Consider the following 72,089-nt stretch of genomic DNA (forward strand, 5'->3'; position numbering starts at 1 on the left):
AATATCATTGATCCAGATCTGACCTAAGGGATCTGAAGGAATGATCCAGCTACATCAGTAGCTGTCCTCACTGTTCTCTCCTTCCAGAATGTAGCAAAGATGTTCATGTGTCGAAGGCACTGGATCAAACCCTGGGCCATAGCTGAGCAAAAGAAATAGAGGCAACCACAAGAGGGTTCAGGGTTGTTAGAAGGACACCATGCAACTCAGTTGCAGGCCTGAATGCCCAGTCCAGCAGCATGCCAAAGGCAGATGATCCTAATTGCCAATTTGTGAGAAGTGATTCCAGAAAAGGAGAAAATTTGTGACCTGATCTCTTACCACTTGCAATTTGGAAGTTTGCAATCTTGTAAATTATAAAGCAGGCCCTGGAGGTTTCCCTAAGGACAATGTTGAAAAGCAAGTGACCCCTCAGTGAGAAACTGTTATTATCAGTAACTTTGGTATGCTACAATATTAATAGCTAAATAATTTGCCAAATTAAAGTATTACAGGTTGAACCACTCTTGTCTGGCCCCCTCAGGACCTGACCCGTGCTGAACCAGAGAATTTGCCAAACTACAAGAAGTCAACCATAGCCTGGGAGCTCCCATGTTAGCCTGAGAATCTAAGATACTGGCCTCTCACATGAGGTCCAGGCCACCAGGCTCTGGCCCTTGCCCAGGGCTCCACAGTTGTCCCTCTATCTGGGGATGTCCAGGGCACAAACAAAGATAAAAGGGGAGCACAGGAAACTACAATATGTGGACATTAGGCTAAATGAAATCAAGCTGGACCATGGATGTTGCCAGACCAAGGAAAGTTAAATGAGCAGGGGAAAGATTATCAGCCTTAGAATTTGATATAATCTGATTGAGATATCGCTCAGGACCTAATGTGGCAGCCACTCCCTGCACCTGTGTATATTCTCTCAGGGACCACTCACCACAGTACAAAAGGGCAGGAGACAGAATTCTAATGAGGAGGTTCTACTTCATTAAATACAAATACATTGGCAATAAATCATCACCCTTTGGTGTCAGGAGTTGATAGCTCTTCTGCACAGGGACTTCTTTGCTGTGACCACGTCCCTGTTACTGAGTTCTGATGGCCTTTCATCAGAGCCAGGTGCTCATTATTTAATTAACTAACTGCATGGGGAGTAAGGGCATCTAAGGAATTCTTTTCTGTCCATCAGTGGGACACCCTCAGTAGGCATACAATAACTCTTGCTTGCCTAAACAAGAACAAAAGGTGAGTGGAGAGGCCTGGTGGGGTAGTCTTCTATTTGAACACACAAGAGCGTGGGTAGTGGATAATGTAGGCAAGGTAAGGCATTGCCTTCCCAAAATTGCCTATACTCTTGCCGCCAGGGAAAGCTGGGGTTGTGATGCAGTAGCCCAGCTTCCCAGCTGCATGGGAGAACTGGGGTCTAATGTGTCTGGGGTCTGGGAGGGTGAGAAGATGGCAAATTGCAGAAGGGGCAGGGGCTGGGGTAGAAGGGGCAGGGCTGTGCCTTCGCGCACTGCCCATGCACAAGGAGCATTTCAACATTCAGTATGCTCCTAAATCCCTGGAATTACATGGTTTAAGGAATCAGGTTCTGAGTCATAAAAGACCTTAAGCCCATGAGTAGCCTCATTGAAATCAATAGCACAGCAAGTCCTAATCCATCTGTGTGACTATTCCCAGTGTTAAAGTTAAACATGTGCCTAAATGTTTTGCTGGACACATATTTATCAATACTTTAACCATCAGCTACGTGGTTAGCATGCACGATTTGAAAATCTGTCTACAATGCAGTGCTATATAAACTATATAAACATGTTCTTTTCTTTTCTTTTTCTTTTGATATCTACACCATAGCTGAGCCTGAAAGAGAATGGATTTGACATCCAAATTTAAATTAACCATAGCTAAACAGCTAGCCTGGAAAGTTTCCTCCATCATTGATTTAATGTCAGTGCCCTGTCGAGCAATAAAAACAATAAATAAATATACACATAGATATATAATAGCTGTACTCCATTTTCATTTCTTTTTTGTAATGCACAATACTGGGAACAGCATTTAAATCAATTGGCAGTTAAGTGTCATCCAGGAGCTCTGGAGGAAACAAGAGCACCTATTTATATCTCTTATATTTACTGGGATCACATTTAAATGTACTTGATGACATCAAGGACTATGAATTGTGTGGCATCTGCACTACACCAATAAATTTATCAATGGCTATGTGGCCCTTGTGAATTGAATAAAGGTTTGTTTTCAGACATGGATTTCCTAATGGCCTAGTGGCTGAGATCCCTGTCACTGTACTTTAAGACATCACACAAATACCTGTGGACCAAAAAACACACAGATCGAGAGAGAAAATATGTAGCAGATGGTGTGAGCAGAAATGCTGTTTAACTATTTAGGGAAGAAAATAAAATGAGAACATGTTATGCAGTAGTCATGGACCCAAACTGAGTCCAGTCACAAATAACAAGACATGTACCAAGTTCCTCCTATCACCCAGAGGCTTACACTCTCTTCAGCCTACCTCTTAGACTGCAGCTCAGATTCATTATCTGCCTAAACGAACATTGATGTTCCCACATTTCAAGAATGCAGAGCAGTGAACAAACTCTGGAGGCATAGCAAACGATTAGATGCTCCATGGACGTCTCCTATGGTGCTCCACCTCAATGGAACCAGGCTCCAGCTCACCAGAGTGTCAGCAAGGACCAAATTATTTCCCATTCCCAATTACATTACCTGGGTCAAGGGCAGTGCTCACTGGAAGCTGTGGGATTGTGCAGCCACCCAGGAGAGGTTCAAATGCTGCCTCAATACTTAGCAGAGAACCGTCAGTGCCTTCAGCTGGCAGCATGCACTTCACCTGGTGGTGCACATCCACACATGATTCATGCACATAACAATATTTATGCAGCACATGGATGGAAAAATATAGAGGGACCCTTGGTCAGGGGTCTGAAGGTTACTACCCACCCCCTAGTCACATGACAGGTGTCCATATTCACTGACTCCAGCTTCTCCCTCCCCAGCACCCTGCCCTGAGTGAGAAGGGGCATACGCCCAGCTGACTGATCATTGTGGAGGCAACAAGGGAGTTGAGTAGGTCCCGCCCAGCTCAAGCTGGCAAACAGAGCCAGTATGGATCAGCCAACTCATAGGGGTGCATTCAGCCCCCAAATCCTTCCCAGTAGGTGGAACAGGAAAGCAGTAGGTGTTCCACCATGACAGTCATTCTCAACAAAGGAGGAAAAAGTACCCCAAAAGCTATTTGAGTAAAAGTACAGCTGCTGGGGGGCATACTCAAGTAAAAATCGCTGGTGCCCTTCTGAACAAACTACTTGACTAATAGTACACACTTGCGCACACACACACATCACACCTTTATTGTACTGAACTACCTCAAAGTGCAAGTAGCTGCACTTTTAATCAAGTAGCTTTTTGGGTACTTTTCCCACCTCTGGTTCTCAACCAGGGGTCCAGTGCTCACTTGGGGGCCTGGGGCAGGTTTCAGGCAGACTACCAAAGTAAACAATGACCAGGGTCAGCATGAGATTCACTGGAGCCTAGGGCCGAAGCCAAAGCCAAAGCCCCTCCTGGGCTGAAGCCAAAGCCTGAGCAGCTTAGCTTTGCAAGGCCTCCTGCAGCAAGCAGCCCCAGGCAGCTGTCCTGCTTTCAAAGCCTTTCTGCTTTCAAACCACTGGATCTGCACCAGAAAGAGTTGCTGTGGCACAGGTGCACCATGGAGTTTTTATATCATGTTGAGGGATTCTGGGGGCTCAGAAAGAAAAAAGCAGGAGAACCTCTGCATTAGGACATACTTAACCCATCCACAAGCCTGGAGGAGACTCAGACTGAGTTTCCTGGGCCCTTATTTTCTCTCCTGCAGCAGCTGGCTGCTTTGCCAGGTCCTGCTGGCCCTGAGCAATGAAAGCATCCCAGGCCCTGCATGGGTGAAAGAGATGAGGGTCTTCAGAAGCAAAGTGAAGCCTCTCACCTCCTTCTGGGTGAGTGTTGGTTCTGCTGATAGAACAACAAAGCAACTTTCCAGTACTCCAGTTGCACTAGCCTGCCCATCTCCGATCAGTCAGGCTCCCATGCAGCTGCCATCAGTAGGTACCTCGACAAAGTGAGCAGCACCAAACAGGGCAGGCTGCAGAGCTGAAGCTACTCCAGACGTGCAGCTAGTTCAAGTGAGGGAGAACAAGCCATACTAGCTCAATCTGTCAGTCTGAGCTCAGCGGCCTGCTGCCATGGGGTGTAAGGTCTTTTGAATTTGGTGCAAATTATAAACAGAGAAACCAAAAGAAAGATGGGCAGGTGATGCTCACAAAACAAAGGAGTCCATTTTTTTAAAGATGTATACACTATTTAGAAGTCTAAATTCTATTTCAAAAGTGACGGGATCCAAAGTCCTAGAGAAAGCCAAGGGGATTTAGGAGGCTGAGCCACTTGAAGACTTGAGAAGAGTGAGGGGTGATTTGATAGCAGCCTTCAACTTCTTAAAGGGGAGGCTCTAAAGAGAATGGAGAGAAGCTGTTCTCAGCAATGACAGATGTCAGGAAAAGGAACCATGGTCTCAAGTTACAGAGGGAGAGGTGTACGTTGGATGTTAGGAAAAACTATTTCACCAGGAGGGTGGTGAAGCACTGGAGTGCACTGGTAATGGATCTCCACCCCTAGAGGTTAAGTACCAGCTTCACAAAGCCCATACTGGGATGATTTAGGTGGGGTTGATCCTGCTTTGGGCAGGGGGCTGGACTAGATGACCTCCTGAGGTGTCTACCAGCCCTGGGAGTATATGACTCTGATTCTATGACTGTTTTAAAAGTTTACCCAATATACATTTATAGAGAGAGATGCAAAACTATGGAAATCCTTTGTTCCATGCACAGGGATTTCTGTAAGAGACAGTCTTGTGTTATTCAGTATGGTCAGAAATATCCAAATGCTGAATTATTTACAAGGATTTTTCAAGACAATTCAAAGCTTTATAAAATGACTCTCCATGGTTTATGACAAGTGCCCAAGGCATTATAGGGGAAAAATATGAAGTTTCACTACTGGCAAACTAATGGATTTATCAAATAATGGAAGCTGTACATTCTACAGGCTGATTCTTTGGATAACAATGTCACCTTTTCTGTTGTGTGCCAAAGCAACAAAAGAATTAGCTGTGAAGAAGAGCGGTGTATTTTTGCCATCATTTTGAGGGAATGCGCAGAGAGAGGGAAAGAAGTTCTTTAGTGAAATACCAGCTTCCTGTGAAATGTGTTCTTCTGAGACCACTGGCAGAGGTAGTCAGGTTTTTAATCCATAGAACACCTGTAGCACGGGAAAGGAAAGCCCACCATTATGCCTCAACCCAGTTCTAGAAGATCACATTCAGAGTTAAGGAAAGACTATAATCTTAATGTTCCTCTGATCTCTGCTTGCTTTACTGATACTGTCCAAAGGGCTGTAAATTATTACCAGCAGTGATTTGCACACCCATGTCCTAAGAAAAGATTGGGCATCATCTGCTCTTTTCACACAAGTCACCAAGATCTGCCATCTGGCAGTGGCTTTGGGTAACTACACTCCTGGGGTCTGGATTTCACCTGGTGATGTGAAAGGTTTCTTGTCTAAGCACCAATAGGCTGAGCTATCCTACCCCAGTCAAGCCTTATGTAAACCAAAAGGATGCTCCGCACCTGTATTCTTATGGTGCTGTGTCCATAAGAGCAAAATCGGCCTCTTTTTGCTACAAAGCAAAAAAAAAAAAAAAAGTCCTGTGACTGTGGCCATTTCACCCTGTCTGTACAGACAGAAACTGTACAACTGGCTTACAGTAGTACTTCAACAGAGTCAGGTTCATGCTTGTCATGTGTCTGCCATCATCATGTAGCAGTAACCAGAACTGGACATTTCCAGATAAGGTGCAAGGATAAGCGTGCTCAGCAAGTCTGCTGCACCTTTGTGAATTTACCACTGTTCATGCATTTCTGCTTTTGCCTTAAGCAGTGGGTAAGGTAGCCAAGGGAAGGCATTGCCTTCCCAAAACAGCCTACAGTGTCTGGCCACCCCCGAGGGCAGAGGCCACAGCACAACTGCCCAGGTTTGCAGCCACCAGGCATGCTGGGAAGTATGACTGGGAAGTGTGGGGCCCCCTAAGAGGTCTGGGGGTTGGCTCTACAGAAGGGAGATTTGAAGGGTGGGGAAGGCTGTAGCTTGCCTTCCCCAGCTGGACTTTCACTCATCACACATGGCTTTTCCTATGCTGATTAGCAGTGCATAGAACATTGTGAGCTCTCATTCAAGCGATTTATTTAGACTGCGTACTCTTTGGGACAGCGATGGTCTTTTCCCTTTCTGTGTATATACCACCAAGCTCAATAGTGCTGTGGTTCCTGATTGTGCCTTCTGCTGGTACTTCATTATACACAGACAACTGCAAGTCACAAGTCACAAGTTTTAGAGGTAGGAGGAGGATAGTAGGTAAGGAAGAGAATACAGCTGTTCAGACTGTAGGTGATGAGAGAATTGCTCTCTCCTGTTTCTCTCTGTGGTTCAGGGAAAGTTGTCAGCTGCCACTTCCAACCTTGGAGTGGCGTTTACACTTTTGAAAGGTTTTCATCATCCCGCTGAATGAAAAGCACTACAGAACTAAAATTCATGTTGTTAGTACAGTGAACGATAACCCGTATGCAATATAGATTGTGTTCCAATTAACAACTTTTAAGTAGGTAATTAGTTACCCCCTGAAGTCAGCCCCTCTGCAAATCAGGTTGCAAATCAGGTTGCTTTTATTAAAGTGTCCCTCCCCACAAAAATTAGGGTTTGAAAATGTTGGACTGTGTTGATTTAGAGAGAGAATCCTCTCTAAAGAAAATAGTTTTGATGTACTTTATAATCTGTTTTGGACAAGGCAGAGGTAAATTTCCTATTAGTTTTCCTTTCTTTTCTCCAGCAGCTGCAGTACATCATAGACATCATCTAATTTGATGAAATGCCTATAGGTCAGGGATCTGGCATGTGTCATTTCATTTCCGAGTGGACATTTCCAGTAAATGTAGTTTTTAAGACTACATGTCAAGATGACTCAAAAACTTCATGGTAAATTGCAAGTGAAATTTAAAAATTTGATTTTGCAAAGGCATGCCATGTTCAGATAAATAGCATTATAACCAGTAGATGTTTGAATAAATAATCAGAAATTCTTCAGTAAGGAAAGGTCATAGAATAAATGGGAAACTATGTCCATACCTTGCTGTGGCATTCACCTGTCCTCTGCACGAACCCTGGACAACAGCTGCTGCATGTGATTTAATGCATGGACAGTGTAATATTTTAAGAAAAGAAGAAGCATTATCTAGTCTAGAGGTCAGCTACCTTTCCAAGGCAGAGTGATGAAATTTGACCTTTTGACCTCTATCCTCTATGTACGGTCCAAGTGCTGGTGATACTTTTTAAAGTCACTAATAGTCCTACTTACAACAGCTTCATTAGTAAATAAATAAAAGGGCAGAGCTTTACCATTTAGGTGGCTCTTGGTAGCATTAGCTGATCTTTTGCTAATCCACAGGTGGCCTGGATTTGAGAAAGCCCCGGCTGCATGGAGGAGGAGAGGTGGGGCTGAGCTCCCGCCTCAAGTGCTGATGAAAATTGGCTCATATGTCGCTATTGGCACCCATGCCAGGGATTGCTGACCCCAATTTAGTGCTTAAAAAGTGTAGCACAGGTGTCAAGACACCTGGGTTCCAGTCATAGCTCTGCCAGTGACTTCCTGTGTGCAAATCTGTGCTTCTTGCCCCTACCCCCAATTTCACTGTGAAATGGTGTAATTAATGATGATTACCTGCTGTGCAGAACTGATACAGGTCTTATTAATGTATTGTTTGAAGGTGCACTGAGATCTTCCTGGGGGAAATGCTGTTGCACAGGTCAGGACAATCTCTCTGAAAAGAATGATACCCCCAAAGGATTTCCTACAGCATGAGAAAAGATGACAAGCACTGACAATTCCATCCATTAAAAAACAGAATGCATTCTGTAAACAACAAATACCTCATTAAACATTGATTTGAGAGGAACTACTCACAGGCTTAAATGTGACATTTGAACTCTTTTGAGCACACTTCTTAGAAATCTTGATTTTGGAACTTCAGGAGACAGAGGGTTTACTATATTTTGTGGCTCCAGTTATTAATTAGTTTCACTATTAAACATTTGAGGCGTGTTTCCCGTTAGAAAATTTTTCTACTATCAACTTACAGCCTTTAGATCTTATTATTGAAGAATAAATGCTGAAGTCCCTATTTATATAACATTTCCAGCTCTTTATGTTGGCTTTCTACAGCAAGGATTTTACATATAAGTTCATTCTTTCAGGTGTAAAATGCAGTTTAAGGAAAATCATCCAGTACAAATTATAATTTCTACCTTTATTTCCATTCCAAAATCTCAACAATGCTTAAAAATATTTATTTCTGTTACTTTGTAAACTGCTAGTTAAGCAGCTGATTTACAGATTGGTCATTTACAAAATATTTCGTGTATTTAACTTCCCTAATCCAGAGAATTTAGAACATTTGTGTTCAATGCAAATTTCAAAACAAAGAAATACAGTACATTGTAGATTTTCTTCCTATATTACATACTAAATATAGTGTAATACAAGGAATAATATATCATGTAAGGCACTATTGTAAATCTTGAGTTTATAACCCATACATACAGATTCAGTTCTTTTCAAATTAATTCACTGTGGAAGAATGATCATTTCCAACATTTTGGTCACACTCTGTTGACCAAATCCTCCTTGCTGATCACATTTGAATTGACCACCAAAGCCAATGAGCAAGGGGTCAGGATTAGATGTAATTTTCCAGAAGCGTGTTACAAGTGATGACATTATCAGCAAGAGAGATTTTAGACACTGCGCAAGCCTTTGGAGTATAATAAGTGATCAAGTACAATTACAAAAGTCTCATCCATTAAAGAGTATAATTTTACATAGGAACATAAGAGCAGCCGTACTGGGTCAGACCAATGGTCTATCAAGCACAGTATCTTGACTTCAGCAGTAGCCAGTATTAGAGCTTCAGTGAGAGTGGGCAGAACAGAGGACTTTCTTTCCCTCCCAGCTCTGGGCAGTCAAAGTTTTAGGGTAGCCCTAAGCATGACCTTGCATCCTTGACCATCTTGGCCACCAGCCATTGATGGACCAATTGTCCGTGAACTTATCTAATTCTTTTCTGAACTCTGTAATACACCTGGCCTTCACAATGTCCACAGCAAGGAATTCCACAAGTTAATGGAACATTTTAGGAAAAAAATACTTTGTCTTGTTTGTATTAAATCCTCTGCCTATTAATTTCCTTGGGTAACCCCTAATTTCTGTATTATGTGAAACAGTAATTAACACTTCTCTTGTTGCTATTTTAGGGCCATATCCTGCCATCACTAAAATCAGGTGGCATTTTCAGCCATAGTAGTAGCATCCTTAGTTTACTGTAATCCACAACTTCTGCAATGAAATGCTTTTTGCAAACTATGTACGAGATGCATCTCCAGCAATCAGGCTTAACATCTTAAAATGAAAAGAACTGAAGATAAAAAGAACAAAAGTCAGTCAGTCTGATACATTCAAATTTAGTTTGCCTTTAAAGTTAGAAAGCTGGACAGGCTGTTTATCACCAGTAGTAATGGTTGCAAAGAGAAAATAGCAGACTGCAGTGATCAGAGTAGTTGTTGATTACTTTGGTCCCATTCGTGAGAGGCACTGAGAGACAATGGACAACATCAGCTGCTGCTGAAAGTGGAGGAAATCAAAGGTGTTTATCCTCTTGGTCTGTTTCTGAGAGCCACTCCCATTAACTGCAACTGTGTGTGCAGGTCCCCAGAAGATGCACAGGATTAGGCCCTCTAGGATTAGGCCCATTATAACTAATACCTCTTCCTCTAACCTTCCACAGGAGCCAAAGAGTTCTTACTAAGCCAAGTAATGGCAGTGTTGCAGAGTTCTAAGATGAAAGGTTTTTCTCTTTGCATGAGGGTTTCCACCAGGGAAGTGCTCCAGCTTTCACTGCAGTCAGTAGAACTTGGATAAGGTTCCGTGTCTCGGTGCTCTGAAGCCTGGACTTTTCACTAGTGAGTCCAATCAGTTACCATTAAGCCTGTGGGCCATCGTGTTTTAAGAGCAATATAGGTCTGACTGTCAAAATCAGACATTGCTGTCCTGAGCTATCATACTCTAAAGCAGCTGTAGACTGAAGGTTTCAAATCCTGGAGTCAAAGGAAGTTTTGACATTGAATATGGTTAGGCCACGATTTGACCTTGGAAGTCTAAGAAGTTTTCTTTCAGAAAAATGCAGGATTTCATTGTATTATACCCCAGGAAGGATGAAACATCGGTACGAATTGAGAAACTATTTAAAGAAAGGAAATGAGTGTTCCCAGAGACGAAGAGGAAGCTCAATCAAAAAAACAATTGTGATTTATATTGCTTATCTTGGGGATCAAGACTAGAATCCCTGTAACCATACAGAGTAATAGAATGATCCCCATTAGGTTGCAGGAAGAAGTTCTTTTAGGAAGTTATTCCTTTTTCAGTTGGTTAGAAATTTCTCCCATTACACAAATTTGGGGATGCTCCATTTTTTTTTTGGTCCTACTTTTGGAAATTGGCTATAAACAGGACTGGCCTGAGTTCATTTGGAGGTCTTCTCCCCTGACAACGCCCCCCACCCATGACTAATCTCAAAACAGGGGCCTTAGTACCCGCCACAAGACTGTGGCCTTGTGTACAATACCAAGTTTTGTTGACAAAACTTATGTTGACACCTAAAAGTTAACAAACCAAAAATCATCAGAGGGCATTCACCCTTGCTCCGTCTGTCAACAGGTCCTGTCCACACTGGGGGCACCATCATTGACAGTGTGCAAAACACATGGTGGCTATGTATCTCACAGTGTGGTGCTGAGGTAAGGCAAAACTGATCCCTGCGCATCTTGGAATTCCCTCTGAGTTCTCCTACAGCCTCCTCAGCTACCAGGAGAGGCGTAATGAAGAGCACTGAACGCTCTCCATGTTGAGGAATCAAAGCAGCACAGCAGTCTGTCCCCATCTCCCCAGAAGCAGTAGTCTGCCTGCTGCTGTGTTCCTAGTTCAGGGCAAAACAGGAGCACTCCAATGGTGTGCTTTTTAATTGTTCCCAAAATGGAGCAGCTTTCTCCTCTGCCAGATATATCTGAGAGCTTTTGAAAGGGGAGGGGTGCATGTTTGCAGGGCAGCAGAGATCAAAACACTGAGCAGAGCCATTATGCCAGGCATTGTGGGATACTAGTGGAGACCAATCCTGTTGACAAAATGAAAAGAATGTTTACACTGGCTCTTTGTCAGCAGTAAGGGGAGGGAAAGAGAAAAGTCCCTCATAGTGTGTAAGTTTTTTGTCATGAGTTACTAGGCATTTTTTTCCTGAAAAAAGTTGCATTGCAGTGTGTAACCTCTCGGAGGTTTATCACCAAAAGGCAGCTTTTAACAAAAAGACTTGATGGTGTTGACAAGGCCTTTGACACTAAAACCACTTTAAAGTCTACTTCTGCCAAGGGATTCCTTAGTCCAGGAACCGGTGGTGTTCAGGACACATAGAGCTGTCCCAGAATGTGAGGTGAAGGAAAGTATCAAATGAAAATGTAAAATACTCAGAGAAATATACAAAACCAGGTTTTCTAGCAAAATGAACAAGTGAACTTTGCACGCAATTATCAACAAATGGTGGCTTGTTGATTAATTTAGCATGTCTGCACTGTAGATTGCAGAACCTGCTTTCTTCTAAACTAAAAGCCTTACCACAATTACAAATTAAAGGTATAATATAAATACACAATTACACTGCAGACCAGTTAAGTTTGGGGTAGAGCGATAAGCTCCTTGTGGCTGTAGGATACCATACCTTGCCCTAGCAAATGTGCCATCTGCTCATGTTCCTTCTGTTAGCCTGTGGCATGCTGCAGCAACAGGGAGCTTCCTAGAGGCCTTTGGAAAATCTGCTTCAGATGACAGAGAGTCCTCTTTTAAAAAAAAACAAAAGAAGGCTCCAGTTCAGGAATCTGGGAAAGCTTTAATGATGGTCTCATAAGCAGGTGGAGGAGTTTGTGTTGAATGACAGATGCGGAGGCTGTTGTTGGACCAGTGGAATTCAGGACGAGTTAAGCTGTTGGTGGTGTTCCCCACCAGGGTATTGGTGGTACTGGTGGGAGTCAGAGTAATCAGCTGACTGTTAGTTTCCACAGGGAGTGGAGGGCATTGCAAAAAGGGGTGGAAAGTGGAGGCTCGGAAGCTTGACTTTCTTGGGAAGGAGTTGGCTTGCTCCATGGAGGCTTGCCGCTGGAATGTGAGGCTGGCCAAGCTGAGATTGCTGCGACGTTCACAGTTGCTGCTACGGTAGAATCCAGTCCTGTTGGCAGCATGGCCCTGAGGAGAATGTCTGGAACGGTGGCTGGAAGCTGAGGAGTTCCGCTGCGAAATGTGGGCGCTGGCTCTGCGACGGGACAGGCAGGTGAACAAAGCCCAGATTATCGCTCCAATCACTAGTCCAATCACCATGGACACCGAGAAGGCAATTATCGTGTGATCTAAAACAGAGAAAAACCAACAGCAAGGTTGCTTTATGTATCACACAGATGATTCAGTCTAGAAATTGAGTTTGATAAGGCCAGCTTCTTAAAGCATGCCCAAACAATAAGGATTAGTGCTGTTCATTTAAAGGGTGTATGCAGCTTGTAATTACACTGCAATAAAAATGCAGTGCTTGAGGCTCATTTTACTTTTACACCACTTAAAAGCTAGTGTAATTCTGAGTGACATCAGGCAGTAACTCCTGTTTGACAACTACTAGAATGAGACAAGACTGAAAGTGGGAGGTGTTCTTGTCTGTGCTTGTTGCAATTAGAGGCACACTGGGTGGACAATTCTACTGTAAGAGCATTGAGATGACTTTGGTCAGAGATGGCCACTGAAACTCAAAAAGCTGATGGACATTTCCCTCCTCTCAACCTACAGATGTCGGGACAGTTTTGTCAAGCTGTCATTTCCAAGAGTAAGTTTCTAGCTCCTAGACACTTGCCTGCATGCTAATAATCAGCATTGAAAGGCTTTGGAAAAGGACCCTAGCTAGGATAATGTTATTCCCCACATGATGAGCTGTGTAGCAGAAAAATAAGATTTTTTTTAAAAAAAACCCACATCTTCACTGATTTCTTAAAAGGGTTGAGCCACTTCAGCAAACTCTTCACCTACTTCTGGAATTTAGGACAAGCAACCCTTGCAATGAGGGCCTCAAATGGATGATGGGGTGCATTTTTCCATTCACTTCATAAGAGTTTGCATTCTCAGGTTTTACATAGAATTTAAAGCATCACTAAGCTCACATACAACCCTGTTCTGATGAGATTTCCAGTTCCCCTTTGAAGCTCTGTGAAGCCAAAACATACATCCAGCACAAAACATACATTTTATCCTCTTGGTTATGCAGCCATTTTGGTGGACACATGGGTCCCAATCTCCCTTCTGTACACACACTGTAAGCTCACAAGCATCAGTAAAAAAGGTGGGTGCAGTATAACAACTTTAAAAGAGTAAAATGTGGCCCTGTGCAATGGGCCAGCACAGAACATAGGCACCCATGAAGCCCTATGGATATGTCTGGATTGCAGTTAGACACCCAGGGCTGTCCTGTGTTAGCTGACTTGGCCTCATGGGGCTCAGGCTAGGGGTCTGTTTAATTCAAGTGTAAATATTTAGGCTCAGATCCTGGGCCCTGGGACCCTAGGCCTGGCCCCTTAGTCTGAGCCCCACAAGCTCAAGTCAGGGGACATGGGCCTGCAACAGATTTCCTAGTGTAGTGTGAACATACCAAACAAGCTTTAGTGAGGCTTACAGTGTCCAGCCTTTGTGCTAACTCCCTTTCAAAAGCATGAATGTCACCCAAACACAGTAAATTCTAAAACAAAATAAACCTGTATGCAGTGATCTGTGAATCTGTCCACCCCATTTCCATGTCACCAAAAAGTACATTGGAGAAAGCATTCCAATGATTTGCTTGAGCAGAACTTGCCACATCTATGATTTTTGCAGCATAACTGGCATTCCACAAGTTATTGTCACCTCCTTCCAGTCCCTCAGAAAAGCTAGAGCAACTTCAAGCACTAACTTGCCCTGGCAAAGAATGTATCCTAAGAAGCTGTGACCAGGGTGCCTGGATGGGCCATGTTGGGAATGGCATGCTCTGGGCAGATGCAGGAAATAGGGCAGACAATCATCCCCCAAAGTGGTGGTTTATTCTATAGTTAGACTCACTATACCAGTAACAAAAAGCTTCTGTAATACTACACTAGTCACCAAAAACCAGCCCCCTTGAAACATTCCAGCCCCTGACTTCCATCTAGATAACCAAATCTAACAGAATGAAAGGTTACTGAAAACCTGATTCACCAGTTGTGCAGTACACCAGTCCCGAAGAGCCAGAGATGGTGAGTCTTCTGATTTGAAAGAGTCTTTTACACATTTTTAAAAAGCACTTTAAAAGTTTCTAGTTCAGTAACCTGTTCAAGTGTGCATTTTCTTCAAGATCTTCCAAGAGAATTCCATGGAAAACCTGATGACTTCAGTCTTATGGCTTAGATCTTCTCTGTTAAAGTTTAAGAAGGCCTTGGATGAAAATGATAAGGCCCAAAGACAAGTATGCCACATGGGCTTTGTTGAAACCAAGCCCACAGTTTGTGATCTCTATTTACAATGGGTCTTTTCTCAGGGCATTTGTATGCTTACCAGGGATACAGTGCAGTGGGGAGGTCCCTGGGGAGGTCAGCTTACCGGGTCTAGTGAAGACCCACTGAATTGACCACCAACCACTCTCTTGTTGATTCTGGTACTCCCGTGGTTGACTCCAGCTATGGTATTTCCATAGTTGGAGTTGCATATATTAGGTTGACATTTCCCTGTTGCATAGATCTGCCCTGAGACAACCTTCACTAATAGCCATTCCAGCTCTCAGGACAGTTCACAGGTGATTTACTATGTGGAATTACAAGCTTCCAGGGGAGATTAGCACAACATTATTACTGCACCACAAGGCCCAGCTAACTGATAATATCCCCATTTGATCTCCAAGTCAATAGAATACAATAATGAATCATTATAAAACAGGATGGAATATAGCACTGCAAGTTAATTCTTTATGATAGCTAATGGAGAATCAAAGAGTAAGAGCTTAATGTGTATATATTTATCAGTATCCTAACAATACAGGCAAACAGGAAAGAGATACTAGTCTAGTTAACATGGCTTTGATAACTATCTGCAAGGAATAGCCCTGCTTACCATTGCACTACCCTTCTGATGAATCCTAAGGGGTTGCTAAAAGTCACCTAGTTCACTTATTGTTTTACCTCCACTAGCTCAGAATTACAGGATCCTACCCACCAAGAAGTATTGCTAAAGTGTACTATCTTCTGCCTCATCTGTCCACCCCTGAGATGCCTGCAGTCCCCCTTGGGAAGTATCACAAAGTAAAGCAGTGAGAGACCAAGGGCCTCGCCCATTGGACTCAGTAACATCCTATAGGCACTGACTTGCATTGGGGGTGTGGGGTTCAAAATCAAGAGGTGGAATCTTGCCTAATTGAGACTTCCTCCTGCTGCTCCCTGGTGCCCAGGAAAGTATAACCACTTGAACACCCCTTGAGAGGGAATGTACCTTTCCCCCTGCTCCCTCCCCTTTGCACTTTAGGGGACACTAAGAGCTGTGCCTACCTTTGGATGAACAAGTAGTTAAGGCTTGTTACATTCTCTGGTTCATACTTGGGGCAACTGGCCTGTATTTAAAATAAATTCACCATATACTGATTAAGGGTCTAGTCCTGCAAACATTCCCATGCATACACTGTGATGGAGTCACAGTACACACAGCAAAAATGAGATATTCACAAAGTAAAACACCCTTCCAAACACAAGATCTGCCAGCTGAACTGTGAGGGACTGAAAACTATATTGAAATTGTTAGCTCTCACTTTAAACCCAGTAGCTACGTCTACACGTGAATGCTACATCGAAATAGCTTATTTCAATGTAGCGACATTGAAATAAGCTATTTCGATGAATAACGTCTACACGTCCTCCAGGGCTAGTGCCGTCAACCTTCAACGTCTACGTTGGGCAGCACCACATCGAAGTAGGCGCTGCAGGGGAGCGACTACACACCAAAGTGGCCCACATCGAAATAAGGGTGCCAGGAACAGCTGCAGACAGGGTCACAGGGTGGACTAGCACTTCTGGGGCAACAGCTAGCCACTCCCTTAAAGGGCCCCTCCCAGAAACACTCAGCCTGCACAGCACACGGTCTGCAGAGCCATAGGCACGCACACCTCAGCAAATCAGTATGGACCCCCAGCAGCAGCAGCAGCAGCAGCAGCAGCAGCCAGAGGTCCACACAGCCGCCCCTGCAGGAGCAGTGCTCGCCCTGCTCAGTGCCATGCAGGAAGCAGCTGATCACCTTCTAGTCACAGAAGAAGAGGAGCTGCCCCCAGGGGAGGAGGAAGCAGCCCCAGACCCTGCTGTCCTCTGCCCCTCGCCCACGCCGCTGGCTGTGGAGCTACACCATGAGCACCGACTGGTGGGACCGGCTGGTGCTCGGCGAGTGGGACAACGACCGCTGGCTCCAGAACTTTCGCATGAGCTCGCAGACATTCCTGGAGCTCTGTCAGTGGCTCACCCCCGCACTGAGGCACCAGGACACCGCCATATGGCGTGCCCTCAGTGTCGAGAAACGGGTCGGCATTGCTGTCTGGAAGCTGGCCACTCCAGACAGCTACTGATCCATGGGGCAGCAGTTTGGCGTGGGCAAGGCCACCGTCGGGGCTGTCCTCATGGAGGTAAGAGGACCCACAGGGGGGGGAGCCCTGGGGGTGGAGGGGAGCCCTGGGGGGAAGGGCCAGACACACCCTGCACACCCCTCACTGGTGCTCTCCCATGTCCTTCCCCTGCAGGTCGTCCGTGCCATCAACGTCCTGCTCCTCCACAGGCTCATGCAGCTTGGGGACCTGGATGCCGCCATCGCGGGGTTTGCCACCCTGGGCTTCCCAAATTGCTTCAGGGCTCTGGATGGGACCCATATCCCCATCTGAGCTCCAGAGCACATTGGAGGACGCTTCCTGAACAGGAAGGGCTACCATTCGGTGGTCCTCCAGGCCTTGGTGGACAGCCGGGGCTGCTTCCTGGACATTTATGTTGGCTGGCCTGGCAGCACCCACGATGCCCAGGTGTTCAGGAATTCGGGCCTGTGCCGCTGGCTGGAGGCGGGGACCTACTTCCCCCAGCGGGAGATCCCTGTGGGGGACACCACCATGCCCCTCTGCATCGTCGCAGACGCTACGTACCCCCTCCGGCCCTGGCTCATGCACCCTTACACGGGCCATCTCTCAGCCAGCCAGGAGCACTTCAACATGCGCTCCAGGTGGCTGAGCGCACTTTTGGCCACCTCAAAGGGCACTGGAGGAGTCTCCTCACCCACCTGGATGCAGATCCCACCAACATCCCCCAGATTGTGGGCACCTGCAGCGTACTCCACAACCTGGTTGAGAGCAAGGGGGAGGCATTCTTTCAGGGCTGGGCTGTGAAGGCTGGCAGGGCTGACATGCAGCCACCCAGTGGCCCCAGTCGCCAGGTGGACCCCGAGGGGATCTGGGTCCAGGAGGCCCTGAGGGCCCATTTCGACCAGGTTGCGGGGTGAACACTGGCAGGCCCCCCACTGTACCCCCCATCCTCCACAACACTCCCTGCCCCCACGCCCACACCACAGAGCACCCAAGAGCACACACCCCCTCTTTTCTTGCAACTAAAAATAGACCTGTTGTTTTTCAAACCAAAAAAACAGTGAATTCTCTTAATATTAATACAAATATATATATATATATATATATATATATATATATATATATATATATAAAATAGTAGAACAAAAGCGGGGAACTATTTACATGGGGGGCAGGTATCATAAAAGAACAGGGGTCTAACACAAACTATATACAAAATAATGGGGATATGTACAAAGGGGGGGGCACGTCCTGGGCCCCGCACCCCCTACTGTCCAGTGCCTGGGGTTGGTGGGCGCGACCCTCGCCTTGGCCTCAGCCCTGGCCGAGGCTGGCTGGGGGCCGGGCGAACAGGCAGATACGGCCGGCAGGTGTCAGCAGGCCCCAGGTCCCCCTTGGCGGAAGGCCCTGGGGTGGCGGACGGCGGTGGGACGGCAGGTGGAGCGGTGGGTGGAGCGGGCACAGTGGGCAGAGTGGCGGGCGGCGCAGCATGGGGGGCCAGGTAGTCCGCTATGTGCTCAAAAGTGCGCATAAAGGCCCCCCCATGCCTCCTGGCGCCAGGCCAGCGCCCGCTCCTGCAATTGCAGGCGCCGCTCGTCCACCCGCAGCCGCCTCTCCGACACCTCCAGCTGCCACCGGAGGGTTGCGAGCAGCTGAGGGGTCCGTCACCGTCCTCTGGTGGTGCTGGGTCCACTGTCAGCCCCGCCCTGGGGTTGGTTGGTGCTCCGCCGAGGGGCTGGCCTGCAGCGATGGCCCCGGTGGGCTGTCCGGGACCACTGACACCTCGCCGGTGCTCTCCAGGCCCTCCGATGGTGCAGCTGCAGAGCATGGGGTGGTGGGGGAAGAAGAGTGGAGACAGCCATTAGTGTGGCCCCCAAGCCATGGCCCTTGTACCCCCGCCCCTCTGCTGCTGGTTCCCCATCCCCGTCCCCGGCAGATGCTGCTGCTGCTGAGGGGTGTCCCACCCCACCCCCCCAGGGGACCCTAGGTTCCACTCCCCCCATCCCCAGGGATGGGGCATGGCACTGTCCTGCTGGGGGGGCAGGGGCTGATGCACTCCTCTGAGGGATATGCCACTGCTGTCCTTGGGGCCATGGTCATCTGGGCATGTGGAGGGCCCTGGTCATGTCTGTTGTCCCCGCCCCTCAAACCCAGGGGTGTGCACCGGGGGGGGTACATACCTGACAGTCCGCTCCCACGGTCGGGGGACACCCTCTGGGTGGACACCCTGCTGGAGCTCCGGGACGGCAGGATTATTTGGAGCCCCCTGTAGCTGGAGGAGGACTCCCCCTCCTCCTCCTCCGGCGTCCCAGGGGTGGGATCCTGGGGGGTCCCTGGGGTGCAGGGCTTGCCTCCGGGGCGGATTCCACCTCCAGGGCCTGCTGGGGCTCGTCGGCCGAGGTGTCAAGAGTGGCCGGAAGGGATGAGGTGTGCTGGGGGCCCAGGATGGACCTGAGCTCCCTGTAAAAGGGGTAAGTGGCAGGGGTGGCCCCAGATCGGCTGGCCGCATCCTGGGCCCGGGTGTAACCCTGCTGCAGCTCCTTAACCTTACTCCTGACGTGGTCATGAGTGCGGGCAGGGTGACCCCGGGCGGCCAGGCCCTCGGCCAGCCGAGCGAACGCATCCGCGTTCCACCTCTTGCTCCCCATTAGCTGGAGCACCTCCTCCTCGCTCCAGAGACCCAGCAGGTCCCGGATCTCGGCCTCCATCCAGGAGGGGCCCCGCTGCCTCGTCCAGGGCTGGCTGCCAGGCTGGGAGCCCTGGTTCCCCTTGGGGGGGAGTGCCCTGGGAGCGCTTGGGGGGCTGGCGGGTGGCCATCGCAGAGGCGGGGTGTCTTGGGGCTGCAGGGAGGCGTGCAGGCTGGCCGCATGTTACTGCTGCTGCCTGCACGTGCTCTCAGCTTCCTGCACAGGAAGGCATGGGGCGGGGAGCTTTAAGGGGCCGCTGCTCACGGCGACCATTGAGCTCAGGGGCTGGTGAGAGCGTCTCTCAACCCCTTAGCTGATGGCCGCCATGGCGGACCCCGCTCTTTCGATGTTGTGGGACGCGGATTGTCTACACGTGCCCTACTTCGACATTCAACGTCGAAGTAGGGCGCTATTCCCATCCCCTGATGGGGATAGCGACTTTGACGTCTCGCCGCCTTACTTCGATGTCAACTTCGAAATAGCACTCACCACGTGTAGACGTGGCGGGCGCTATTTCGAAGTTGGCACGGCTACGCTGAAGTACCCGGCACGTGTAGATGCAGCTAATGGGTTTTACTGATGCTGAATGCATGTTTGGGTGATCTGTGCCTAGTAGTAGTAAGATTGCTGATGGACAGCTTACATTAAAATGAAAAGCAGTAAGTAGCACTTTAAAGACTAGCAAAATAGTTTATTAGGTGAGCTTTCGTGAGACAGACCCACTTCTTCAGACCGTAGCCAGACCAGAACAGACTCAATATTGTCTGAAGAAGTGGGTCTGTCCCACGAAAGCTCACCTAATAAACTATTTTGCTCGTCTTTAAAGTGCTATTTGACTGCTTTTTGTTTTGATAGTGTATAGACTAGCATGGCTTCCTCTGTGTTACATTAAAATGGAATGAGTTGTGCTTCTCTGTGCAGGGAGCAGAACTGTTTTGTTTTTCTCTGTTTTTGGTTCTTATGTTGATACAATTCTAGATTTTAAGAAATAAACTAGCATTGCAGTGGAAATGTTTTATTTAACTTTTCTCTGTGTATGCTATGAACATAACGTATCACATCGATACAGTGAACTGAGGTTTCATTTGAAAGGCTTTAGTTCAAATAGTACATGTTAAAAGAAATTCTAAGTTTACATACATGAGTAGCCTTGACAGCAAATATCCAACCTTTTCTCCAGTTAAGGGCCAGATTATCCCTAATTGCCACTTGTCCACCCACATCCTCTGCTTTATGTCTCATTCAAGGTTTCAGACAGAATTTCATTCCCTGGTGTGACATTATTGAATAGCAATGTGAATATACATTGTTGCAACCCCTGTTATATGTTTACATCAAATTTTGTACAAAGTAGGCCAAGTAAGATGTCTATGAAAAGCTTATGATTGAAAAGCTTATGATTCACTGATTCTGTTTATTTATATGCATGTATCATTTTCATATTTGAAGTTCTGAGTATTGAGTACGTTCTTGTATTTCAAATGTTTGCTTCCAGGAGATATCAACAAGAGGCTTGGCCAACCTACTGTAAGAAGACTGTTAGTCAAGTGACTAGCAGTTCTTGACTGACAATGTACCTTAAGTGGTATCAAAGAACATCTGATGACCTCCTTTATGAAAGTTCAGACCAGCATGGGAGCAATTACTGCTGCCCCAAAAGGAGAGAGTCTTGCATGGACAAGTGACTTGTTAATGTGAGAAACTCCATCTTGGGACATACTTTTACACAGTGAGAACAGTGGGAATCCTTCCACATGGCCGAGGTTATAAAAGCATCCTGGGGATTCCTTCATTGGTTTTCAGTCTGGTTTGTCACCTCTTGAGCATCTTTGCTATGAACTAAACCTTGCAAAGACCAATGACCCATCTAAATGGAGAATGTATTCCAGAGACTTGATTTAAAACAGCAGATTACTCCATCTCTGCCTCACTTTTGCACCAAGACCTTTGCAACCGGTGTATGTATTTGATTCCTTTAACAATTTTAATGCCCTTTCTTTCTTTCTTTCTTTCTTTCTTTCAATAAATCTTTAGATTTTAGATTTTAAAAGACAGCTTTTGCAGGCAAGATCTGAATTATAAGTTGACCTGGGAATATGGCTGATCATTTGGGATCAGAAGAACTTCCTCTTGATCTGGTGAAGTTGTTTCTCATAACCACTCACCTGTACAGTGACTGGTACTGATGGGAGCAGGAGAGAACTGGAGTATCTCAGTGGATTGCTTGTATGACTTCTTGCTAGACAGTGTGGTAAAAAGAAGTGCTGTTTGTGACTAGTTTGGTGTACCTTATGGTTGGAGGATCCTCAGTGTTGGGTTGTAAATATCCCTATCTTTGGGAAATTCAGCAGCGTCCCCAGAAACCTCCTGTATTACATCCAGGCTCAGAGAACAGTGTGGGGTTTACTTCTTCCTTATACTCATAGAAAGATCGCTGTTCTGTCAAAGTGGCTTAGTGGAGCTGGGCCCATGACTAACCCCACCCCTGCACACACCCACTACCAAGCTGAACTGACCATCTAAACGGGGGAATAAGTACTGTACTACAAAAAGATGTAGTTACAGGTGAGCAAGATGCTTCCCAGTGTAGCAACCTGTGGGGAAGGTGGAACATGGACTGTAAGAGGAAAGAGTCTGGAGAAGGACTAATTGGCCAGTCAGTGCGCACAAGCTGAAAATGAGAGCTGAAGGTGCAGCACCTTTGTAAACAGTAGCTGTAATAAAGACAGGGATGCTGAAACAATTAGTACAGTAGGAGTGCTGAGAGCCACTAAACCAAACAGGCAGACCATGGACCATATCTGGACCACCAGCTGTTTTTGATCAGACCCTAAAATATTTTTATTTACTTATTAGCATTACTATATTTTATTATTTTACCTTGATCAAGGAACTTGGGCTTTGACAAACATAACTGACTTAATGGAAGCCTCTTCCATTCAGACCCTCACCCCATGTTCCAGTACCTATGAATAAAGATCCAGATTAGGTTTTCAAACAGGGAGTCCACTCACATTATTACCTAGCACCTGGTAACATCCAGAACTCCCCCTGAGGTGAGGCAGCTCCTTCTTATGACAAAAGGATCTAATTCAAGACTGTTATAGTCTGTTGCAAGATGCTATTGATTTCAATGGCATTTGGATCAGTCCCAGATACAGCAATCAACTGTAAGCCTTTGGGCTACCACATTCTTTTATTACAAAAGGGAATAATACCGAAACCTAGTCTGAAATGTAACAAAGATTTTCATATAGAATATTAAATGAGAGTCAGGCAGGAGACCCTTTGCTCTGAATCTATGTGCACAGCATGCTGTAAAGCAGGGGTGAGCAAAGTGGGGGTGGGCCCCCCTCAGCATGCGGGGAGGAATTTCGCAAAGGGTGGATGCAGAGCACAATTTGCTTCTACAGCCCAGGCTTATCCAACTCCTTGAAAATGTTGAACTATGTTACTGTTTTTGTGAATGTGTATTCACATATATCGATTCATGGAATTTTTACCTTCTACAGACTTATTTTCTTACACGTGCCAAAAGGGTGGTGGTTTGTTTTGTTTTGTTTTCATATGAACATAACTGACATTTCCACTAGTTTGGATTTCATTAGACAGGTTGGTGGGGAGAGAGGGGCTGCTAATTGCCAGGATGAAAAGTGAGGCCCGATATAAAAAGTTTGCTCACCCCGCTATAGAGTAGGCTTCATTCACAACCTCTGTTTCTCAACAACTGAGAATATTTCCCCCTCTCCCTGAAGTTGCACAACAGCTACACAGAATGTAAATAAATAAATCAAAGCGCTATGTGCCAGTCAAGCACATTCTACTGTCTGCAGGCAGGGAGAGGGCAGTTTCTGGCATGTTCTGTGCATGAGTCTGCTACGTGCAAGCTGCTTGATTCTGGGTGGGTCAAAGGAGAATGCATCAAAAAGAGCTGGTTGTAGAACAGAGAAGGATTATTTTTGTCCCTTCCCTTTTTTAACTTCTCTCTGCTGTGTTCCTCCCAGCATTTCCTCCTTTATGCTGGGACAGCAGATCTGCATGTGTTGATGAGACAAACCTTGATTCAACCCAAAGCACGTGTGCCATGTGGAAACTCATTTTCCCCTCTACAGCCCAATCCACAAACTACAGTGTTTGGGGGATGGAAACAATGTTTGATCAGATCTTTTCACACCAGGCCTTATCAGGCATGCAGACTGCAGGCTCAGCAAATGGTCATCTTCCTCACGGTTTTATCCTAATGCTAAATGAAATAATCCATCCTATGGAAAGCCACACTCGAGCAGATGATTGAAATTTGGTGTAGAACACTGACTAGTGGACAAAGGATGAACTGTACCTGAATCCTGTCACCAAACTCTTAAATAACTGGAATAGAGAGAATGTAAGGATTGTGTAAAGCGGTCTCTTCTCAAGTGAAGTAGAATTCAGAATGAACGTCAACTGACATATTCATACAAGATGGGTGCGTCCACACTAGCCAGCTACTTCGAAGTAGCCAGCACAATGTCGAAATAGCACGCATCATGTCTACACGCACCATGCGCTATTTCGACATTGAAATCAACGTTAGGCGGCGAGACGTCGAAATCGCTATTCTGACCTGAAGATGGGAATAGCGCCCCACTTCGATGTTCAATGTCGAAGTAGGGCATGTGTACATGATCTGCGTCCCACTACTTTGAAATAGCGGGGTCCTTCGTGGCGGCAATCAGCTGAGGGGTTGAGACGTGCTGTCCAGCCCCCTGCAGGGCTCTATGGTCACCATGCAGCAGCCCTTAAAGCACTACAGACCTGGATTTCTTGTGGCAGAAAGCTAAGAGCGTGCAGGCAGCAGCACATGCATGTGGCAGCCCTGCACACCCTCCACAGACCCCGCCCCCTCCAACCAGCACCATGGCAGCCAGCCAGCCCTCAGAGAACCTGCAGGGCTCCCCCTATGAGGGGACCCAGGCACCCCCAGCAGCCAAACAGAGGGCCAAAAAGCAGCGGGGCCCCTCCTGGTCAGAGGCCAAGCTCTGAGACCTGCTGGGGCTCTGAGGTTAGGAGGAGGTGCTCCACGTGATGGGGAGCAAGCGGTGAAATGCAGAAGCATTTGCCTGACTGGCCAAGGGCCTGGCCACCTGGGGTCACCCTGCCTGCACTCCAGATCATGTCTGGAGCAAGGTGAAGGAGTTGCGGGAGGGTTACGCCCAGGCCCAGGACTTGGCCAGACGGTCTGGGTCTGCCACCACCACTTGCCCCTATTACAGGGAACTCAGAGCCATCCTGGGCCCCCCGGGACACCTCCTCCCCCCAGGCCACATTAGACACCACAGCCGAGGAGGCCAGCCCTGCTCCCCGAAGCCCACCCAAGGAGCCACCCCTAAGGATGGCAGAGGAGGGGTCCAGCAGTGAGGAGGGGGGCTCCTCATAGACCTCCCCTCCTGGAGCACCAGCCAGGCATCTGACCACTGGGGTTCCCCCCACCCCTGGCAGTAGACGGTCAGGTGTGTACCCCACAGGGCACACACCTCCAGGCCACGGGGCTGGGGAACCAGACACCACTGGGAGCCCCACACAGCCCCAGTGGACCCAGCCACAGCACAGTCCAGGACGGTGGCATGCCCATCAGTGCCCATCAGCACCCACACCCATGGACAGCACTGTGCCCTAATCCTGGGAGCAGGGGGACAATGCAATGGGGACACCCAACAGGGACACCACACCCACCGATGGGGACGGAGACCCTACCAGGGTGCTTGCTCCCTGGGTGACTACCTGGAAGGCTTCCAGGTGCTGCTGCTGCTGAGGGTCCATGGCTGCTGTGCATTGGACTGCGAGAGTGTGGCCAGCGCTCTGCAGACCTCCTGCTGTGCAGGCCAGGTGTGTCTGGGAGGGGCCTTTTAAAGGAGCAGCTTGCTGTTTCCCCGGAAGGGTAGTCCAGCCTGTGACCCCATCCACAGGCTTTCCTGGCCCCTTATTTTGATGGGGAGCACTTGTGTTTGTGGACGCTCCGCGTTTCCTTCCAGGGCAGTTCCTTTCATCGTTCCCCATTGCTACTTCAACGTTGAACATTGACAGCACCAGCCCCGGAGGATGTGTGGACATTGCGCATCGAAGTAGACTATTTTGATAGTTACTTCGAAATAGGCTACTTCAAGGCAGTGTCCTAGTGTAGACGTAGCCAAACAGATGCAAACTAAATAAATGTGCTTTCCTGATGAGATACTGAAGGATTAGACCAATAAGCCAAACCATGTTGCATACACCAGGGTTGCTGTGTGCAGTTTGCAAAAACAACTTCCCTTCAACTGACAAGTGTTTTGAATTATATTATTTTTATTGAATTATTTTACTATTTCTATTCCCTCATCTTTATCTTTAATTGCCACATCTAAACAACCTTCTGATTGTTTGTAACAAAACCATGATTCACTGGGCTGGGTGAATCAGCTGCAATCTTTGTCATGGCAAATGTTGAGAAAGGTCACAGGATAGTGATCGTGAAGAGAACAGAAGTGAATGTCTGCAGCATGGACTGATTCAGATAATTAAAATGTTGGGAAAACAAATGCTGGGGAGGCTCATGCAGCAGGCTTGGATGGTGGTGGGTTAAGTAGGCAGCTCCCTCGCATTCCTACCTGAAGGGTTTTAAGAAGCATCTGGAAATAATTAGCTAAACTGAGTTAATAACTGGAAAATCCAAAATCCTGAGTCCTAGAGGTGCGGTTGTGTTTGCCATCAGGAGGACAATGCTCTTGAACAGAAAATACAGAAGGTTAAATTTCATAACCAAGCCACCTAGCTAATAACAAGATTGCCCTCTGCTGGCAATCTTTACTGATGAAAATACAGCAATGAATAAAATACTTAAGATGTTCTTGTGCTAGAAATATCCACAGCAGCCATTCCAGAGATGGTGTGCACCACAGGCAATGTTCTATTTGGTACCTGCCCAAAACTCAGAATAATTCTGACCACTCTGGTGTAGACTTTTCAGTTAGTGTCCTCCTTAGAGTTTGGAATGCTCACGTACAGTTGTGCATGAGAAAGGTTCAACCAGAGCTTGGGAAGAGCTGTTGAAAAGGGATTTGCGACTTTGTGAATGTTTGCATTAAACTCTGTCTTAGGCTTGCAACAGTAAACTCACTTTGGCTATGTCTACACGAGAGGGGCTTTCTGGCAAAACTGGCCTTTTGTTAGAAAAACCCATGGAGCATCTACACACAAAATGAGCTTTGTCAGCAGTCAGTCACCAAAACTCAATGCATCCACTGGCAGCGTTGTGCCTCTGTGCATTCAGGTATAATGCCTTTCGCAATGGTATCCTGCCAACAAAAAGCAGTGTAGACACTCCGGGGCCCTTTTGTCAACAGACAGGGCTTCCAGTTCACCGGGCAGCCCTGTTTGCAGAGCTTCCAGCTGGCTGTTCTGTTGAGAGAGGTCTGGGATGTATGGCTGCTCTCTGTTGACAGTGAGGATTGCTCTTTTGATCCACTTTTATATACTTCTGTCAACAGAAGTTGTGCTGAGAAATCCCTTCTGACACTTCTGTGCACAGATGTTTCTTGTGTAGACAGAGTCAGTGAGTCTGTATTATCAGTCTTTGTCTTTGATAAAATGCTGGAAAGAAAAGTTTAAGATGCCACATGAAAATCAGAACCAGATCAGAGCTCACTTGATTTCCCTAGTGGCAAGCATTGAAAAAGTTAAAATTATAATGAACAAGAGGAAATATCTAAGATCAAGATGTCAATGTGTTTGAATTGCCTAACATCAAGCACAGTCATGCAAAGAAATAAGCAAAGCAGTTACTGATTTGTATAAAGAACCTTTTGTGTAAGCAGTGGTAGAAAGTGTTACTTTAAGCTGTCAGCCTAATTTCCTAAATGCTATTGAAATGACAACATACCATTTTCATTTGTTCACATGCACAAAGCACAACCCGCTGGCACAGCATTGCACTCTGTCTTGCAAACAAGTAGGGGTAGTATGGACTTTTAAAGAACTTAGACCAATTGAGTGTACTGATGTAGTGACTATAACTCCACAGTTCCACAGTGCAGTATTGCATAACCTTTCATTGTAGTAACTAATCAACTAATAAGAATATCCTATAAAGCCTGACAGTAAAATCATTTACAATTTTGGTAAAGAATTAAAAAGTGTAGTTGGAAGAGACTTCTTTAATGAGATACACTCATTAGTGTAACTAGAAGCACACTACAATTAAGAAACTTACCATAACAGATCAAAGAGTCAGAAATTCATCTTGATGTAAGAACGTGAGAGTAAGTGATACTTTTTAAAAAGGGCCACAATAATAACACATGAAATTCTATAATCTTTTTGTTAGCAGCCTGACGTTGTAGGAAATCCTGTTGGAACCTAAAACATTAGAGACATTTCTCAAAAACAGTCCTTCATTAAGCAGAAATCTGTGAGCCCTGAAATGCTGCCAAGGTCAGTGGAGAGAATTCTGCTGATGGATTTAACTTCTGCATCACCAGGTCAAAAATATCCCATGTGTTTCCTTAACTTGGTTATCATATGCCTGGCTGGCCTCAATCTATAGAAATCAATCTGTATACCCTGCTACATATTATAGATACAGAATGGACTATAAAGTACCACTACATATGACCTACACATCATCTAATTTCCCTGCCTGCTCTGGGCCAGATAAATTAACATCTTACCTCCCACTTACTGTCAGTTGACTGGAAACTTGAGCCTCCTGACAACCTACATGTGTTGAGACCCTAAGAGATCCATAGTCTTTGAACTCCTCCATTTACAGTCTCTTTTTGTGTTTATGTGTAAAAAATGACAATTAAACTTTATTCAGCAAAATGTGGTTTTTCAGTGACTCAGACATTACTCAGTCATAGTTTTTTATAAATGTATTCAGTATATGGGGACAAAAAGAATCATCCATTTCTAAAAGCATCCATAAAGAGTCATTTTTACAATCTTCTTGATGAAAGAGGCCTTTTCTGAGGTTTTCAGAAGAAAGTCCACTTCACCCTCAAAATTAGCTTTCTTTTGTTTTGTTTCGAATGGTAAAGGCTGGCTGCTTCTGAAGAGCCATTAAGGGGTCTGATTGTGGATCTTATAATGGAGCCGTGGTTACAATCTTAGCTATAATGAGGCTATGAGAATCTCCATATTCAATAGTTTACATTAGATTTGTGCAAATAGCCAAGGTTCTGCTTAAGAGTAAGGAAAATACAAGTCAGTCCTTGTTCCCTATGACACTGAGCTTCTTTCATGCCCCGCTTCCCTGCCTGCTCTCACACAGGGTAAAAGATTGACTTAGGTATGGAAGGATAATTTTGTAAAGCAGAAGACTGTGACCTAGAAAACTAAGGTCTATTCAGTGCTTTTCCGCATACTTCTTTTGTGATTGTGGGCAAGCCAGTCACCCTGCCTCTCCACACTGCAGCTTACTTATCAGGAAAATGAGGACATTAATACTTGTAATTCACAGCTCACAGGAAGGCTGAAGCTACATTTATCAATGTAGGAGGAACACTTTGTTACATGCACTTTAACATTAAGTTCCCTGAGGTAATCAGATGGAAGCCACTTGATAACAAAATATTATTCTTTATAAGGCTTTAAAATGAGGCTCAGTAACAAGAATTGATGACGAATAGCTCTTCGCCTCCGTGACAGGTCGATCAGATCTGATGGCAACTCCTGCTTCATTTTGATGTGTGATCCCTAAATCTAGAATTCACGTGCATGTAACTTACCCTCTGGAGAGGAGAGAGCACAATAAAAGCTTGTTTCCTTGTGCTGTTGCTGGTGCAGACACATTCATATAATGGCTGAGTCCTTGGCAGAAGAAATTCCCTTGACCCCCTCCTGAAACTGCTTCCAGAGCTTGGACTCTCCTCATATGAGGAAAATCTGTGATCCTTTAGGGAAGCTATGAGCTGTGTGAATAAACAGTAACTCCCATGCAACCAGCATAGGAACTATTGCACATACTTTTTGAGGTGTACAATATATTTAATTAACCTTACCAAGTGATACTATTAAGCAACATTCTCTTGCCCTTTCTCCCCATTACCGCTATAACACTTGAGAAACCCATAATTGTATGAGCAAAAGGATCAGGAAAGTAGCGGTTAGCAGAAGGCAATATACCCAGCCTGCTGGGACAGCAAACAAGCAGATCATGCACCTCCCATGATTATAAGGTGGGCTGTGTTTAACTTCAGGTTTAGCAGAAGAACAGCAACGGGAAACTAAGTTCCCAAGGCAATGCGTATACAAGTTGAACCTGTCTAGCTCAGCACCCTTGGGACCGAACTGGTGTCAGACAAAAGAATTTGCAGGACCATGGGCGATCAATATTGTCTAGCACATTACCAACATTTCCACTGCTTACTGGGCTCTTACAAGACATTTAGTGGTAAACTGCAGCTAGATAACAGCACAGAACACTGACAGCCATAAGTAGTCATCCGGCTAACTAAAATCATGCTGGATTACAGATGTTGCTGAATGAGAGAGTGCCAGACTAGAGAGGTTCAGTCTGTAGTTTGTCTATCAGGTGCATTTACACTTATGTAGCTTATTATTTGCTTCATTTGCTTGCCTTTCTGGATACCATGATTCATCAATAAATTCAGCTGAATAATATTAAGGATATATTGGTATCTTCGCTGCCAAATCTCCCCATTCTTTGCAGTCCCTATCAGTACTGTGACATTAGTCTAAAACTGGCCTAAAGACTCATGAAAAGATGGTGCATTAATGTTTTAAATTTATATTTACTGAAGTTTATATGGGCCTATGTTTGACAGAGTAATAGGGAGGCTAGACGGAAAAGAAAACACTAACATGGCTGAAAATTGCTGTCCCTCCCTAGGAAATGGTGCCTCCTTTCCAATTATGACCTCTCCTCATACTCATGATCAAATTGGGAGGAAGTTCCAGCTTCCGGCAGTTGTTGGGTGGGTTGCAAAATTGGCAAACACATGGATGAATACCAAGTTGCTTCAGGTACTCCTTAGTAACCCAGAACAACAACAAAACCATCAGCCAAAGACTCAGACATCTTGCAGGTATGCTGCCAAAGACAAAACATCTGACAAACTACTTACAAATCCCTGATTTTCACATATTGCTGGCGAGTACAGAGACTTGACATGTTGGAAACGTGTCTTGGAAAATGAACAATGGCTTCCTTTTTAATAACATCATAAAAATAAATCCTGTCTTTTCTTCAGATACATGAATATTTCTAAAAGATTTGTGGGGCAGAGAACCCTCAGAATTTACAGAGCAATGAGAATCACCGCTGTTGATTTGCCAAAGGAATGGCAATAACATACAGCTGCAACCAGCATGAATATCGTAGGTCTAGAAAACCAAAGGGGACTAAGAGTTAACCCTGCAATACCTGCCTGTAGGCCCCCTGCCACCAAGGGAATCCTCAACCCTCTGTTAAGCATCCAAGCTCTCTACCTGTAATTCATGACAACAGTTAGGTGGCTAAGAAAGATTCACAAAAGCCAATGCATTAAGTGGGGAGCCACCTAAATTAGCCAGTTGGAAATGCCAAAGGGACAAGAAGTCTAGGTCAGAGGAAATCTCCACTAGGAATTCATGGCTGTGACCCCACTTCTGGAGGTAAGCACTTAAGCCAAGTCAGTCCCTTCTTGCAAAAGAATGTTAGGAGGACAGGAGTCCCATTGCTGTACTTACAGCCTACTGGTCAGGATCCTCCCCTCTGACATGGATGACTTAGGCTCAAGCGCCCCACAGCCTGTTTTGGAGCAGGGACTTGATCTGAGGTGTCAGATATCTCAGATGAATACCCCAGCCACTGGAAAACGTTCTGGGGTGTAGTGGTGAGTAGCTTTATGTTTCCCATTGTTTCCTATTTCCAATACTGAAACAGTTATTGGGCCAGCAAGAGTGAGAATGAATGGCCAGTAACTACGGCTACAGAGTCATTTCCTTCCTCACTCCCACAAACAGTTAAATATTTCCTACCAAGTGAAACAGTTTCAACCAAAGCCTCACCCTTGAATGCCCAATATCCCAAAAGGTACGGCACTCACCTAGAAGCTGGTGACTCTTTGCTGACTCACACAAAGGGGGGGTTTAGAACCCACGTGTCAAACATCCTGGGCTATAAAGAAGAATCATGCTCACTGGCAGCTGCATTTTGTGTAAAACCCAATCCAATAAGCCTGCTCTTAGGCAGCCTCTGAACATGCCTACTGGATTAGGCCCCAGTGGTTACGCAAGCAAGGGAATGCCTAGTTTGAGACTCTCACCAGGACCTAAGTACTCAGTAGTGGCAGAACTTAGTTGGCTTTGTACATCCCACTGACAGAAAGATAGGCATCTATAGAGCTTTACATGCAACAATTTAGGTGACCAGGGAATTTAGGCACTTACAAGTTAGGCAGCACCTGAACAAGGTTTTTGAGGGTCTCAATTTTGGACATGTCTCTAATCTGGCAGTTAGGCTCTTAAATCCTTTTGCCGAGCAAGCACTTATTGCAGTCCACTTTCCGTTCTCCAACTGCCCTTCATTTTCATCTACATTCTAGTTGCTATTTCTAGTGATATCAGCCCAAACAGGAACCTCTGTTTGAAATGAAATCAGTGTCTCAAGTAATTTAATGTGGGGTAGTTATGCTATACCTTATGTCATCCAGCCAGATCAGCAAGTTGCGAGTAGCTGAACATTGCTCAACAGTACCTGAGGATCGGGGCTTGGATACATTTTGGGTTTGCATTGAATTATATCCGCTCCAATACAAAAAGCAGGAAACTGGCATTTTATCTAGGGAGACTCATCTTGCCCTAAAAGCCGTCCAGCAAATACAGGTTGAACCTCTCTCGTTTGGCACCCTCAGAACCTGACTAGTGACTGATGAGAGGATTTGCTGGACAATGGGAGGTCAATATTGTCTAGCACATTGCTAACACTTCTACTGCTTACTGGGACTCTTAGAAGATATTTAGGAGTAAATTACTGCTAAATAACAGCACAGAACACTGACAGCCAGCACTGGTGGCTGTGAACAAACTTTATGGGACCACAGGAAACTTGGCCACACCCATAACACGTAGTCATCAGGCTAACTAAAATCATGCCAGATTATAGATGTTGCGGGACAAGAAATTTTTGGATTAAAGGGGTTCAACCTGTATTACACTGAGATCACTGATTTACACATTCTAAATCCCTTCTCAGGAAAAAAAATAGGCTTTCCTGTGCATTCAGTTGCCATTAGACAAGGTTTATATTTATTACAGCTACCATATAACATAATAGCTGCGTCTACACGTGCACGCTACTTTGAAGTAGCGGCACCAACTTCGACGTTAGGCGGCGAGACGTCGAAGTCGCTAACCTCATGAGGAGATAGGAATAGCGCCCTACTTCGACGTTCAACGTCGAAGTAGGGACCGTGTAGACGATCCGCATCCCGCAACGTCGAAATTGCTGGGTCCTCCATGGCGTCCATCAGCTGGGGGGTTGAGAGATGCTCTCTCTCCAGCCCCTGCGGGGCTCTATGGTCACCATGGGCAGCAGCCCTTAGCCCAGGGCTTCTGGCTGCTTCTGCGGCAGCTGGGGATCTATGCTGCAGGCACAGGGTCTGCAACCAGTTGTCAGCTCTGTGTATCTTGTGTTGTTTAGTGCAACTGTGTCTGGGAGGGGCCCTTTAAGGGAGCGGCTGGCTGTTGAGTCCGCCCTGTGACCCTGTCTGCAGCTGTGCCTGGCATCCCTATTTCGATGTGTGCTACTTTGACGTGTAGACGTTCCCTCGCTGCGCCTATTTCGATGTTGGGCTGAGCAACATCGAAGTTGAACATCGACGTTGCCGGCCCTGGAGGACGTGTAGACGTGTCGCAACATCGAAATAAGCTATTTCGATGTTGGCTGCACGTGTAGACGTAGCCAATGTTTGTTTTCATCGCAGTACTGCCAGGTGGCTCAAATAAAGCCCCATTGTGCTGGCACTTTGTGCACACTTCATAGCACAAAGAGTTTGCAGTCTGAGTCATCCCAATTGCCAAAAATGCAACATGTAAACACATTGTCACTATGCTCCGGTAATAAGAAATAAAAAATAATTGCTCATGCAAATTATTTATTTTGCAAATTCAAAAGAAAAATGTTAGCACCATAAAATTCATGTCAGTGGGTAACATTTTCCTGTAAAACTAGGAAGGTCTTGGAGGTACATTGTATATGAGATTACTGAGAAGGTATAGGAAAAAATATTAGGAGTTACGTAAGCAGACTGCAGGATTCCTTCATGTCTTTTATAATGCTGTTTAAGCTTGTCAGTTTTGGGGATATGTGAGCTTTGTTTTCTCCATGTCACTGTCACCTTCTCCAAGCACAGCTACTTAGCAGCTAACAAGGTACATTTCTAGCCATTTGCTCTTCAATAAAATTGGGAGGCTGGCTAACTCACATACTTGCAGGAATGAAAAAATTACTCATCCAAATTATGTATTTAGTGGGTATAGATCAGAAAGTGATTTGGGCGGTGTTGGAGTCATATGGAGTGGATAGCAGACTGATACAGTTGTTGAAGGATACCAATGACAATGCAGAGGCAGCAGTGAGAATGTGCGGAGAGTTGGGAAGTTGTTTTAGAACGAGTAGAGGTATGAGACAAGGAGATCCGATATTGCCGAGTTTCTTCATCACGCATCTAGAGAGAGCGATGGACAAGATCAAGGAGGAGGCAAAAGGGGTATCTGTGCATGGGATAAGAATTAACAGCTTGAGGTTCATGGATGATATAGTTATCATTGAGGAAGATGAGGAGCAAAAATGGTGCAGGTGCTAAATGAGGAAGGGAAGCAGTACAGACTGATCATGAACATTGATGAAACAAAAACAATTATATTTGGCGATAAGGAAATAGGAAGGAAGATCAGTATAGATGGGCTCGAACTAGAGAATGTAGAGAAGTTCACATATCTGGGGAGCAACATAACGTATGATCTAGACTGTAAGAAGGAAATAGCAACTAGAATTATGAAAGCAAGAGTGAGTTTGAAGGTGATGGATAAGAGCTGGAAAAGCAAAGCGATTAGCTCAGGAATGAAGCTGAGCATTTTGAAAACGTGTGTGTTCAGCAGCATGTTATACGGATGTGAGACATGCATGATAAAGAAAGATTCAAAGGGAAGGATATTGGTGTTTGAGAGGAGTTGTTATAGAAAGATCCTGAGAACAGGATGGATGCAGAAGGTCACCAAAGAGGAATTATACAGGAAGATACAGCTGAAAGAGAACCTACTGCAGAAGGTTATACAACACAAGTCAGAGTTGTTTGAGCATATTTGCAGAATGAACGAGGAATGAAAAATCAAGACCCTGGTATTCAGCATAACTGATGGTTCGAGGGGGAGACCCCACAGAGAATGGGTAGAGGATATAGTAGATTGGTGCAGAGCTAGTCTACAGAAACTAAGTCACTCCACACTAGACAGAGAAAGATGGAAGGAAATAGTGAGGGAGGCATCAGACACCAATGGGCGCTGAGCCCATGGTTGATCATGATCATGATGAAATGGGCTGGGTCTGCCAGTAGGGAGTGGGTGGTAATTCTGTGGGTTTATATGGGCCAAACGGCAATCTGAGAGAGATACTGGAAAGAATTCAGGGATATTCTGACACTTGCTGTCTCTAGCTAAGTAAGTCCCTCCCCTCTGGTTGCTTAATAGTACAGTCCCATCTTTGTCTTTGCCCTCTTTACTCCACCTCATCCAGTTGCTAGATCTGGACTGACATTTACATAAATGTACTTTTAATCACTATTTTATGTATGGTAATTATACAAAGCCCGTGATGTTGACATTTAAATACAGGTTGCACCTTCCTGGTCTGGCGTGGTTGGGACTTGACCATTCCTGAATAAGATAATTTGATACACCAGGGTAGGGCTGCTGCCTTGGGCCCCCAAGCCTAGCAGGCACCTAGCCTTGCCAACCCCTGCACTGGGCTGCTCACCCATCTCCTGGGGCCAGGCAGCAGATGGACTCCACCCCCTTCCCAACACTCTCATAAGGGGCTCCAGCACAGTCCTGACCCCACGTTGCCCTCCAGTGGGGCTGCTGGGGGACTCTGGCCCTGGCCTTTGGTTGTGAGGAAACACCAGCTCCAGTTGGGGCTGCCCCACCTCGGGGGTACCGCATGGGGGTTTCAGCCTAGCCCATGCTGCTCCAGGCCCCGGATGGACCAGCTGCCCAGGCTGTCTGGTTCAGTATGTTGCCAGACCAGAGACTGCCAGTTTTAGGAGGTACAACCTGTACAATAAATAATTTAAGACAAAGAGAGCAATCTCTGTTCATCCAAATTGCACATACTGTACTATTTGCTGATAACCTGCTAAACGAGGCATCAGAGTTGCTGCATATGTGCATTTAGTGCCAGCACAATATTTCAGCTGCACACAAGAGGCTCCATCATGGCTTCTAACTACTGGTTTATGATGGGGGCGGTGGAGAGCTCTACTGCCCCAGGGAGAGTTCTGGGTGGGATTGATACAGCAGGGACAGTTCCAACTGAGATATTAAATTATCCTCCCCAAAGACAGGCTTGCCTCATCCCCCCTCATTAATATATGATGAAAAGGTAACAATTAGATGGAACAATCAAAAAGAAAGAAAAAAAAAACAGTAATGCGGTTTCAGGAAACAAGGCTACAAAGGGTGATGCAGCATCTGCCAGGGCCCTGATGATGCAGTGTGTTCCAACTGCTTTGTTGCACTCCATGGTGCAAAGCTGAACTAAAAACTGGCCTAGCTGGCCCCTTAGGGAGTCTCCCTGCATAACTCAACTTCAAGAGGTGTGGAGCTTTTATGCCTTTCCTCCCACCTCCTGTCTGCTGGCACAGGAATTGTGTCTGGGCTCTCACACACTCTAGTGATCATGGGCTGCCAGAATAATGGCCCTTTCAGGTTGTGTCCATGTCTGGCACAGCACAGATCAGCCCTGGAAGTAGGGAAGAAAAGGATGTTAAAACCCATCATTACCCATCTACACCAAGCTCCACCATGTTGGCCACAAATGGATTCAAAGTAACACCTCCAAATAGTTGTAACTCTAGTAGGCATCCTTCAGTCTACGTAGACTATGGATCGCACCCTTTATAGTTTCAATTTAGGACTTCATTTACAGCATCTACTGTGACTGTGAAGACCCACACGAGAGTGACACTCCTTGCTGCATCTCTTGCAGATGTGGTGGGTGTCTGGCAAGTCCTTAGTGTACTTTCTGTGAGCTCGCTTCTCCTCTGCTAGCTGTCTGATCCTCATCTCGCCCTTCTGAAGGCCCTTGTGTAACCCCTGCCTCCATCTGCTGCGGTCGTCTGCTAGCTCTTCCCAGTTGTCCAGCTCAATGTCTACCTCTCTGAGGTCTCTCTTGCAGACATCTTTGTAGTGCAACTGGGGGCATCTGGGAGGTCTTTTGCCAGAGGCTAGCTCACCACACACAATGTCTTTTGGAATCCTTCCATCATTCATCCTGTGGACGTGGCCAAGCCAGTAGAGCCAACGCTGCCTGAGGAGGGTGTGCATGGTTGGGATTCCAGCTTGCTCGAGGATGGCGGTGTTGGTCACTCTGTCCTTCCATGATATTCCAAGGATGCGCCTGAGGCAGCACAAGTGGAAGATTTTTAGCCTCTTTTCCTGGCAGGCATACAGGGTCCAAGTCTCGCTGCCATAAAGGAGGGTGCTGAGGATGGAGGCTCTGTAGACTTGCATTTTGGTGTGAGTGTACAGCTTGTTGTTATTCCACACTCTCTTGCTGAGTCTGGACAGAGTTGTGGCTGCTTTTCCGATCCTCCTATTTAGCTCAGTGTCCAACGACAGGGTGTCAGTGATGGTGGACCCGAGGTAAACGAACTCGTGGACGACCTCTAACGTATAGTTGTCAATGCTGATTGATGGGGATTCAGCAACATCCTGATCGAGTACGTTTGTCTTCTTTAGGCTGATGGTAAGCCCAAAGTCCTTGCACGCTTTGGAGAACTGATCCAGCAGTTTTTGAAGCTGGTCTTCTGTGTGAGACACTACAGCAGCATCATCTGCGAACAGCATGTCTCTGATGAGGACTTCTCGCACCTTAGTCTTAGCTTTCAGCCTTGCAAGATTAAACAGTTTCCCATCAGATCTTGTGTGCAGCAAGATGCCCTCTGTTGAAGATCCAAAGGCATGCTTCAGGAGGAGTGCGAAGATCTCGAACAATGTCGGAGCAAGCACGCATCCTTGTTTGACGCCGCTCCTGATTCTGAAAGCATCCGATAATGCGGCACCATATTGGATGGTTCCTTTCATGTCTTCATGGAACGACTGGATCTTGAGTAACCATGGAGGACAGCCTATCTTGTGGAGCAGTTTGAACAGACCATCCCAGCTGACCAAGTCGAAGGCCTTGGTCAGGTCAATGAAGGCTATGTAGAGTGGCTTCCTTTGCTCCCTGCACTTCTCCTGCAGCTGCCTTAGAGAGAAGAACATGTCAACAGTAGACCTCTCTGCGCGGAATCCGCACTGCAATTTGGGGTACACCCTCTCAGCAATCTTCTGGAGTCTGCCAAGGATGACGCAAGCGAACAGTTTACCAGTGACACTTAGGAGGGAGATTCCACGGTAGTTGTTGCAATTGCTTCTGTCTCCTTTGTTCTTATACAAGGTTACAATGTTAGCGTCACGCATATCCTGTGGAACCTCACCCTCTTTCCAGCACAGGCACAGAAGCTCATGTAGGGGTTCCACGAGCGTGTCCGTGGCACACTTGATTACCTCTGGTGGTATACCATGCTGGCCAGGGGCCTTTCCTGCTGGAATGCTGTCGGTGGCTCTCTTCAGTTCATCCACAGTCAGTTCCTGATCCAGTTTGTCCATTACTGGTAGGAGCTCGACGGCATCGAGGGCTGCGTTAACCATAACGTTCTCGTGTGAGTACAGCTCGGAGTAGTGCTCAACCCAGCACTCCATCTGTTTGGCTTTGTCAGAGATGACTTCACCAGATTTGGATTTCAGAGGTGCCATCTTGTTCTGGGTGGGTCCTAATGCCTTCTTCATACCCTCGTACATTCCTCTGAGATTACCAAAGTCAGCACAGGTCTGGATGCTGCTGCATAGCTGGAGCCAGTGGTTGTTGCACAGCACCTGGCAGTCTGTTGTACTGTTCTTCTGACCGCTCTAAGTGCTTGCTGGGTACTCCGGCTCGGTGAGCGTTTGTACTCCAGGAGTGCAGCGCTCTTCTTTTCAATGACTGGAATCATCTCATCGGAGTTAGCTTCGAACCAGTCGTTTGTGTTTCTAGCTTTTCTTCCAAACACTGACAAGGTCATGTTGTAAACTGTATCCCTCAGATGTTGCCATTTGGATGCCACATCGGCGCCCCCAGGGCCGCTGCGCAGATTTTCCTGCAGGGTCTCTCTGAACTTTTCAGCTTTCCCCGAGTTTGCCGTCTTTCTGGCGTCAATGCGGGGCCTTCCAGAAGGTTTAGAGCGGTACAGCTTCTTGGGTCTCAGCTTGAGCCTGGAGCAAACTAGCGAGGGATCTGTATCACAGTCAGCACTATGACAGCTGCGTGTCAGAAGGACGTTTTTGAGGTTATTACGCCTAGTGATGACCACGTCTAGTTGATGCCAGTGCTTCAAGCGTGGGTGTCTCCACGACACTCTGTGCTGTGGCTTCGTTTGGAAGAATGTGTTTGTGACGCACAGATTGTGGTACGTGCACAGTTCAAGGAGATGCTGTCCATTGTCATTCATTTTTCCCACACCAAAGTGTCCTAAGCAGGAAGATCATGAGGCCCAATCAGCTCCAACTCTTGCATTGAAGTCACCCAAGATGTACAGTTGTTCACGAGCGGGTATTTGCGCTACAGCAGCACTAAGCATGTCATAGAACTTGTCTTTTACTTCTGGTGTGGCGTACAGGGTTGGAGCATAAGCGCTGATCAGGTGGACAGGACCGGCGCAAGTTTGAGGCGTGAGCCGAAGAAGTCTTTCTGATCCTCCCATGACTAATTCCACCATTTGTAGAAGGGTGTTTCTGACAGCAAAACCTATACCATGCTCTCTGGGTTCTTCTTGGGCTTTACCCTGCCAGAAAAGGGTGTAGTCCTTTTCCTTTAGAGATCCCGAATCTGCGAGTTGCATCTCTTGCAGTGCAGCGATATCAACTCGGAGCCTCTTCAGTTCCTCGTTGATGACAGCGGTCTTTCGGGTGTCACTGATGGCCTGAAGATCTTCAGTCAAGATGGTCAGCATGGTCCGCAAATTCCAGCAAGCAAGCTTAAATTGTTGATGTTTCTCATTTCTTGTTGATTTTCTTATTGGTTTGCCTGGTGCCCATATTTCAGTCACTTGTCAGGTTCAGGAACCTTAAGCCTCACGCATCCAGCGAGGCAGGTGAACTGTGGCGGGACAGTACCCTATTGGCTGGGGGCTGCCCAGCTTGAGGCGGGCGGTGACTGTCCAGTGAGTTGCGAGGATGTCTCCCACCATCAAAGGCAACCCCGGTGCTCGTTCTCTATGCCAATCAAGCAAGAGCTTATAACCGGTATCTGTTGCCTCCCGTGTTGATGCAACACTGTTCAGCGATGCCGGAGTACCTCTCCGGGCGTGAGCCTGGGCACTTATTATGGAGACTCTGGGCTGCCCAGACACCAGTGTCCCCCTCTCAGCTTTACTGATATAGTCCAAAGGAGAGGATAACCTCCACGTCTGGTACCAGCTCAGCTGCAGGAGTTGCCAGGACAGTGCCAGAAGTTGACACCGAACCGCCTTCAGACTCCACTCTGGATTTTCTGTCAGGGTTTACTCCCTTAGCCTTTCTCCTTCCCAGGATAACCCACAAGGCAGTGGGGTGTGGAGAATGTGGTTAAGGATCCCACTACTTCATACCTCTCTGTCACCACGAGTCACCATAGCTCCCTGTGGAGCAATGACCTCATATCTCTGGGACCCTCCTCCCCACCTTTCGCACCGCCCCCCCAGCTACCATCACCATAGGACCCTCCCCAACCCACACTAGAGTTGTAACTCTAGTCAGATAGTAAGGCAATGTGACATTGCCAAGGGTACAATGTGGAGTGCTGGACAGCTGCGTCTCCTCAGTTTTCCAACCTGGGGTGCCACTTACACTGCTTCACTGTAGAAGCCACTGCTCCTGGTCTGCTCAGCTACAACCTCCACCAGGTACACTGCAAGAGCACTTCAGCTTGCCTCCCTGGAACTGTGCTGCAGAACAACACCAGCAAATTCCCAGGCCCAGACTTACCCCCAGAAAGATGCATATTGTACAGCACAACACTCTCCTGGACAATACAAGTTCCTATTTAGGCCACCATTTCATTAATTGAAAATATGCACAAACGTTGTTGTCTCAAACGGAGGTTTCCAAAGATTTCAATCCAAACACACTAGCTTAGACAAAACAATACAACTTGCTTATTAACTAGAGAAAGATTTTTAAGCAATTGCAAGTAATGAGGCATAAATGTCAGCATTTGTTTGAAGGGAAAGTGCAACAAATAGCTAGGACAACAATCTGAAGTAAATTGAAAGAAAAGTCTTCCTATCATCACACGTTTACAGCAGTCTGTCTGGAATCTTTTCAGCCAGGACCCTTCCTTCAGTTCTATGGGACTTCTTCTGCCTTTGAGCTGTTGTTGATGTCATGAGTAGGCATGAAGAGAAAAGGGTAAGAGGGGAATTTACTTCCTTTTTTGTAACAATTCTCTTCTTCTATAGTCATCTTCAGCTGGCATTTAGGCAACAGCAAATCTGTTTACACAGGAACCACCAGCTTTTCCATTGTCAAGATGTAAAATTCTTGCTCACATCCTTTTTCCTGACAAAGAATGGCTGCTTACCAGGTAATAGTCTATTTCATTTATTTTCATTTCATTGACACCTGGCTGAGGCACCATTTTGCCTTTTGTCTCTGAAGAATTGGTTTATGCCTCCTTTTCTTAACTTGGAGACTGTCTTAGTAAAACCATACAGTAGAATCTTATCACTTTACATGCAATGTTGCCACTCATATTTTACAGGGACAATAATGATCAGGAAATTATGGGTTTTCAAATGATACCTCACAAGACGTACTATGTACAAAAGCCATCATAGGCCATGTCTACACGAGCCCCAAACTTCAAAATGGCCACGCAAATGGCCATTTTGAAGTTTACTAATGAAGCGCTGAAATACATATTCAGCACTTCATTAGCATGCGGGCGGCAGCCGCACTTCGAAATTGACGCGGCTTGCCGCTGCATGTCTCGTCCAGACGGGGCTCCTTTTTGAAAGGACCCCGCCTCCTTCGAAGTCCCCCGGAATAAGGGGACTTCGAAGTAGGTGGGGTCCTTTCGAAAAGGAGCCCCGTCTGGATGAGAAGCGCGGCGGCAAGCCACGTCAATTTCGAAGTGTGGCTGCCGCCCTCATGCTAATGAAGCGCTGAATATGTATTTCAGCGCTTCATTAGTAAACTTCAAAATGGCCATTTGTGTGGCCATTTCGAAGTTTGGGGCTCGTGTAGACGTAGCCATAATCTTGTAAAAGGATGGCCATAGAGATATAGCCTGTCATAGTGGGTCCTGGAATCATTAGGCTATACTAAGGATAGATGGAAGGAGAGCAAAAGAGTAGAGGGAGCATGTGGCAAGTGAAAGTCTGCCAAAAACAAAGTAGCAATGAAAAGAGAAGCAAGAGGTACAGCAGGAAGAACAGGGAGAGACACAGTCAGACAGTGGGGAAAGGGAAACGAAACTATTCTCTCTCAGAATGACTTTCTGAAAGATTTCTGGGAGGAAGAAGCCCCAAAACGCGTTCCCAAGATGTCCTATTGTGAGTACACAGGAAATGCACAAATACGTTAGATTATCCTATAATACTTCATGCCAGTGCTTCTCTCCACCAGTAGTAACCGTGAGATCTATGAGACGATAGTCATTATTCTGACAAGGGTGGCAGTCTGGTCCTTGTTTACATAAATTGGAATTAGTGCACACCTAATACCCACTTTGCCCCCAAGACAGAATATTGGCATCAAAACTTCTTGGCACGGGGCTAAGGTACAGGACACTTGCAATCCCCTCTAGCCATATTCATGCAGAAACAGAAGAGATCTCAAAAGACATGAATGGCTACAGGAAGAGGTCTCTTACCTGCCAGATTACTCAAGGCAAATTGTCTGAGATATGCTTCTGCTTGATTTTCATGTGGGAAAATAAGTCCTCTTTGCATCCAGGAAGCACCTCTAGAGAGTTCTTTAAATGACTAGACAAAGAGCTGAGCTGATGGAAGCTTACAGCAACCCAGCTAAGGTACCTCTAAAGAGAAGTCAGCATCTCCTATCATGTTTGTTATGGGTTCCATATTAAATAGAGGAAGTTTAGTGACAAGGCCATGACATTTATTACTAAACCCTTGGATGCGTACACTGGAAGAGGAAGTTAAAATCCATTTTTCTGTACCTAATAGAAATACCTGTGATTTGTAGGCCCATAAAATTATTCTGTTTGTAGTTTATTCATGTATTTGTGTCACACGTTGGGTTTTGGGAGAGTGTGTGAAAGGCCTTTCATAAGTGTTTATGAAAAGTTCCACAGTGACAACTGTGGTATATGAAATCCTCAGGACAATTAGGGTGTAACATAGCAATAGTGAAAGCTCCCCTCATGTTGTCTTGAGAGTATGATTTGGAGGAGATGCTTTCAGGGATGAAAGAGAGTGTTCAGATCTAAAGGTCCATTCAGTTTTTAGCCCTTCTGCTGCAACTGCAAACAAGGATGCTAGTTTGTGTCATTTCTCAAGGTTTTTTTTTTTAATTAGGTGGACAACTATCTAATAGGAAATAGACAGAGCTCACTCATGCAGTTCACATAATATGACTCAAACCAAGTTGTCCATATATGCTCCTCCTCTCATATGTATCTACGCTGCTTTGATTATCTGATTTGGTAAGGTGGTCACTCCACACCTCACCTGCAACTGGTAAGGAACTAAACCCAAGATGTCGCATGTAGAGAAGAATTAGGCTGGACAGCAAACCATAATAGAAGATGGAGTTCTGCTGAGCAGGAGTAGGCAGGACCAATAAAAAGCTAGCAAGCGAAGCCCTGAAGGGGCTTATGGTTGACAGTCCTTGAAAGAAGGAAGGTGGGTGGGTGAGTGAGTGAGAGATAGATGAATAAATAGTATGCAGCTGCTCCATGGAAGAAGAATGTTAAGGCTCAAAAATGAGGGTAGATGATAGAGCAGAAAGATAGGAAGGAGTCTGGGAGCCAAATACCATTGTTGCTAGACACAGAGTCTCTGGACTAGAACACAGAATACTGAGCTGGACAGAGTAGAAGGATTTTAACCCCTTATCAGCCCTGGAGAAAGAAGCACACAATATAGCCTTGAACTGGAAAATTGCCTGGAGTAGCCTGCAGATAACTGATCTAGTAGGACTTTGATGTCCCAAAACGGAAATGGTTGTGGTGACCTGGCTGGATGACCACATCATGAAAGGGGAACATGCTTTAGTCCGAGAATAAAAAAAAATGCAGAGAGAACAAGTGACTGAAAGGGGCATCTGATATGGACGTAGTGGTGAGTTAATCCCATTGCATGTGGGCTTTTAATAATATATGATGGCATGGACCAGGGCTTTACATTGTTCATTGTTTTAAAATTCTGAAAATCACTTCTGAAAGAGCTGTGTTACTGAGTTAGCATAAATTAATGGAGGGGAAACTTTGAATTCTAGAAAACAGGATTCCTGTAGTGGTGTTTGGGTGTTTTGTTTTTTCCTCCTCAGAGAACAATAGCTGCTCTTGGACAATAGATCAACAATGATGGTGAATTGTTCTAACAATTTTTACAATATTTAATTTTGTTAGCCTCAGGTAAATCCCTGGTCACCACACAGTTATGCATAATTAAGTGTACAAGTTTATAATCCCATTTAAACCAATTGGATGACTCAAAGGAGTAAACTTAAAACGGCATGCAAATTTATCCAGAATCTGGCCTAAGTAATTTGTTAGTGCTCACAATATTTTATGTCTTTAAAGAGTGCGTGTGAGAGAGTGGATACAATGGATTCTTAAAATCAGACTTCACTGAAAGCAGCTATACTATATTATCATTAAGACTACATTTTAGTCACAGGTATTTTTAATAAAATTTCCTGGACAAGTCACAGGCAGTAGGCAAAAATTCACAGCCCATGACCAGTCAATGTCTTGCACTATAGACTCCTGACTAAATCTTTGGTGCTCTGGGGTGGGGAGGCTGGGAAAGTCACAGAATCTGATAGACTTGCAGCCTTAATTATCATTTTAACTAATGACTACTCCTTTAAAATGAGTGCCATTTAATCTTCAGTCCTATTCCAACCCTTTCACATGGTGTGGTGGGAAAGAAAGAAGTGCCAATCCCTGCACTATGGCCCAAAATTATTGGGGAGAGGAGCATTGAGCCAAAGACATCTTTACCGTCTCTCTGTAATCATGGAAAATCGTCCATGGCAACACTGGGGCTGTGGACACACTGCATTCCACTTTTGGAAGCGGAATGCAAATGAGAGAGATCAGCAATGAAGATGAGGTGTGGATTTACATATCTTGCACCTCATTTGCATATTCACATGTGATCTTGCTTCCAGAAGAGCCTTTTGTGGGTGCAAAAATGGCAGTGCAGATGGGGTTTCTTCAAAAACAAACCCTGTTTTCAAAAGAACACTTCTTCCCATTTTGGTTCAGAAAGAAGGGATCTTTTGAAAATGGGGGTTGTTTCCAAATGAACCCTGTCTACACGGCTGTTTTTGCTTCTGGAAAAGGCTTTCCCGGAAGTGAGATCGCATGACAATAAGCAAATGATGTGTGAGATATGTAAATCGCTGCCTCATCTGCATGTCTGATCTCGCTCATTTGCATTCTGCTTCCAAAAGTGGAATGTAGTGTAGCCACAGTCTGGATGATTCACTCTGAGGTTTATCCACTGTATTGGTGTTGCTGAGTGGAGGGAGGTATGATACCATCATACAACATCGATTCCGTGGCAGCAACGCAAGAAGTTCTCGTGGAAGTTCGTGCTGACTTTTTTGGCATTAAAACAATTTATGCAAGTGCTTTTCTATACGGTAAGCCAGGAGCATGGAAAAACCGGGGGTTTGGGAAGAGAAGCACCCAAAAGTGAGTGGAAAAGTAATGGTAATACAGCTACAAAAGGAGTCATGGTGCCAGCACTAGCCCAAAGGTTTGGAGCAGATGCCCAACCTTCAATGCAGATACAGGACCTTGTCCACAAACTCCTCTGGCTGGAAAACCACAAGGCCTGTTGAGTTAGAATCATTGGATTGTAAGTTCAAAATGTCTCATGTAAGTTTGCTCTTCTGATGGATTTTTCTATTAGAGTGAAAGTACAGCCTTCTGGACACTTATTTCGAATTGAATAAAAGATGAGAATCCTTGAGTCAGAAGTGCTGCCCACTGTAAACCCCCAAGTACCAGCTCTGTGGAAGCATTCTTTCACTCTTGTTCTGAAATACTACATTAGAAAAGTATACAGTTTCACTCGAAATGTGGCAAGTCATCTTTGCTTCAGACATCAGAAGACAGTGCCTGGAAATGCGGAGGACATGCTATTAAATGTACATGTCAATATGGGACTCAGAAATTGGCCCTCAAAGGCCTGTTATACCTCAAGCAAGGCAACACAAAAGAATTCCCTCAAAAGCTTATCTCCCACTTCACTCCCAATGAATCCTCATAATAAAGCAGGCCTCTTAGTTTTTAGCATACATTATTTAATAGTGTTACATATTGCAAGGACTCCTGAAAAGATCCCCCCAGAAATGGTAAGACTAAAATATGCAAATATACAGTATCTGTGTAAAACAAAACAAGGCAAGTTTCAGCACTCGATGTGAAGTAGTCAGTGTTGCTAATGCTGCTGTGTGTGTACACCTACTGAGGCCAATTACGTCATCATAATTCTAGTATTATTGATACCCAAATCTCCTTTTGGTTATGTAACCTTGCCCAGATTTTAATGACAGAAAATTAAAGTAAATGGACAAAGAAAAGGTCAGACTCTGAGAAAGACAGTAAAGATGGGTCAATTTTGTGACACTCCCTGCTTTTCTTATTGGGAAGCTTGGAAAGACAAAGAGATTATTATAAAGATTCCCCCTAGACATCACTACATCCTTTCCATCTGAAAATGGGCCAAATCCTGCTTGCTTTCCTCATGTGAGCAGTTGTATTAAATTACTGAAATTAGATGCCTAACAAGCCACTGAAATCAAGGGACAAATTCCCTCAACTTCAATGATGGCATTTAAATAAGAGAGTAGAATGTGGATGAAAGCAAAACCCCACCTGCTAGAGCCGAACTGTTTTGGATTCATTAAGAAACCGTCCATAAAGTTCATTAAGGATCATTTGGAAAATATTTGTGCCACAAAAATAAGTAATCCCATTAATTGTTTCAGTGGTAATAATTCTAGAGAGCTATGCAGTGATAATGACATTTTACAAAGCAACTGCTGGTGTACTTGTGTTCTAATTCATATTAATAATACTCTAACGAAAAAATTCTTACCCCAAAAGTTTGACGGCCATACGCTCTCCAAACGAGTACTGTTCTTATCCATAACATCAAAAATAACTGCAAAACTGGTATGTCCACGACGGAGCACCAGATTTTGGTACGTCTGCAATTCAACAGGAGAAGAAATGCTTTCACACAGCCGGTCACATTGTTTTGCTTGCATACAAGGAAATAGAAGTATCACATTTCCTGCTCAGACTCAAATTAGCAACTGTTTTTCTTATCTTGGAGTTCCACATGGTTCCTGAGTTAGGAACAATTTCCCTCTCATCATTTCCTCAGCTAAGGAGTGAATTGACTTAAAACAATACCAAATCTCCTCCTTTTTTTGAAACTTGCTACTCCATCCAAAATCATCTGAGAGGAGGGTGCCTTCCTCTGCCCCACAGCAAATTCTCTCACCCTGCCTGCCTTAAGCATTCCAAAGCACCTATTAGACTCAGTGAGCCCTTTGGATATACTGGGAAGGATGGATTGGGAACCTATAAAATAGCCTTTCCTATCTTTTTATATCATGAGAGTATGTTTTATGCATTACCATCCATTATTTCTCAACTAGTATGAAAGGTTACGCATCACAGTGTGACCCTTACATGAATATTTGTAATGACCATACTTCACAGTTCCTCTGTTTTGTATGGGGAGGAAAGAGAGAGGCTACATTCTAGAAAACATTTTTTTGTATTCTGAACGTTGCCTAGAGTAACCAGATGTCCCAGTTTTCATAGGGACAGCCCCAGCGTTTGTGGCTTTGTCTCATATAGGTGCCTATTGCCCTCTCTTCCTGTCCCAATTTTTCACCTTTGCTAGTCCGGTCACCCTAACTCTGCCTAGTGCTGTGAGGTCCAAATTGCTACCTGCGGTTTGTGCCCAGGACTGCAAAAGAAATAATAAATCATAACACACCTTCTTTACACCCCAAAAATATAACTAAGAGACTTCATGGTACATACATTGTTTATATGCTACATTTCAGTGAAAATGTAGGAGTAGTTGAATGCAGTTGACTATGTATTCTTAGGAAAGCTCTTCTTAAATGCACCTGCTGAATAGTGATAAAAATTCTGGTGCATAGTTCAAACTTTTTTTCTCTTCTCAGGTTTTATGATGCTTAGTTCAGCCCTTCACAAAAAATTAGATCAGTTGCATTTTTCACCTCTACCTTTGAATTCCAACCCCTCAAAATTCTGGGATACTTAGGTCTGAGGATTTGGTTCTGCACCAATGTTTCTGATCTCTGCTATTGCACCAGGCTAAAAATGTATTAAAGAAAGATGGCTGGCTAGTGAAAACCCAGTGGTCAAAATTTTCAAATCTAGATGCCAAAAATTAGACACCAAAATGAAAGACACTTGACTTTGAGAAGTGGGAATTATTTTAAACTTAATTAATAAGGAAGAAATCTTGTCCATTCAGAGTAAGCACAAGGTCTAAATCACTCCTCTGGGAGTACATTGAAAAGAGAGCAGTGGTCAGAACTTTCCAACTTGGTGCCTAAATCCATGCCTACATTCTTCTAAGCAAAGGAGGACTGTTTTTAAGAGATGTTCAACATAAATGAGTAAACAAAAGGTTAATCAAGTTCGATATAAAGAACACAAGAAAACTTGCTAATTTTGGAGATGTTCTGCAGATCTAGTTGAAATAACATTTTAGCGACGCCTTTCACACCATGTTGCCAAAATGAATGCATCTAATAGAGAAATAATCCAGTTCCCAATTTTCAATGAATAGAAAAGTTACAGAGGTAGTGATTCAAAGTGTGAAATGCATTTCTTTGAAAAGATTAGGACTGTTTGTTTTACAGAGGAGAAAAATAAGAGGGCACATGATAAAGATACAAACTAATGAATGGTACAAAAGGAATATAGTCATTTCTCTGCCTTTCCCACTTACCATAGAATAACAAAATGACATTTTAAAGAGATTGAAGTGTAAAATAATGGAAGTAAATATTTTTCCACAAAGGATAATTAGTAGTAATCTTTCCCATAGACTAAGTATCTTTCAGAAATAGAATGTAGCAAGACTAAAAAAAAATGGACATCTGTATAGATACTGTAAACACACACTGTTACATGAGTATAAAGAAGTCTGTGGAATATACAACCTCATGGTTCATGACATAAATCAAACACTAAAATGTCATGGCTAAGAAGAAAGTTTCTATATGTGCAGATTATTCTGTTATGGGAGTTTTTCACCTTACTCTGAAGCATCTTATATTGGTTAAAGTCAGAATATCAGGCAATTGAGACCACTAATTTGACCAGTATAATCAAAGATATAATTCCTATTATATCTTTATATGGTAAATGCTACTAGAAATACAACAGTTGTGAAAGTTTTAAATGTCCTGATTATATGTTTTTTAGCATGATTTGATGCTGAACTTTTTCACTTGTCCTTTTTTGCCATAATCTCCCACACTGATAATTACCTTCTGCAAATTGGTAACAGATACTAAACTACTACCCAGCTTGTGTAAGGATGGGTTAAGTCTGACCCACCGGCTTTGGACAGGCATGAGAAAGTGGGTAAGTGGGCGATGAGTTGCCAAATTCATTCCTAGTAGACGTGGACACAATTCCACTGAAATGCATGAAATCATCCACCCGTCAAGAAAAAGAAACTAAATTTTGTCATTATACTTTTGTTCATGCATCTGATGAAGTGGGTCTTTGCCCACAAAAGCTTATGCTCCAATAACTCTGTTAGTCTATAAGCTTCCACAGGACTTCTTATTGTTTTTCCTTAAACTCTTAAACACTGTCTACAAAGTCAGAAGAGTTATTTTGATTCACACAAGTGTAATTAGAAGCAAGCATTGACATTGACTCCATTTATGAAGTAGTAATATGTTTCTTATACACCAATCTGCTCTGAGATGTACTGGGATATTAACTATTTTTGAAAACTAATGCCCCATTTTTATTAGCACTTTTAGGGTTTTATTATACTGCATGTATGTATGTTAAACTCTTTAGAGAATTTGAAATCTTTTGTTTGCTGTTCAAGAGCATATAAAGCTTGCTGAAAGAGTGAAATTGACTATATTCTGAGTTTGTGCAGTAACTTTATTCTACACTTTTTTCCATCTGCAGTCTCTGATTTAGACTGGGATTTCCTTTCATTGTTTCACTCTTCGGTCATCTCAGATTTGTCCTTGATTCATTGACCATTGTCCAGAGGCATAAAGAACATTTGAAGAATAATTGTTTTTCTTAACAAGGATGGAAAAATGCTCCCATCTCATAGTCAGCTGTTTATTTAAAAGGTTAGTCAAAATATGGTAAATAGCAAAGCAATTTTCTCTGAAATTCACACTCAGTAATGGTTCTATTGTGCATGTACAAAGCCATGGACTCAATGCTGGATTTTACAGTTTAGCTGCTGTGGCATTTAATCCCCACTGAGAAGATTAATCTTAACCATTTAACCAGTTTTCCAAATGATATATCTAGTACATTACTTCTTTCAGCCTGACTCTTCCCCAGTGGATACTAAAGGAATATGGCTTTTAGAGATTGCATCAGCATATTAAGATGGGAAAGGAATTCTTGATTTCCAGTAAAGGCAAAAACTTGAGTGGATTTTCACTGTACTTTGCAGAAAAATTCCTCTGTAGGCTGAGAACAAGCACCAGAAATTTCAGTGACACTATACTTTCTTGGGACAGCTATAAGCACCTGGGAAGGTGGGGGGAAATTAGAAGGAAAGTAACTTCGTGACCATTTCTGCAGCAATACATTAGCTATGGAACAATGTAACATTGCTGAATATGAATAGGCCCAATTTAAAGTTTCAACATGAGACCTTGGACTTGAAAATATCTCTAAATGTAGAAACTACGTAGAATCTAGCTGAGGAGGTAGAGAAAATGAGTCTCCTCCTTTCCTGTAAGTCCAAAACTGCAGAGTGATATCCCTGTTCTTTAGAAAAACAAATTTCTGCCACCCACTGACTTCAGAGTGGGGCTGAAGAATGAGACACAGAGAGGGAGGGAAAGGCTCACTGGTCCACTTGCCAACTCCAGTCTGAAGCTAATTATTCAGCTTGAGTTTCTCTCTCTGATATTTCATTCATATTGCGCTGACCTGTATCTGACTGGCTTACATGCCCATACAACTGACATGTTCTTCTCACCATTGCCTGCTTTAATTGTGAAGAAGTCCAGAAAAATTCAATAGAAAATAATGTTGCTGTAGCAATCATGATTTGAGGGCTCCAGTTACCCAGCTAGAGGTTGTCGGTCTATTACAGGAGTGGCTGGGCAATGTTCTTGGTCTGAGTGTGCTGATAATGCTCATGATGGCCTCTTCTGGCCTTCAAGTCTATAAGCATTTTAAAACAAACCCATAGGAGAGGTATAAAGTGTGCATCCAGCTACTACATCTCTGAGAAACCATTTCTGATCTGTTGTATTTATTCACACCTGCTGAGCTTTTTAATTGAAAGAAAATCATATTAATTTTTATGCCCTCTAGGAGGGCTGAAATTTCAAAGGAAAATGACAACTTTCATAGATCTGCCCAAATTTCTGAATGATGCTTCTGCTGCTGAACCTGGCAAGATGACATTTTTGTAAGACAGAGTCTACCTATTAGACTGTCTGATATCTGCTGGAGTAGAATTATACCTGTCCCAAGCTGTTAAACAGTTTTTAAAGGACCTGGCATCTTACACAGAAATTGATGAGCAATGATGTTTACGTATGGGTATGCACAATAGTTGATGTATGAACATAAGAATGACCATACTGGGTCAGGCCAATGGTCCATTTAGCCTACTATCTTAGCTCTGAGGAAACAAATAGAACTGATCAATTTCAGCAGATTCATTCCCTGTACTCCAGTCCCATCTTTTGGCAGTTGGAGGTTTAGGGATATCTTGAATATGGGATTGCAACCCTGACCATCTTGGCTAATAGCCATTGATGGACGTCATCTCCATGAACTTGAAGAATTTTTCTTTTAACCAAATTAAACTTTTGGCTTTCACAACATCCTCTGGCAGTGAGGTCCACAGGTTGACTGTGCATTGTATAAAGACATACTTCCTCATATTAGTCTTAAACTTGCTGCCTACTCATTTGATCAGGTAATCCTAGTTCTTATTATGTAAGAGAGGTAAATAACATTTCCCTATTTATTTTCTCCATGCCTTTAAAACCAAGCAGTCCTGTAGCACCTTAAAGACTAACAACTTTATTTATTAGATGTAAGGGACCAAAGCGGACAAATACTGTACACACAGATCTAGGGGTGGAGGCAGAATCTCCTTACAATGTTGTGATCCAGGAAGAGCAGCCTAGCTGCCCTGTGCAGGTGAACAATACCTGATATGTAACTCAAGGTACTAACTGAATGAACAGTTATATAATTATGACTCAGCAAGTTACAGAACCTATAAAAACCACACTGCTGAGCAGCAAATTGGACTTCTCCATTGGACCAAGCACCAGTGCCATGTGACTTCCTAGGGACCATCTGCAGTCGTTCTGGGGTCCCCAGCTGCTAAAGGGATGTAAGATCAATGCTTCTTGCCATATAGAGTTGGGAAGTTAACTTTGACGTGCTGATTGCCTCAAATAAATGTTTTTAAATGAGCCTTGGTGTCGGGTGCTTTCTTTTCATTTGTGACCCTCAATCATGCTTGCAGTCCTACTTGGATATTACATTAGGTAATGAGCTTTATGAAGTTTACATAGCAGGCAAGGGAGAGGGGAAAAGTGGAGGAGGTCATCTGGCACTAATAGGACCAGTGGAAGAAGTAAATTACGTGGGATGTGTGCATTCCTAATTTGGATACATTTCTATCATATTTTACCTCTGTCATCTCTTTTTTCTAAATTGAAAACCCCCAGGCTCATTAATCTGCCCTTGTAGGGAAGTTGCTTAATAGTCTTTTTCATTACCCTTTTCCAATTCCATAATATCTTTTTTGAGATGGGGCAACCAGATCTGCACATAGTATTCAAGATGTGGGTGTACCTGGGATCTGCATAGTGGCATTTATATTTTCTCTTTTATTATTTGTCCTTTTCCTCATGGTTTTTACATTAGTTGCTTTTTTGACTACTGCTGAATGATGTTTTCAGAGAAGTAGTCACACACCTGGAACTCACAAATTTCACAGGATGACCCCTCTTTCCTCTGCCATGCTAAGTGAATAAATAATACCTTGTCCACATCATTCATTATTCTGTAGTCCTCTGCTATACCCACCCTTGTCGTCTCCTTTTCAAGCTGAAAAGTTCCAGTCTTTTCAATCTCTTCTCATATGAAAGTTGTTCCACACTTTTAATCATTTACATTTCCCTTCTCTGTCCAATTATAACACATGGGGATAACCAGAGCAGCATGCAATATTCAAGGTGTGGGTTTATATAATTGATATTTTCTTGTATATATATTTTTTCTTTAATCTATCCATTTCCTAATGACACTTACTTTGTTTGTTTGCTTTTTTTGAATGCTGCTGTATGTTGAGAGGATGTTTTCAGACAACTAGCCTCAATGACTCCATGATCTTTCTTGTGTGGTAACAGCTAATATAGACTCAATCATTTTGTATGTATGGTTGTGGCCATGTCTTACAGCGTGAATTACTTTGCATCTGTATTACTGGAAGACAAAATTCACTGTTGAAATTATGTCACCCACTCACCCTGTGTAGTGAGATTCCTTTGTTATTTTTTGCAGTTATCTTGGAATGTAACTGTTTTCAGTAATTTTGTATCATCGGTAATTTGTGCCACCCCACTATTCACCGGTTTACACTATCTGTAGTGACCTGCCTGAAGCATTTGACACAGTCAGCAGAGCTTGGCTTTAACAATAATTTATTTAATCATTTTTTTCATCACATGAGTTTGGTTGTCCAGAAAAATTCACCAGCATTTTGAGGTTGTTTCATGATGCAAAGTTTGGGTAAGTCTGTAGATGGTCTTCTATTTTACCTTCTACTTATTACCAATGGCATTTAGCAGGACTTCACAATTGCCCCACTCTTGTTTAATCTGTTTTGTTCAGCAACATTTGATGCTATAGGAGACTTAAATGTCAGTTTTGAGATAAATTTCCAAGCCTCCGAAAAATGATTTTATCTGAACAGGTTACAGTCTTTTACACAGGTCTACATGGAAATTGTTCATGACCTACTACATGCCAATGACTGCTGTAGACATACATCCTCTGGAAGGTATGCAATGGATTATGAATGGGTTTACAGAAAGACACAGGTTGACAATTAGTCTGGAAAAGACAGAGGTCACGTATCAATCTGTGTCACTGAAACTCATTAGGAATAGACAGGTGAATGCTGTTACCGACTTCTGCTATGTTGGTAGTATATTATTGTGACTTGTCAGCTCTTGGTCTGTAGTATCAACATAGTTCATTATTTGGCAGACTATGGCCATGTCTAGATTACAGCGATTTGTCAACAGAAGTTTTGTCGGAAGATATCTTCCAACAAAACTTCTATTGCCAGATTGCATCCAAACTGCCAAGCAGATCACAAGAGTGATCTGCTCTGTCAACAGAGAGTGGCCAGACTTACTGGGCACACTCTTGACAAAATGGCCAGCTGGAAGCACAGCAGACAGGGCTACCCCAGGTCCGAGAAACACTGTCTTTCAACAGAGGGCTCCCCAGAACATCAATAGATTTCTCTCAACAGATGCATTATGCCTTGTGGGGAGCAGGATAAGACTGTCAACAAAAGTGCTGGGTTCTGTTATTTACTGTCAACAGAACACCTTGGGAATCTCTTTGTCAACACATAAAACGCATAGCCTTACATAAAATCTGGAAGCAACATCATGGTATTAAGCATCAAACCAAGTTAAGTTTTTAAAGAGCTTGTGCTGCCCAACTCGTATGCATGTGAGATCTGGATCTGCTACAGGCATCACACTAAGCTTCTAGATGAGACATCCTGGCTACGTCTACACGTGAAGCCTACTTCGAAGTAGCCTATTTCGATGTGGAGACATCGAAATAGGCTATTTTGATGAATAACGTCTACACGTCCTCCAGGGCTGGCAACGTTGATGTTGAACATTGACGTTGCGCAGCACCACATCAAAATAGGCGCTGCGAGGGAACGTCTACACGCCACAGTAGCACACATCGAAATAAGGGTGCCAGGCACAGCTGCAGACAGGGTCACAGGGCAGACTCAACAGCCAGCCACTCCCTTAAAGGGCCCCTCCCAGACACACTTGCACTAAACAGCACAAGATACACAGAGCCGACAACAAGTTGCAGACCCTGTGCATGCAGCATGAATCCCCCGCTGCAGCAGCAGCAGCCAGAAGCCCTGGGCTAAGGGCTGCTGCACACGGTGACCATAGAGCCCCGCACGGGCTGGAGAGACAGCGTCTCTCAACCCCCCAGCTGATGGCCGCCATGGAGGACCCCACAATTTCGATGTTGCGGGACACGCAACAACTACACGGTCCCTACTTCGACGTTGAATGTCGAAGTAGGGTGCTATTCCCATCCCCTCATGGGGTTAGCGGCTTCGACGTCTCACCGCCTAACGTCGATGTTAACATTGAAATAGCGCCCAACACGTGTAGCCGTGATGGGCGTTATTTCTAAGTTAGTGCCGCTACTTCGAAGTAGCGTGCACGTGTAGACACGGCTCCTGTCTGCTATAGTCATGTCATATAAGAGGATAATGTTCCAAATAATAAGGCTCTGGAGCACAGTCATGGCACAGGGATTGGAGCCATGCTTAGTACATCAAGTTATCCTGGGCCAGTCAGGTGTTGAGGATGGCTAACACCAGAAAGCCAAAGCAGTTGCTGTAAAGTGAACAGAAAGTATGCAATCATATATGAGGGCAATTTGAAACAGTGCAACATTGGGCAGGCAGATGGGAGTTGTAAGCAACACACTGATCTCTCTGGCAAGCAGTGGCCTATGGTCATGTTACCTAGTTTGACATTAAGAGCCATACAGATACTGAGACACAGTGATGTGCTAAACACTGTCAGACTCATCAGGCACAGACTATAATCCCTTCCTTGGCATGGAACTACCAAATGCACTTCTTATTGAAAGTACCATCACCCCTAGTAGCCATTTTAACCACAAATGTACTCTTAAGACTTACATATGATGTCAGTGTCATCTTTGGTTACAAAGGACAGCATCATCATACATAGAGCCATCTGACTGGTTTGTTGCTGCCCAGGCCTGTCTACAGCCATTATTCCAGGCCTGGACTATCTAGGCTTCATTTTTTCCATGTTAAGACAGGAGAATCCAAATGGATGGTATGCAGTATTAAAAATACCTTGAATTTTGCAGGTATGCTTCCCAGCTGTGAATGCAGCATAAGTGTTATGTAAAGTCCTAATTTAAGAGGCATGAAAATTAATAAAAAGACATCTGTAGACATCAGTGTACTCATGGAAAGATAAACATTTCCCTGCCGTTGTTAATATTTATTGTGGTTGTGTATCTGAGATCTATTGGCAGGAATCCATGAGTGAAACTATGAAACTTCTAATATTACTGTTTGTAATACAGACAATTTACCTAAAATACTAATTTTTCAGAACCAATTATCATGAGTTTCCACCAAGTCTAATTACATGTACTGGGTCCAATTAGTCACCAGTAGAGGTGGACCCAAAGCTAGTGAATCTGGCCTGTGGAGACCCAAAGTGGTTCCACATGATGTGATCAGACACAACACGTGTATTGTATCCTGGTTTGGTTTTTATTGACGGCTCTCTCATGCAGGAATCAAAGTTGTTTTGCTTTTCAGGACTGCTTTTCTTTAGATCCTGATTTCAGCTTCAAAATTCCTCTTTCATTGTTCTATTCGAATGACTTGCAGCAGCCAAAGTTTTACTGAGCCAGACCATTTATATGCAAACAAGGCTAACAAAAACAATAATAAACTTTTGATCATGATGACAGTTTACATTGGTGGAGATAAATTGGTTCATGTACACTATGAAGACATATGACTACTGGAAACAAAGCCTTTCTGAAATTTTGAACAAAAGGAAATCAGAGGGGAAAGGGTATTAGTGGAGGTAACACCAACAATTGAAGGAAATACCTTTCAGCAGCTATTGAATGCTTAATTGTCTTGGGCCTCACATTTACTGATTTACATAGGGTTTTTTATTCAGAGTACTCAGTAATTACAGAATATCCATTTTTAATTAAGCAATTCTGGGCTGTAAATAATGATTTCTTTCTGTCCGTGTATGTATCACTGTTCCACATGATCTGAAGAAAAATAATATGATATAGATGAGTATGGTGTGATAACCAAGTATATGCTAAGAGCCATCTACTCCTACAACCTTGCAGAGTTTTGCAGGGGCTGTGAGGAATACAGGTTGGACCCTATGCACTGATGGTCTGAAAAAAGGTACTTACGTGCTTAAAACTAGGCATGATTATCTTCCCCCCCTGCAGCTTCAAAGTGCTCCATTTGATATGTCCTTAGTACCTTGCTAAATCAGTACTGTAATACCTAGGTATAGCTTATTTTCTACTACAGTTTCTATTGCAGATGGTCCAAGGAGTCTTAAACAAGAATTCTGGCCCCGGAGTATCAGGCACTGTGCAAACAATTAGCAAAGTCAGTTTAGGAATCTTGTATTTCTTCAGTGGCACCCAAGTAACTTCTTCCTATGGGGCCAGGAAAATCATGCATGAATTTTAAAAGTCTCCCATCAGACAGTCCCCTGCATCCCCACTCCCCATATAACTTCCACAGGAGCATTCTTGGTTGAAAAGGGTATGCAACTTTGGGAAGACTGGCCTACATGCTAATCACAGTTCGCAGTTCTGTCATCCTCCAGCATAACCTAAATGTCATGGATTCAGATGCAGTTCTACCAGGAGGCTACTGTTGAGCCAACCTACATATCTGTCCTCAGCCACTCCCAATAGCACAAGCTCTGCCCAGGTATCTCCCCTACCTGCCCTCCCTTCAGACCTCCTCCACCCATTGACCTCAGCACCTCATGTCCCACTTAGCATTACCAGACCCCAGCCAAGGCCTCAACCCCACTTACCCTAGTATCTCTGGCCACATGTCCATCTCCCTCCCTGTCCCATCTTCAAAGCTGCTGAATGTTGTGCGGGTCCATGTCCTGCCTCTGCTTGGTGCAGTTTTATGGACATTTTACTTAGTAAGACTTTGATCTGGAAAGAGAAGTGTCAGGCATTTCATCCTGGGAGGATTTGTCTAGAAAACCTTTCACCGGAGGCATTTTCTTTAGTGGAGGGACTGATTCAATCTTTCTCATAGACTGTTAGTAATGTAGGCCTGGAAGGGATCTCAAGCAGGCATCAAGTCCAGCCCCCTGCTCTATGGCAGGACCAATTACATTTAGATCATCCCTGACAGGAGTTTCTCCAACCTGTTCTTAACCTCCAGTGATGAGGATTCCACAGCTTCAACTTTTGATGAGCTTTCAATGTGTAAAAATAAAAAAGCAGTCTAGCAGCACTTTAAAGACTAACAGAATAATTTATTAGTTGATGAGCTTTCGTGGGACAGACCCACCTCTTCAGATCTGAAGAGGTGGGTCTGTCCCTCGAAAGCTCATCACCTAATAAATTATTCTGTTTGTCTTTAAAGTGCTACTGGACTGCTTTTTTGTTTTGATAGTATATAGACTAGCACGGCTTTCTCTCTGTTACTTCTCAATGTGTAGTGTGTTGTATGACTTGGTGCACAATATTTTGCATGAAATGAACACTTCAGAGGCTGGAAGCTGCTTATCCCATATCACAATGGAACATGGAGAAAGGGCCACTGTGAGAGCCTTGAGGAACTCCAAAGTGAAAAAGATGGCTAAGTCAGAAATTGTAGGATCAAGTTCTAGGCCACATACTTCACTGAAATCCAGTCATCTCCTGGATGGAACACATGAACTGTCTAACAGTGGGCAATAACACTGCACAACTGTTCTCCACAGAAAATTAACGTGACAAAATTAGGGAAATATGGGAAGAATTCATGTAGGCTACCTTGGGCTATGCCTAAACCAGAAGGGGTGTCAGCAAAACGGGCGTTTTGCCAACAAAACCTTCAGAGTGTCCAGATTCCCAAGGCATTCTGTTGACGGTAACTCAACAGAATGCAGCACTTTTGTCAACAGCTGTACCCAGCTCTGCATGAGGAATAACGCCTCTAGCTGTGTCTACACTACAAAGTTTTGTCAACAGAAGAGACCTTCTGTCAACAAACTAGGGTTCATCCACACTATAAATGTGTTCTGTCTAGAATCTGTCAACAGAACACAGCAGTTTTCCTGCCAGAGTTCCATCTTGATCGTATGAGGCATAGCGCCTCTATCGAGAGATTCTGTCGGCAAAAAAATAGTGTAGATGCTCTTCTGTCAACAGAGCAGTTCTCCATGGCGTCAGCCACCTGGACCCAGGAGACGCTCTGTCCACCACAAGCAGAGCTCTATGCTCTGCTCCTCCATTTAGGCTTAAAGGCACAGGAGCCCTGGAAACCCCATACCCGGAAGTAGGAAGTGTGTGAGCAACCCATCCAGCACATATCCCTGCAGCCACTCCACAGCAATAGCAGCTGCCCCAGCCCACCCGGGAGCAAGGAGAGGAGCCCCAGGACATACCCGTGGCCAGGAGGAGGCATGCCCTGTCCTAGACAGACCTTAAGGTCCAAGACCTAATCAGCCTCTGGGCTGAGGAGACAGTCCTGCTGGACCCAGCTGCCAAGAGGTGGAATGCCCCAGGATACAGCCAGCTTGCAACAGCTCTGGCAGACTGAGGACATCCCACCCAGACCATAGAGAAGGTCAGGGCAAAAATCAAAGAACTCCAGCAGGGCAATATCCGGGCTCAGGATGATGCCCACTACTCAGGGGCACAATGGCCGAGCTGCCCCTATTACTGGGAGCTACAGGAGCTTCTTCAGGTGGAGGACACTCTTGCCCCCCCACCACAAGCTTCCTGGATACATCCCAGGAGCCCCCACCCCAGAACCAGAGTCCCACCCTGGGGGAGCAGCAGGGCAAGGGTGACACCACAGCCCTTGCCAGCGACAGTACCCTGATCATCAGCCTGGAGTCATACCCCTCCTCCAGCCAGGACACCTCCAGGGCCTCGCCAGACCTTTTTGAGCTCTCTGCTGGTGAGTACCCCATGGGGTACACACACCCCAGCGAGTGAGCAAGGGTGGGGAATGCCGTGATTCCCACTGGGCCGACTCGGGCAGGATCTCACCCTACAAACCCAGTACCGGCACATGTGCTCAAGGCACTGTGGTCCACCTGGTCCGAGCACGCAGCTGCAGGGCACTAGCCCTCTGCCAGCCCCATGGGAGGCTGACAGGGTCTGGGGGGCACCTGCCTGCCCCTGACGCAGCTGGGTGCAGGACAGCCACCTGGGCAAGGGCCCAACCCCAGACAAATCACCGGGGACCAAGACCCTCAGTTTATGGGCATGCCTGCAGGACACAGGTAATACCCACACCTATGTACAGTGCCTCAAGCTGCATGCGTGTGGGGGTGAAGGGAATGGGAGGGCCCAGGAGGCTATGTGGAGGGAAGGACTTACCCTCTCGTCTCCTCATCTCCCCTCCAGCCGGACCATTGGTGGGACAGGTGAGCCCCTCCACTCCCTTTTGCCAGGGCCAGCCAGCCCACGGAGGAGCTGGAGCCAGGCCTGGAGGTAGAGCCAGAACCAGGCACACCCACAGGAACACTGGTACCAGGGTGCAGCACAGGTCCATGGTGGTGTGTGCAGCCCTGTGGATGGAGGGCCCATCACCAGGTTAAGGAGGATGAGGGGGCTTTCAGGTGGGTCACTGACATAATGGAGCACCGTCTGTGGGCTGACAAGGCACGCTGGGCAAGGGACTGGGAGTGACAGATGCAGGCATGGGACCAACTGATGTCCCACCTGGACAGAACCACTACCTCCTGGTGGGACCAGCTGGCCCAGCCACCTGTGCCCACTCCCCAACTGCTCCCCTGATCCTGCTCCCCCAGCTCCTACTGCCCTTCCCCCATCAGACCTCCCCTCAGCTTTCCTGGACCTCACCTGATGAATCCTGTTCTCAGCCACCTCCCTTCCCTCCAGGCCATGCCCCACTTACAGCCATGCCCAAACCCCCAGGCTCCCACAGCAGAGTCTGACCCTGCCACTGCCCTTCCTCCCCCACACCTCCCTGTGTCACTAGCCCTGACAGGGACCCCAAACCTGCGGCAGGAGGGGATCCCACAGCCAGGGCCACTAGGTGTCCTGCTGTCCCCTGGGGTCGTGGCCCACCACCCCTGCCTAGAATGAGGCATCCCACCCACTGTTCCAAGCTCCGACCACACTGCACATAGTTCAGCACCACTTCACTTTGTAAATAGTTCTTTTCCTTTGTGTTTTTTGCACACATGTTCATCTGTTCAAAGTAAAGCTTTACTTGTTCACAACCCCCGTGTCTCTAGTTATTGGGGAGGGGCCATGGAGGGCTAGGTGGGCAAAGGGAGGGGTCAAGGTGTCAATGGGGTGGGGCAACAGGCCTGAAACCCCCATTGGGGGTGTCCCAGGGGAGGGTTATTGGGGTCCTAGGGAGAATCACTCCCACAGGGCCACCTGGATGCACAGCCCATCTCGGTGGGCGTGGCAAATGAGGGATGCACCAGGTTCCTCATAGGTGCAGCCAGTGGGCAGGTCTCCCAGTGAGATCAAAGCCTCCCAGTTCCCCTCCAGAAGATTGTGAAGGGCACAGCAGGCCCCCCACAACTCAAGGTACATTACCATCTCCCACATCCAGGCACATGAGTAAGCAACAGAACCAGGCCTTCAGACGTCCTAACAAACAGGCCTGGTTGAGGCACACATTAAAGAGTTCCTGGGTGGTGCCCAGATGTCTAATATGGGGCCACATTACCCACGGCATTAAAGGGTAGGCAGCATCCCCCAGCATGCAGACAGACATGTCCACATCCCCAAGGGCCAGCTTCTGGTGGGGGATGAACATGCCATCCACTGGAAGAGGCCAGAATTCTGGAATGCCCTCACAGAGTGTGCCCGGCTAGCCCACCTGACTCGCTGGTGAAGTGCCTGTGGTGGTCCTCCAGGGATTACAGCACGATTGAGTGGCACCCCTTCGTACTGATGAAATGTGTTGCACTGTGGTCTGTGGCTCGGATGGGAATGTGGGTTCCCTCAATGGCCCTGAAGCAGCTGGGGAGCCCTATGGCCTCGAATCCAGCCACTGCAGCAGCTGCAACATCTAGGCAGATGAGCCTCCACAGCAGCAGGGAGTTGATGATGACCCTCACAACCTGCAGGTGGAGGAGGTGGGACACATGGGTGAGGGACCCAGGGTGTTCCCCATCCCCTTTGGCTGACCCCAGCCCTTCAGACCTCCTCCCAGGAGGTAGCCACCCTGTGCAGCAGGGCTGTGAGCAGCTGGGATGGCATGGTGACCCAGGGACAGCACGTCCCTCCTTCCCATTGCATCCCTTGCACCTCTGCCTCTACTCACTGAGGGTCCTCCGGACCGGGACCCCTCACCCCATGAGCAGGGCCTGCAGCCCAGGAGTGCCTTACCTGCATGAGGATGGTGCCAACAGTGGACCTCCCTATGCCAAACTGGTTTCCTCTTCTCCAGGGGGAAGGAAAGCCAGAGGTGGGTGTCCTCCCTCCAGAGGGCAGGGGCGAGCCAGGTACATAGCTCCAGAAAGGTGTCCTTCCACATGTAAAAATTCTGGACCCAGTTCTGGTCATCCAACTCACCCATCACCAGCTGGTCCCACCAGACACACCTGATGACCCTGGGGCATGGGTGCTGTCACATCAAGCTAGCAGCAATGATGGCCTCCTTCTCATGGGGGGGGGGTCATGGCCATCCCTTTGGAGAAGGAGGCGAAGGATGGCGGGATGACATGCTGCAGAAGCTGCAGCAGCCATGGGTGTGGCTAGCACAAGCCCAGGGGCTGCTCTGGAAGCATAGCTAACTGGAAAGTCCTAAGCCTCTCTCAGCAAGTCCTAAGTCTCTTTCAGTAAGCCTGGGAGCCCTGCACTAGCTTTGTTAGACCTCCAAGAGGTATGCAAGCCTCAGCATGGGCAGGAAACGTGGCCTGGGTGAGGCCCTTTCAGAGCAGGCTGGACTGTTGCTCCAGGAAGGGCTTGGAATCTATGCAACCCTGACTTCTGAGTCCTCAGAGCCCACTCTATTGACAGGTGTGTGGATGCCTTCTGTCAATAGAACGCATTGACAGGGGGAGCCTGTATTAGATGTGGGCATGTTCTGCAGGCAGAGGTTCTGTTGGGAAATATCTGTTGACAGTGACTTCTGTCGACAGAACTCTGTAGTGCAGACGCAGCTTCTGTCAACAGAGATGTGTTGACAGAAAGCCAGTCTGGACACTCTGTGGGGCAGGGGCAGGGTGTGTGTGTGCAGGGCTCTGTCGATAGACAGGGCTTCCAGGGCACTGGGCAGCCCTGTCTGCTGTGCTTCCGGTTGGCTGTTTTGCTGATGGGGCAGTCAGGCAGTCTGGCCGCTCTCTATCTGCTCTTGCAATCCACTTGGCTGTTTGGCCATGGTCTGTCTACAGCAGTTTTGTTGGAAGATATCTTCTGAGAAAAACTTCTGATGACTAACCCCTGTAATCTAGATGTAGCCTTGGTGTCCTACTGTTTAATGGTGTGTCAGCACTACTATTAGGAAACCTATAATTCGCCATTGAAATGCTGCCATAATTATATCATAAGGTTTTTACCTCATAACTCCACCACCAAGAGTAGTTCTTGGGAGCTGTAATTATTTCCACACACATAATTTTACAAAAAGGAAGAGTGGGGTATGCCTTAAATACAGCAATGGTATTTGGACCTGTGTGAGTTAGCGGCCAGCCAAAGAATAATGGATTGAGAAAGAGATCAATTATATGAATTCAAAGGAACTTGGATCTCATTTCTGGATACACATGACAAAATATGCCAATAAATCTGTTATTATATAAGGTGCCACAGGATTTCTCATTGTTTTTCTGGCCACAGTAGATTAATAAAAAAGTTAACTATTCAAACAATGCCAGATCTGTTTCTCAATATTTCTTCTCTCCCACCCTCTCCTTTGGTCCCCTTCCTTTTCCTATGTATGTATAATTTTCCTTCTTTACCATGGTTACTTCCACCCTAAGATATAAAGACTATACAGTATTGTCTGATTTTGTATAGTCTAGTCTCTTGCCGTTTTGAATTATAAAACTGCATAATTCTGCTGAAAATCTCTAGAAGCATATGATTATTCAGAGCTGTAAACTATTTATGTATTTTTCATTTTTTGTATAAAATCACAAACACTGTTTGTTCATGTGTTTTGAAGTGATAAATCCTACTATAAATCCCTTTGGTCTAAAGGGATCAAATCCATGTATATATCTATATAGGTAATATTTTTATACCTGTATTTAAAGTACTCATGTACTATATATATTGTCTGCTCCATCAAAATTATTGCTTTATAAAATCGTAATAATATGAGCAAGAGAGACATTGCTTTACACGCTTCATGGTACTCATATGACAAGGCTTTTCATGCTCTAATGGACATTTGACAGAACAATAGGAATTCACACTTATAACTGAAAATAACCATGAGGAAAAGCAGAGAGCTGCTTTAGAAGAATATTGGTTATGTAGAAAATAATAATAAATTGGAGCATCAGAAAGACACTCTTAGCTTTGACAGCTCTTATGAATACCAGAATACCATGATAGCATAGTGGTATTTTGAGAATAAGTTCAGAAAACCTATGGATTGATGAGTTTACTCAAGTCCCTTCCATTTTCCCTCCCAGAAGCTATGACGTCTCAAATATGTCCCCTGCCATCTTAAAAATCAATTTTGATAGCTTATGTTTTCTTTGAGGATCATAGCAAAGTTACTCAGAAATTGTAAAACAAAGACTTAAAAGAGAATTAGGGATACCAGACAAGTCATTTCTAAACAAGAGTCAAAAGAGGAACGCTTTGGTTCCTGGTACTTGCGTGATTGTTAAATAACACCCAATAGACCAGCTGATACCAAGTCATATATTATTATGGGACAAGGGATTCCACTGTATTGGTCAAGCGTCTGCCAGCTGCAGCTCCAGAGCTACATTCAGCTCTATAAAGACTTCTTTGTGGCTCCTGACACTATAATTGCAAAGTTAAAATTAAAAAAAAAAGTTTCCATATTATTTTTGATATTTCAGTGGATATCTAATAGCCCAATAATAACAACTTGTATCTAAATAGCAAATGATATGTGATCTCAAAACGTTGGATAACTCCTCCTTTAGTACTCACAGTGCATTGTGGGATGTGTGTGGATGATGGCTTAAAATAACAGATACAAAAAGTATGGTTCGACATTATTTATTAAGGACCAGCTCATTTCACTTGCATTGTGGCTCTTGAATTATTGAGTTTTTACAGAATTTTGCAAAAAAAAGGCTGTTCTTGCTCTTTTGGTTGCTGATCCCTGGTATAGGTGATAGATAATTAAAGATACAGGCTGCAATCATGAGCTGTTCTGTCTGCTTTTGCAGCAGCCTGCTTGTGCAAAGGGGCCCTAAACCAGTGGTGGACAACCTGCAGCCCACAGACGCCCCCCTCCCCCAGTTGCTCCTTTCCCCATGCACCTCTCACACACTGGGGAACAGGAGCCCATTGCTTGCTATGCCTGCTCTTCCCCCACCCAACATTTTTGGGCTGTGTCTACATGAAAGGCTTTCCCGAAAAAACTGGGGTTTTGTCAGGAAAACCCACGGCACATCTACATGCAAAATACACTTTGTCATTAGTTTGTCAACAAAACCCAGCACACCCACTGGCAGCGTTATACCTCTCCCCATTCAGCTATAACACCTCTTTCAACAGTGTTCTGTTAACAGAAAAGCCATGTAAATGCTCCAGGGTCCTTTTGTCGACAGACAGGGCTTCTGGTTTCCCAAGCAGCTCTATTTGCAGAGCTTCCAGTCAGCCATTCTGTTGGAAGAAGGCTAGGCAATCTGGCTGCTCTCTGTCGACAGAGCGGATTACTCTTTCGATCTGTTTTGATGTGTAGATGCAATCTGTCAACAGAAGTTTTGCTGGGAAATCCCTCCCAACAGTGACGTCTGTTGACAGAGGCTTTTTGTGTAGACGTAACCTTGGAGTGCCATGAATCACCTAATTCACACTCTGTCCCTACTCCACCCCTTTCTCCCAGAGCTGGAATGCCACAGATCAACAGAGCAGACTTGGAGGCCATGGGTGAAACCCCAGCGACCCACGCACTGCTACAGCCGAGTGAGGTGAAAGACGGCCACTCCTGCAGCCGATTCATGATTGCCCATCCATGTCCTAAACCCAGTAGATTGATTCCCAGTATTTGTTCCCTACTGTACTTATGTAGCACAGATCCATCACAGGACAGAGGTATGTCCCAGGCAGAGGATGTGGCTAGAGTTCCTTTATGCTGGCTCTGGCTCTCTCACACCAGATGACACCTAAATTCAGGGAAGAGTAACCACTGAAAAGGACAAATCATTGGTTCAGAGCAATCTGGAGCACTACAAAGGCATTTCAATACTATCAAATGCAAATCCTGCAGCTAAGAACAAAGATTGAGTATTCAGTCCTGTGAAGCAGTGGGTCTGAAAGAGACTATGGTGGATAATCAGCTGAATATGAGTTCCCAGTGTGAGCCCCTGGTTAAAAGGACAAATATGATCCTCGGATGCATAAATAGGGGAAGCTTAAGTAAGAATAAATGCAATACAGTGGTAACCTTAACACCCAGGTCACTGAAATTGCTGCTGCACAAAAAAAAAAAAAATGGTGGACTTGTATGTCTGTACCGGTTTTCCATTGTGGGCTGCATGTTATTTGAGCAGCAGCCTCACAATACATTACCATCTATAAAGCCCTGAGGATGTCAGATGGAGTGCAGCTGTGGGTGATTGAGCCAGAAGTGGCTGGCAGGCCTCATGTTGATAACCACTGCTGTGAGATGAACTGGAATCAATCAACCTGTTACTGGTGTGATTACTGACACTTGTTGGCAGTTGTTTGGCTAAAGAGATAATCGGGTTAGTAATGGGAAGTTTCTACAACTGGAAGGAGAAGAAGGTGAGGGGAGAACATAGAGGGTGAGCTGTATGGAAGAAAGAAAAAAACTTTGTGAAAGGTTGTGGTTGCTGTTTGTCTATGTTATGTGCTACCATGTTTGGAAATTGAGGACTAATGGTGAATGTCAATGAAGGGAAATGGGGTGTGTGTCTGTGACCAGAAGACTGTGAAAACAGGCTCAGCAGTGCTGCTTTCTGAGTTGTTGTAGCAGCACCTTGTGGCAAGAGGCTATTTTACTTTTGCATGTGGCTGTGGAATGACTACTACTCAAATGCTAATTGTGGTGCCCATCATTCAAGAGGGAGGCTCTACATTCAGAAAGGGCTCAGAGAAAAGCCATGAAAATAATTAAAACATAGGAAAACAATGAACTAAATCCACAAATGGGCTTAAGATCCTGACTGCCATTTTAAATACCAAAACTTCAGAATCATGCCCCCTGGGACTCGGAGGAACCTGACTCATGATCCCGAACCCTGTAGCATCTAAAGTAATTGAACACCTAAAATTTTGCAGTTAAAGTTCTGTAGACACCAATGTCTGTGCTTCTGCAGCATCATGCTGTGACTGCATCCCTGCCCCACCCCCCCAAGAGGTATGTGGACTGAGGGAAAATAGGTGTCCCTCTGCCCAACTCGCCTACAGGGCCTGAGCCAGCCAATGCGCTTTGTGTAGGCTTGTGCCATTAGGACACTAGAGATAAGCTTAAACAGAATAGCCTTGGGGTGGTGGAGGGGGAGAAATGTTCAGCCTCATGCTTAAGGCACTCCTCTGGGGTGTGGGGAAATGCCCTCAGTCTAGTCTCTTTCCCCCAGTATGAGGAAGAGAAGGCATCTGAACTGGGGCTTGCTACCTTTAAGGTAAGTGACATATCCATGGGTGGGCTATAATATGTTCTGCTGTGGGAATTTATTAATCTCTCCTGCTGAAGCTATTCCACACTGAATAAATATTTTAAAACGTCAGTGGCACCATAGCTGGGGGAATGCTCTAATTGCTAAGCTACAGCATCACATGGAACAGCTTCAACAAACAAGAATCAGACAGCACCACATCAGAACACTCTTGAGATACAGTAGAGCCCTGGTCTCATCCCTTCTTAGGTGAAGGGGGAACTTGAGACTGGGGCCTTCTACATCCCAGCTGAGATGCTTTTAGACCACAGATTAGAGTAATAAGTGAAGTTCTCCTCGCCCCTTACCTCTTTAACAATGAGTATAGGCACCTAACCCTGAGGGAGAGCTTGCGGCTGAGAATCCCAGCTGCAGAAGGGCCTCTACTTGGGCTTTCTCATTGGTTACCTTAGGCAGCTCCCCACCTAGCTGGGTGGATTTTCTAGATCCCAGTTTGAGGGGGTCTATCCTTTGCCATTGTACAAGGAGCCAAGGTATGTAATTCAGGGTTTGTTAATTTTGTAGGCTAAGTTTCTTGGAATCTTGATCAAAGATCTCACTTTACTTAGCTCACTCAATGGAAGATTTGTTCAGTCTATAATTACCTAGGTGGGGAACAGAAATTTGATAATGAAGGGCTCTTCAGTCTAGCAGACAATGGAGTCAAAGGAGCCTCTGGCTGGAAAGGGAGGCTAGACAACTTTGGATTAGAAATAAAGGGCACCATTCTAACAATACAGATAAATAGGAGGACAGTTTAAACAAATGTTGTGGTAGACTCTCTGTCACTGGTGTTTAGAGACTGATGTTCTCTAAAGATTTGTTTTAGCTCCATGGAGAATGAATTCAGGGAAGTTCTATGGGGCTGTGTTACATAGGAGGTCAGGTTAGATGATCACAATTGTCCCTGGTGCACATACAAGCAATGAAACAGCACAAGGAACCAGACTGCTAACAAAGCACATCTTTCAGTAAGAGACTGGTTTACCCCCTTCTTCCTAGCTGCACCAAGGAGGGCTTTAAAAAGATCTGGCCCATTGTATTCAAGCCATAACAAACACCTTGCCTGGTAGCTTTAGCAGAAGCTGTGCAGGTTTGCCTGGGAAAGTAACCTTAATCTGATCAGGTATTACCTTGTGGATAGGAATTATGTAATGCCAGGTTAGACTTAGTTTCCAATGTTTCAGGAGGCTGGTCAATTGCTTACCATCTTTTCCAATGTGCTGGTATGAATAAAGGTTCTTCTCAGCTACTGATGCCAGCAACCAGCCTCTGTTGTTTCAAACAATGTTGAGCTTCAGAGTTTAACTGCACAAAAATCAGAAAATTAAGTTTTGGTTTTTTTCCCTCTAACTTTCTATCTTCCCCTCCTGAAAATAGAGGGGAGAAGTGAGGAGACAGTTAAGGTGGCAGTAGTGGTCCTGAAGCTGTGGCGTGTACCCCCTCAGAGAGGCATGGAGGAATATGTTGGGGGGTGCTCAGGAGGACTTGGGCCAGCCCCTAGATAGGGTGGGGAGGAAGCATTTCTCAGCCCAGTTATGACCTCATTCCTTCTCTGTTCCCATCCTAGCTCTTTCTCTAGCACCTGATAGCCTGGGGGGATTCTGCAATTGTGGCATTTGGAGCCATAGTAAAATGACAGAATCACTCCAGGACTGGCTTTAATACCTCCCCTATCTCAGTTCTGACCCCACTCTGTCATCAGACCAAACTCCTCTGCTGAGCCAATTGTGCAGTAGTGGAAGTGGGGGTAGGGACAGAAAAAGTTTGGGCACCACTGAAAGAGAGGCATTTTGTACCATAAGCCTGTGGAAGTGTTGGTTTGAATAACCCCAAAGCAAGTCTCGGTTAAGTCCACCAATTTTCCTTTCAAATTCTGTTTGTCTCAGAAACCGGTGCTAACTATAAGAAGGCTGCAAAGCCCCTCTCCCACACTCAGTACATAGCTTGTGGTAGGGCTAGCAATGCCTTTCCTCTACAATTTTGGTGGACTAAAAGGAGGAAGCTGGAAAGATAGCTTGGTGCTGCTGTGTTCAGCAGTTTCAAGCTCATTCTCTCCTCTTCCTGGCTGCTGTCAACCAGCTGGCTCAATAAACAAGCAAGAGTTGCAGTTGCAATGACCAGCCAGCAAGGTTGCTATGTCCCATGCTTTGGAGGCAGGCACATGAGCTCTGGTTCCATCCTGAAGCCACCAGAGCCCAAAAAAGACAAGTGAGCCCTACCCATGGGGCAACAGCTGTAGGCAATGACCATTTTGTCCCAAAATAGGGATGCTACTTGGGTAGTGGAAGAAAACTGACAGGAACAAGGGAGCAGATATGAGCTATTGGGAAAAGGGAAAAGGAAACTGGAGGACTTTGGAGAGAGAAAATAACTGGGACAAGAGGTAATTTGCAGAAGAGAGAATTAGAGGTTTTATGGGGGCTGCATTGACTGGGACAGTGTAGATTACAGTAGAGGGAGTAAATATATTAACCAACTGTGTGCTCAAAAATCATGAGTGAAGCACTGAACATCACATGCTTTTTGTTATAATAATAGTTTGGTTTCCTTCAATTTATTCTCTTGTTATTGAGTCTTTGGGATGCACTGTTCATGATTTCAAGTTTTTCTCTGCAATCGTGAGGGCCTGAAACTTACTTTTTCAGATAGTCCAGGATAATTGAAGCTTCCAACATTGAGTGTGTAAAAACAAAACCAAAATAGTGCAAAATGTGTAATAAAATTGTGAGAGGTAGCAACATTGGTTCCTGGAGAGACGGGACTGGAATTTAGTGAGAGAAAAGTCTTAAAAGCATCAGAGCCTACATGCTCCATGAGCTCTGGGAAAAGTGGAGGGTGGCCTCAGCTCCACGCTCTGAGAGTGGGTACAGCCAAGGGCGGAATAGGTCGGGCTGAGAGCAGGTGGCCTTCAGCACTGCTCAGAGCACAGTGCGCTGCCTGACCCCTCTCTGCCAGTGCCGTAACTAGCTAATTTTGAACCGGAGGCAAGAATATAAAATTGGACCCCCTTATATATTTATAGTAATTATTTTATGGAAGAAGAGAAAACACATTAATAATATAAGTATAATGTTTATGTATCATAGTTCTAAGATTTGCATAAGCAATCAATTACAGTAAACCCTTGATTTTACAGACCCTGACTTACCAACTTTGAGAACAGCTGACATCAGCGCCCCCCCCGCCCCCTGCCCCAGCACCATAGTTCCTTAAGCCTGCTTGATAGGGGCCCATAAAATCCTAAATCTCATTTTCCCCCCTTCCCCCTACCAATAAATAAATAAATAAATAAAGGCGACTTACCAGAGCCACGGGAAATGCGGCTGCTGACCCCTCCATCAAGGCCTTGACTGCCACCACCAGACCTGTCACGTGCTTCTCTCACCCTCCCCAGTGGGTGGAGTGAGTGGTGGCTCTGGCAGTGGCAACAGCTCCTCCAGCCACATGGTGGGGCCTAGCAGTTCCAGCTGCTTGGCAGCAGGCCCACTCCAGCTGCATGGCAGGGTTCCAGTTGCATGGTAGGCCGGCAGCTTCAGATGCAAGTGGCAGGGCTGCTCCAGCTGCATGGCAGGCTGTGGTGGCTCTGGTGAGTTGCCAGCATTTTTTTGGGGCCTGGGAAGGGACTGGTTGGGGTGGGTGGGCAGTAAACCCTTGTATTTAACAGGCTTTTGGATTAATGGACACCCCTACCCCCATTAGTCTGTTAAATTGATGGTTTACTGTAATACAAAGCTATCTTAATAAAAATTACAATATAATCTATATATTAATAATTTATAAAACATCACCATGTTAGGTACTATTAGATATTTGTTTAAAATTGTACTTAGCTTGCTTTCAATGAGGCAAACTCATCAAAATTTCATTGAAATTAATATTATTCACTACCATGTGTTCTGTTGATAAAATGGACATATTTGATAATCTCTCC

At 45.2% G+C, this 72,089-nt stretch overlaps 1 protein-coding gene across 1 annotated transcript; it reads right to left on the reverse strand.

Moving 5' to 3' along the window:
* Window positions 1–8,405: 8,405 nt before the first annotated feature.
* Window positions 8,406–47,302, reverse strand: MYCT1 (MYC target 1). The gene is made up of 2 exons (XM_074988705.1): window positions 47,131–47,302; window positions 8,406–12,615 (listed from the first exon to the last, which is right to left on the reverse strand). Exons 1-2 carry the CDS (start codon window positions 47,300–47,302, stop codon window positions 12,083–12,085), a joined length of 705 nt encoding a protein of 234 aa, XP_074844806.1. The 3' UTR covers window positions 8,406–12,082.
* Window positions 47,303–72,089: the final 24,787 nt, after the last annotated feature.

This window comes from Carettochelys insculpta, chromosome 3, assembly GCF_033958435.1.
Source record: "Carettochelys insculpta isolate YL-2023 chromosome 3, ASM3395843v1, whole genome shotgun sequence".
Taxonomy (NCBI): domain Eukaryota; kingdom Metazoa; phylum Chordata; order Testudines; family Carettochelyidae; genus Carettochelys; species Carettochelys insculpta.

What these genes read in the sequence shown, in the direction of transcription:
- MYCT1 (XM_074988705.1), bottom strand. Translation starts at nt 47,302, where the DNA reads ATGCAAGCAAAACAATGTGACCGGCTGTGTGAAAGCATTTCTTCTCCT. An exon ending in ATGGCCGTCAAACTTTTGGG is followed by an intron (nt 12,616 to 47,130) that starts GTAAGAATTTTT and finishes TCTCTGTTTTAG; the next exon opens with ATCACACGATAATTGCCTTC.